Source organism: Lucilia sericata, unplaced genomic scaffold, assembly GCF_015586225.1.
Source record: "Lucilia sericata isolate MDLA Ls3-8-SP2 unplaced genomic scaffold, ASM1558622v1 Contig000558F_arrow, whole genome shotgun sequence".
NCBI classification, from domain to species: Eukaryota; Metazoa; Arthropoda; class Insecta; order Diptera; family Calliphoridae; genus Lucilia; species Lucilia sericata.
This window is the reverse complement of record NW_023994568.1, coordinates 179308-251396: the sequence shown is the minus strand read 5'-3', so window position 1 is coordinate 251396 and position 72089 is coordinate 179308. Positions and strand designations below refer to the sequence as shown.

General features: G+C 31.7%; 3 protein-coding genes across 3 annotated transcripts; 2 read left to right on the top strand and 1 right to left on the bottom strand.

Annotated features, from left to right (window-relative positions):
* Positions 1–26605: 26605 nt before the first annotated feature.
* LOC119606191 (U3 small nucleolar ribonucleoprotein protein MPP10) lies at positions 26606–29079 on the bottom strand. Its single transcript, XM_037959608.1, has 3 exons — positions 28859–29079; positions 27012–28761; positions 26606–26882 (listed from the first exon to the last, which is right to left on the bottom strand). Exons 1-3 carry the CDS (start codon positions 28981–28983, stop codon positions 26739–26741), a joined length of 2019 nt encoding a protein of 672 aa, XP_037815536.1. The 5' UTR covers positions 28984–29079; the 3' UTR covers positions 26606–26738.
* A 474-nt stretch (positions 29080–29553) lies between these two features.
* Positions 29554–31356, top strand: LOC119606196 (phosphatidylinositol glycan anchor biosynthesis class U protein). The gene is made up of 5 exons (XM_037959615.1): positions 29554–29779; positions 29846–30479; positions 30539–30810; positions 30872–31014; positions 31070–31356. The coding sequence occupies exons 1-5, from the start codon at positions 29650–29652 to the stop codon at positions 31178–31180; spliced, it is 1290 nt and encodes a 429-aa protein (XP_037815543.1). The 5' UTR covers positions 29554–29649; the 3' UTR covers positions 31181–31356.
* Positions 31357–49278: 17922 nt separating this feature from the next.
* Positions 49279–50657, top strand: LOC119606189 (dynein regulatory complex subunit 6-like). The gene is made up of 3 exons (XM_037959604.1): positions 49279–49716; positions 49775–50484; positions 50556–50657. Exons 1-3 carry the CDS (start codon positions 49302–49304, stop codon positions 50655–50657), a joined length of 1227 nt encoding a protein of 408 aa, XP_037815532.1. The 5' UTR covers positions 49279–49301.
* The last annotated feature ends 21432 nt before the right edge of the window (positions 50658–72089 follow it).

The window sequence follows — 72089 nt, the reverse complement described above, 5'->3', positions numbered from 1 at the left end:
GTTTGACTCACTGAGTTAGGCTGAAAACGAATCGTGCCTCATCTCACTTACATGACATTACATGTTCATGTGTAATATGGAATCGAACGATATCGAGGAACGATATCATTCACTCTACGACAACACCTGCTAAACGGCCTCTTTCGCGGTTATACTTTTCAAATTTAAATGATTCGCCAATATCTAAAGAGAACTCTCTCCTATACAAGAGACTCAGATAGAAGGAGGGAAGAATGAACGATCAAAATATGACTATCAACAACTTGCTTTCGACCATGTCAGGCAAATAATCAGGTTTGACTATCTGGTCTATGACGATCTGTAAAGTTCCCGCTGTATTAGAGATTTGCAGCATGAGATAGGAACAGCAACAGAACAGTAGATCGTAGGTACCTAGATTAGTTCTAGAGATGCCCGACTTTCACAAAACAATCTGAATGTCTTATAAATATCCGATAGATCACTATCTGCAGGTTTTATAGCAGGTTTAAGTACTGTCAGTATAAATTGGGATATGTATGTAGTAAGTACATCCCATAAACTTAATCTACTTTTTACACCCTTTTTATAATAGAAAATCTAAACCTATAAGATGCTACAATGATCGTGTAGCCTGAATATTATATAAGGAAATTAAAACTCTAAATTGGGAACAATCTCATCTTAAGCATAATTTCTATGAAAATTTATAAAAATAATTTCTACTTTGATCAATATAATGACACTCAGTAGGGTGTCTTAAATACATTATTTTCTGATTCACGGAAAATACTTTCATTGATTTCTTTAATTCCTCATACATTTTCTCAATACATTTGAGTATTCACTATAAATAACAGGTTATTTATAAGCAATATATTTCTTATATTTAATACAAAATGTTTTGTACTGTTATTGTATTTATAAAACTTTCTTCTATTGATATTTAAAACTTGGTACAGTTTAACAAATCAAATAAGTCAAAAATTTATCCTCTTGTCTTAGACCAAATATACTTTGTTGTCCCGTAACAAACTTAATTTTTAAATATCCTTTTGATGCCAATAAATATTTACTTTATACTTTTTTAAATAACTACATATTTTCCCAAACTAATTTATAAATTGCTCTCAACAATTCCCGTTTAACTTTAAATCATTATAAAACATGAGACATGACAGACTCTTTGGTAATTCTCGTTCCCCCTCCAATAATAATTTCTCGCACTGGTGTTAATTGTATTTTAATCAATTAACTTGCTTCGTATTAAAATTTAAGAGTTAATTAAATTTTTTTATTTATGTCAACAATTATAAACTACAGCAAATAAAAATACAGCAACAACTTAAAACATTTTTGTTGACAACATCAGAAAACAAACCGACAACAGACAACAAAGATTGATGGTGAATTATGAAACCAGTCAGTAAGTTGCAATGAGGAAAAAAGCGAAAGGATAAAATACGTAAAAAGTAAAATTATAATTAAAATAAATTTTCTTTTTATAGAAAATTTTAAATAAATTTTGTTTTTCTATTAATTGAAAATTTTTGTTAGATTTTCTTTTTATAGAATAATTTTCATAAATTTTATTTTTATAGATAATTTTGCAAAAATTTTCTTTTTATAAAAAAAATTTACAAAAATTTTCTTTTTAAAGGAAATTTTCCATGAATTTTCTTTTTGTAGAAAATTTTCCAAGAAATATGTTTTTTTTTAGAAAATTTTACAAAAATTTTATTTTTATAGAAAATTTTCCAAGAATTTTCTTTTGTATAGAAAATTTTCCAAGAATTTTCTTTTTATAGAAAATTTTCCAGACATTTTCTTTTGTATAGAAAATTATCCAAGAATTTTCTTTTTATAGAAAATTTTCCAAGAATTTTCTTTTGTATAAAAAAGTTTCCAAGAATTTTCTTTTTAAAGAAAATTTTCCAAGTATTTTCTTTTTAAAGAAAATTTTCTAAGAATTTTCTTTTTATAGAAAATTTTTCAAAAATTTTCTTTTTATAGAAAATTTTCCAAGAATTTTCTTTTTATAGAAAATTTTCCAAGAATTTTCTTTTTATAGAAAATTTTCCAAGAATTTTCTTTTTATAGAAAATTTTCCAAGAATTTTCTTTTTATAGAAAATTTTCCAAGAATTTTTTTTATAGAAAATTTTCCAAGAATTTTTTTTATAGAAAATTTTCCAAGAAATTTTTTTTTATAGAAAATTTTCCAAGAATTTTCTTTCAAAAAAATTTTTTCCATAAATTTTATATAAAAAAATTACAATAAATTTTCTTTTTTTAGAAAATTTTCTAAAAATTTTCTTTTTATAGAAATCTTCCAAGAATTTTCTTTTTGTAGAAATCTTCCAAGAATTTTCTTTTTGTAGAAAATTTTCCAAGAATTTCCTTTTTATAGAAAGTTTTCCATAAATTTTCGCTGAATTTTCTTTTTAAAGGAAATTTTCCATGAATTTCATTTTTAAAGGAAATTTTCCATGAATTTTCTTTTTTAAATTGTCTTTATAGAAAATTGTCCAGGAATTTTCTTTAGAGTAAATTTTCCAAGAATTTTCTTTATAGATAATTTTCCAAAAATTTTCTTTATAAAAAATTTTCCAAGAATTTTCTTAACAGAACAATTTCCTAAGATTATCGTTTTATGCAAATCACACAAGCCCAACTTTTCTCTCGTATATACCGTTCGAGAGAAGGAAGTATAAATATTTTGAATCCTTATGGATTGCGGATGCTATGCCCGTTTGTTTGAATGTTTGTTGAGGTAAGCTTTCAAAAGACCCCAGACGTCTGCGGGATCAAAATATGCAATAAATCTATTAGCCATGCTTTCGAGAAGATTTTTATTTAAAATTAGCAAAATCGGTCCATATTACGTTTTTTCTCATTCTCATTAGTTCTTCATTCAGGGATTAACACGGTTCAAAATTTTTAGAATCGGTTCAAAATATCATATAGATCCCATACAAATTTGATTTACTGTCAGTAACTTCCTCTGGAATATCGGTATTACCCAAAAAACTTTACTCATATAAATCTAACATCTATGAAAATCATATAAAATATGGTATATATGGACCCTGTATGGTCCAATATTGAGCATATAAGGTCCAATTCAAAAAATTTATTAAACGAATATGTTTTAAATTTCTTGCGGATCGGCCCATAATTGGCAATATTTCTCATAAGAAACACACTTCCGAAAATCATTTTATTGTAAATAACTCATGAACTAATAACGAAATCCGGATAAAATTCGGATATAAATGATTTTGACAATTTTTTCCGGATCGGACCTTAATTGACCACAGCTCCCATGTAAGGACCATCTTCGAAAACTAGTTAAACGCACATATCGTTGTAAAATTCAACTGGAATGGGTTTACATATCTGGTCATAACTCCCACACAAGGGCCACTTCCGAAATTAACAGTTTCAAAACAAAACTCGCAAAAAAAGAAAGAATTCTAAAATGGTTGTATATGTTTTTGAAGCTCTAGAACTAGTTGAGAGGGTGACAATTCGATTCGAACAAAAATTATTGCTTTAAGAACTGATTTCTGAAGCGATCCATAGAACTAATGTCAATTTCACAAAACTTCTCTTAAATAAAAATCTTTGGTGTCAATTTAAACACAGAACTGGTTGTGGAACTAATACAGTTTTTTCCAGGATAATTATCCTTTTCAATTTATTTTATAATAAAATATTATCGCAACTTTAATTTATTATAAATATTGGACTCACCTTTTTAACAAAAAGTTTTCACTTTAACACAAACTATTTTAAAAATTTAAAAAAAGAATTCTTTAAATAATTAATTTAAAATATATTTTTGTTAAAATTTATTTTCAAAATCTCACTTTAAAATTTTCAACAGTTTTTAAAGTTTGTTGCAAATCTTTTTTTTTTTTCACGCCTTAATTAATAATTTTATTAAATATTTTTTTCCTTTTTAATTAAATTATTAAAAATTATTATTTTTTAACTGAATTCTTACAGCACAGTGTACCACGTTCTTAGATAGAGTTGAACTAGTTGAGCTAGTCGAACTGCAGTGCTTTAAATCTGAAGCAACAGTGAAACCATACAGCCACAAGATGACGGATTTATATGCCACAACTTGAGGAGTGATGCGTTGTTATTGTTGTTGTGTGTTTTCTTTTAGTTTTTATTCTGAGTGTGTGTGAGTGAGGGATTTTCATTATATTCAGCCAACCACATGTTGTTTGTTAAACACAACAATAACAACAAACAGCCACACGCACATGAAGATTATAAAAATTGAGGTGAATTTTTCCTATCAACGTCACCTCTCATATAGTCACATACAATCATACACACTAAAACATTCACGAAGAAAAAACCGTTACAAATTCAAAATTTCAACACTTCGTAAAACGGAAGTATAGACTGTTGTTATTGTTGATAAACAACAAAAACCGATTTGCTAAGCAAGAAACGAAGCAACATGTTGTCGGCAACGAGGTTAAACGAATGTTTAATAACACAATCGCATTTACTATTTTACGACTATGCGCAGTTTATTTGTGTTTATTGGTGTTTAAGGTGGCGTATGATAAACATTTCTTGTATCGAATATTTAACATACGACATGTGTGTCATCATGAATAGCGAAATATTTTGTAATTGTTGAAATATTTATTAATAATTTTTGGTTGGTTTTCTTGTTATCAATTAATCATTAATGTATTAATTATTATTTGTAAATCCTCTATTTCCTCTAATTTTATTAGATAGACAAATATGTTTGTTTTTTTAAAGAAATAACAATTTATAAAGCAAAATAGAAATATTACTGCTTTTAAATTATACAAATTAAATTGTTTTAAATTGTATTTATATGGGAGGTGCAACGCCCATTAGTTCAACTATTTTTCCATATTACCATATGGGAATTCTATCTGCAATACTTTCCTGAAGGTAATAGATAGATAGATAGATAGATAGATAGATAGATAGATAGATAGATAGATAGATAGATAGATAGATTAGATAGATAGATAGATAGATAGATAGATAGATAGATAGATAGATAGATAGATAGATAGATAGATAGATAGATAGATAGATAGATAGATAGATAGTAGATAGATAGATAGATAGATAGATAGATAGATAGATAGATAGATAGATAGATAGATAGATAGATAGATAGATAGATAGATAGATAGATAGATAGATAGATAGATAGATAGATCGATAGATAGATAGATAGATAGATAGATAGATAGATAGATAGATAGATAGATAGATAGATAGATAGATAGATAGATAGATAGATAGATAGATAGATAGATAGATAGATAGATAGATAGATAGATAGATAGATAGATGATAGATAGATAGATAGATAGATAGATAGATAGATAGATAGATAGATAGATAGATAGATAGATAGATAGATAGATAGATAGATAGATAGATAGATAGATAGATAGATAGATAGATAGATAGATAGATAGATAGATAGATAGATAGATAGATATAGATAGATAGATAGATAGATAGATAGATAGATAGATAGATAGATAGATAGATAGATAGATAGATAGATAGATAGATAGATAGATAGATAGATAGATAGATAGATAGATAGATAGATAGATAGATAGATAGATAGATAGATAGATAGATAGATAGATAGATAGATAGATAGATAGATAGATAGATAGATAGATAGATAGATAGATAGATAGATAGATAGATAGATAGATAGATAGATAGATAGATAGATAGATAGATAGATAGATAGATAGATAGATAGATAGATAGATAGATAGATAGATAGATAGATAGATAGATAGATAGATAGATAGATAGATAGATAGATAGATAGATAGATAGATAGATAGATAGATAGATAGATAGATAGATAGATAGATAGATAGATAGATAGATAGATAGATAGATAGATAGATAGATAGATAGATAGATAGATAGATAGATAGATAGATAGATAGATAGATAGATAGATAGATAGATAGATAGATAGATAGATAGATAGATAGATAGATAGATAGATAGATAGATAGATAGATAGATAGATAGATAGATAGATAGATAGATAGATAGATAGATAGATAGATAGATAGATAGATAGATAGATAGATAGATAGATAGATAGATAGATAGATAGATAGATAGATAGATAGATAGATAGATAGATAGATAGATAGATAGATAGATAGATAGATAGATAGATAGATAGATAGATAGATAGATAGATAGATAGATAGATAGATAGATAGATAGATAGATAGATAGATAGATAGATAGATAGATAGATAGATAGATAGATAGATAGATAGATAGATAGATAGATAGATAGATAGATAGATAGATAGATAGATAGATAGATAGATAGATAGATAGATAGATAGATAGATAGATAGATAGATAGATAGATAGATAGATAGATAGATAGATAGATAGATAGATAGATAGATAGATAGATAGATAGATAGATAGATAGATAGATAGATAGATAGATAGATAGATAGATAGATAGATAGATAGATAGATAGATAGATAGATAGATAGATAGATAGATAGATAGATAGATAGATAGATAGATAGATAGATAGATAGATAGATAGATAGATAGATAGATAGATAGATAGATAGATAGATAGATAGATAGATAGATAGATAGATAGATAGATAGATAGATAGATAGATAGATAGATAGATAGATAGATAGATAGATAGATAGATAGATAGATAGATAGATAGATAGATAGATAGATAGATAGATAGATAGATAGATAGATAGATAGATAGATAGATAGATAGATAGATAGATAGATAGATAGATAGATAGATAGATAGATAGATAGATAGATAGATAGATAGATAGATAGATAGATAGATAGATAGATAGATAGATAGATAGATAGATAGATAGATAGATAGATAGATAGATAGATAGATAGATAGATAGATAGATAGATAGATAGATAGATAGATAGATAGATAGATAGATAGATAGATAGATAGATAGATAGATAGATAGATAGTGAAATCGATTCAGTTATGTTTCTCTGTCTGTTTGTTGAAATTAATTTTCAGAAAACCTCAGATATCCATGAGATCCAAACCTTTAATAATTCTATTAGAAATGATTTTGAGAAGACAGCTATTAAAAATTCGGTCTATAAGTAAAGGAAGGAGACATGAGTAAAAATTTGAGGCAACCTCTGCAAAATTTCATAAAAAATTTGTAATGTGCATGCTTTGAAAAAACAACAACACACTGCTTCATATGGAACAGTATGTTGCTGTACTTAGTTTGCTTGTTTACAAGAACCAAACTGAACAAGAACAACTCATATAAAGCTGTGTGTTGCAATTGTTTTGTTATTGTCTAAATCAAAGGTAAAAAGTTGTGTGTGGAAAATTAAGCAGGAATGGAAAAAAATACAACAAAAAAATAACATTGAAATTCTAAACATTAACCCCCATTATTTCAAAGCCTACAGATTAAGCGGTAAACGGAGGTCAAGCCTAAACCGGCCTAAATATGCTAATGGAGTGTTATTTGTTCTGGTACCAAGGACTATTTTTTAGTACTTTTTCATTTTTTACCGGTACTTTTTGAGTTTTTTTAATATTGAAACTATAAGAGGCGACTTTTTGGTACTTTTTCATTCTTCAAAAGGTAGTTTTTGAATCTTCTATAGTATTGAACCTTGAAGAATAATTTAGCGTATAGATCCCGAAGTAAATGAGAATTTATAAAAGGGACTTTTTGCTACTTTTTCGTGCAATAACTAATAATTTTTTAATTTTTTATAATATTGAACCGGGCAATATTTATTTAAGCACGCAGAGCCTGGAATAAATGTGAACCTAAGGGGACTTTTTGGCACTTTTTCATTCTTCAAAAGGTATTTTTGAATCTTCTATAAAAGCAACATAAAATTAATAAATCTGTAAATCAGATTAATAAATCTGTTTTATTGGTACTTTTCGTTTTTTATGTAATATTGAATCTTGAACCTTCCTTATGGAATGAAAATATATAAGAGTGAATTTTTTTGGTACTTTGATTCATTCAGGTTTATAAAAGTTAAGCAAATCAATCAAAGTAAGCTACCTTCACAAAAATCTTATTGTATTCTACTTCGGCTTAATACACTTAATTGATTTAAAAGGCACATAATAATTTTATCATTAGATTACATTACGGAAGGTCGAAATTTAACCATACAATTTGCTTCCATAAGATAACCCAAAAAATAAGCACAAAATTCTACACATATTTTCACCATAAATAGAAATTGTATAAAACTACTGATATACACAGAAAAAAGTTTCAGCATAAATATTATGAACTGCTTTCATTGACTAAAGTTAAAAATATTTAAGAATAAGTTCCTAAATAGTATGAATTTGTTCATTTTTATATTTTTAAACATAATCTTCTTTATATTTTTCTGTTTGTTAAAAAATGTTTGAAATTTTCTTTAGAAAATTTTTTATTTCTTTATGATTTTTAGATTGAAAACAATGAAATATGCGCGTAACATGCAGCATTTTCTGAAGAATGGATGTTTAGCTATATGCTGGTTTTTTTTTTATTTCATATTTTGTTTTCCAGCATTTTTATTTATTTATCATAAAAATACGCTAATATGTGATTATTTTCTAAAAAATGGAAGATATTAATAGGTAACGGTTATTTATTTATTGCATTTTTGATGAAAATCGAAGAAAATGAACAAAAAAACAAAAAAATCTTTCATGTACAAATTCATACATTTTATGAACTTTTAATATTCTGAATGAAAATGGTTTGGGAAAAAAAGTCATGTTCGATTCATTCAATTTATTTCAAAATTCATTCCAAATATGAATTATTTTTTTCTGTGTAGATGATTTTATTAAAAAGCTAAAATTAATATTGAAATTGAACTATTTTTCATACGTAAATATTTAGTAATCTTATCAGTAAAACTGGCATTATTTTAACGGTGACAAACAATTAATGAGAATTTAATAAACTCACAGTAAAAATATGTGAGAGAAGATTAAACTGACAAACCCACAACTTTTTATGGGTGTTAGGGAACCAGATAATTTTAACACTCGTATATTAGGTTTATTATGTTTTATCTAAAGGGAAGTTAAATGAAAAACATTTAGTTTATGATCAAAGGTAAATACTTAATTGAATTATGAAAATGTCCACGCATAATTGAAATTAATAACACAGTATAAATATATTAAAGTACTTTCCTTTATAATTGAAACCATATATGTAATAGAGATAAAAAATCCAAAACTATTTGCTACCTTTGGGGGCGAAAATTTATTAACTTTTCCCAAATTAGTAAGTGAATCAGAGAGTTAAAGTTAAAAAGATCCCTTGACACTCTTTATACTGAAATTTCTTACATTTTGAATACTTTTTGTGATTTAAAATAATTTTACGTTTACACCACCAATTGCAATTACTCCTACATATAATTTTTCTTTAACCAAAATTCTACAACTTAAATTAAACACAAATATTTGTGCCAGTTTATGTTTTCTTATATTTATATACTAAAGAATCAAAATATACTTTTATTCATTATTTCCGAGACATGTTAATACATATTTATATTACATTTATTAACAATTTAATATATTATACTTTATGCACATAAAACTGTGGGATTCAGACATTTTCTTTCTTCAAAATGCACATATTAATTCACCCTATACCCGCATTCGTTTTGTAAGTCAGTCACTCACATAGTTGGTTGGCATTTTTCACTTAGTTTATCTTAAGAAGAAAGTACTTGTATCAACTAATAAAAATCATAAACATACTTTATGTAATTCATTATATTTATCCCACATTTTTATTAAATTTGTTTTTGTTAGTGATGTTGTTAAAAGTTGATTATTAAGTAACCGTTTGTTTACAAATATTTGCTAAGAAATAAATAATCTGAAAGAGGAGTCTTTGAACTAAAAAAGTGAAGATAGTTACCGAAATCTCCATCTATCATGGCCAAATTGTATGATAACTAGACAAGTACTATTGTACTTTTTAACAAAAGAAAATACTAAAATGACATATTAAGTACTTTGGCTAAGCTGCCCATAGACCAGACCACAGAGCAGGCAAAGACGAACGAACGAACGAACGAAACGAACGAAACGAACGAAACGAACGAACGAACGAACGAACGAAACGAACGAACGAACGAACGAACGAACGAACGAACGAACGAACGAACGAACGAACGAACGAAAGAACGAACGAACAAAGAACGAACGAACGAAAAAGAACGAACGAACGAAACGAACGAAAGAACGAAAGAACGAACGAACGAACGAACGAACGAAACGAAAGAACGAACGAACGAACGAACGAACGAAAACGAAGAACGAACGAACGAACGAACGAACGAACGAACGAACGAACGAAAGAACGAAACGAACGAACGAACGAACGAACGAACGAACGAACGAACGAACGAAACGAACGAACGAACAACGAAAAAAACGAACGAACGAACGAACGAACGAACGAACGAACGAACGAAAACGAACGAACGAACAACGAACGAAACGAACGAACGAACGAACGCGAACGAACGAACGAACGAACGAACGAACGAACGAACGAACGAACGAACGAACGAACGAACGAACGAAACGAAAGAACGACCGAACGAACGAAAAGAAACGAAACGAACGAACGAACGAACAACGAACGAACGAACGAACGAAGAAACGAACTAACGACGAACGAACTAACAACGAACGAACTAACGAACGACGAACTAACGAACGAAACAACGAAACGAACGAACAACGAAAACGAACGAACGAAACTAACCGAAAACGAACGAACGAAGAACGAACGAACGAAACGAACGAACGAACTGAACGAAGCGAACGAAACGAAACCGAACGAACCGAACGAAACGAACTAAGAACGAACTAACGAAACGAACGAACGAACTAACGAACGTAACGAACGAACGAACGAAGAAACGAACGACGAACGAACGAACTAAACGAAGAACAAACTAAGACGAAACGAACGAACGAACGAAACGAACGAAACTGAAACTAACTAAACTACTCTAACTAACTAAAGAACGAAGAACTAACGAACTAACGAACAACGAACTAACTAACGAAACGAACCGAACTAACTAAACTAACTAACTAACTAACTACTAACTAACTAACTAACTAACTAACTAACTAACTAAGTAACTAACTAACTACAGACTAGCCCATTAAATAGTCTTATACATACACTAATACAGATATTATTCCATGAGCTAGTCCATAACCTTGTCAAAAGTCTAATGCAAAGACTAGACAATAGACTTGCAAATAGACTATTCTATAGCATAGTCAACAGATCAGTCCAGAGACCAATACATATACTAGACAATAGACTAGTCTCTAGAGTCTAGACTGTTACATAGGCTAATTCATATTATAATCAATAGTATATTTAATAGGTTACATAGCAGACTATCCGTGCATAGACTAGTTCATAGAATAGTCAATTGATTAACCCACAGACTAGTCAATAGAATAGTTAATAGACTAATTCATAGACCAGTTCAAATACTAGTTTATAGACTAGTCCATAGTCTAGTTCATATACTAGTCGATAGATTGGGCTATAAACTAGTCAATATACTACTTAGTTCATAGAATAGTCAACAAGCTAGTTTATAGGCTACTATATATACTAGTCAATAATGCATAATATGCATATTATAATAATGTATATTATACTTTATTGGCTAGTCAATAAACTAGTTCATTTGTTAGTCACTAGCTAGATCATACCTTAAGCCAGATAATAGTCAATCGATTAGTTCATTAGTCAATAAATAGTCAACAGGCTAATCCATAGACTAACACATATGTATACTAGTCTATAGACTAGTTCATATAGTAGTCAATAGTAAAATCCGTAGGCAATAGACTCGCCAATAGACTAGTCCATAGATTGCTCAACATATACATATACTATGTAGTCAATAGAATGATTCATACGCTAGTCCATGAACTAGTTCATTGACTTATCAATAGACTAGTCTGATTCATGGACTGATTCATATGCTAGTCAATAGACTAATTAATAGGCTTGTTAATAGTATAGCCCACATACTTAATAGTAAATAGACTAGTTCTTAGACTAGTCCATATGCTACTGAACTAACTAATCGGAGGACAAACCCATTGATATTGTCAATAGACAATTCAATAAACTGCTCTGTAGACTAGTTCATAGAATAAGTTAGGTTGATAGAAGGATGTATGATACATCAAATACACTTAGGCCAAAATCGAACCAGTTGTAAGCTTCTTTTCATGAAAATGGTTGTTGATGAAAAAATCTTATATAGTATTCACTAGTTCGCTCGTTATGTCGAATGGTTTTGCGTTCGTCAGATTAACTACTTTGAGTTCCCTTCCTTTTAAAACTTATATATTCGCTATTTCGTTGCTGACCTTGTCATCTTTATTCTAATCCATTTCACACCCTGCCTTATTGCTCGTACTTCTGCCGGGAAGCTAGTGTTGTGATTAGGTAAATGGTAGTATAATTCTGTTTCTGGGTCTTTAATATAGAACTCCAGGCCCTCTTTGTCCCCCAATTTAGAGCCATTCGTATAGCAATTGATTCCTACGGGTTTATGTTCTAATATTCCTCTTGACCATGATATTCTATCTGAGATTTGTGTTTCAAAGTTCCCGACTCGTATCCGATCGGGCACATCCGATGATTGTGTATAGCATTCCAATGTTTCAAGTACACATTGATGATGAGTCCTAATTGTATTTATAGACTTATTGACGATAATATAGTCTTCCGGGATGAGATCCAATCGGTTTTAAAAGCCAGGAAATTTATATATGTTTTTAGAAGCTGGATATAATATCCAGCTTCTAATACAAACATTAATTACCAAGTAAGGGATTAAAACAATAAAGTGATGAAATCGCAGGCAAGTAAGTACTTAACACAATCGCATACAAGTAATTTGAAAAATTAGTCAATGTATATCTTATGAAAACATATACAACGGCGAAGATGACCAATGAATTAGAAACTAATTATATTAATAAGACATTATTAGACTCACTGTTGCCAATTTAGCTATTTTCTCGTCAAATCTAGCGATTTTTAATCCCATTTTGCGGGGAAAAATATGATTTAGCTATTAGCGGGAAATCTAGCGATTTTTCATTAGATTTTAAGGAGTTTTTATTCATTTATATATTGATAATATCGCTTAAAAGTTGCTACGAATGACGATATTTACATACATATATGTATGTATGTATGTATGTATGTATGTATGTATGTATGTATGTATGTATGTATGTATGTATGTATGTATGTATGTATGTATGTATGTATGTATGTATGTATGTATGTATGTATGTATGTATGTATGTATGTATGTATGTATGTATGTATGTATGTATGTATGTATGTATGTATGTATGTATGTATGTATGTATATAAAAATATACATTCAATGTAAATTATTTGAGTTTTAGCTGTGTGTATTATACTTATTTTGAATGCTCTGAAGAACATAATTAGGAGCAAATATTTGTGCGTACAGGTAAAGTTATACGAAAAACTTTAAAAGGGGTATATTTTGTTGTACTCAATTAAAAAACGAATATTTAATTATTCTAGTCTTTTAGTAAATGAGTGATATGATAATAAAATTTACCATAATTCTAAAAATTAGCGAACATTGGAAAAAAGTGACGAAAGGATCGATCCATAAAGTCCTAAAAATTTACAACATTTCTAAGGCGTATAGGGCCGCATATCGATATTGCAGATAAACTTCCCACAAAAGGAGTGTATAATAATAATCTTGGGTGCCCCGGTAGGCTAGTTGGTAGTGTGCTAGCCTGTCAGTCTGGGGGTTGTGGGCACAAAGTATACAGAGGTGTCACTTTTGACGTTTAAAAAAGTCTAAAATCAGCTTTTGTTTGATTTTGAAATTGTTTGGTGAGAAGAGGTATATAAAATACAGCTAAAAAAAATTATTGAATTCGTTTTGTGCGAAAGAGAGGGAAATAGTTTTTTGCTCGTGACGCCTCTGTATACCCTGTGTTGTGGGTTCGATTCCCAGCAGAGATCCTGGTCTGCTACACTACAACGGTCGTATGGTTATCGTCACCCTGCTCGGTAAATTAGGTTAGAATATAATTTGTAATTGTATTGTAATGGAAAAATAAAAATTACTCTTATGCCGAAAATAAAGGATCGATCCATAAAGGCCAGCATTTCGAAATTCAATTTATCTTTACAACATTTCTAAAGCAATCTGTATAGGGTCGCATATCGAAATTAACCTCAACTTGACATTTTTCCTAACCCAAAGTGAAAATATTTAACATAAAAAAAGATTCTCTTATGTGTTTGTTATAAGATGTGTTTGTATCACTATCCCATTCCTACGTATGTATATAGATTTTAGCGATAAATCGCTGACTTTTTAGAATAATATAAAAAATCTGAAAAATTTAGCTAGTTTTTTTTAGCTATTTCTTTTCAGAATCATATAATAAATATTATTTTGACGATTTATCGCTAAATTTTTCAAAATGTCTTGAATTTAGCTATTTTCTAGCTATTTTTCAGTCGACTTAAGCGATATTTTTGGGAAAAAAGTTGGCAACAGTGATTAGACTAGTTCTATGTAATCGAAACGATATGTAGTAATCATTAAAAAGTATGTTAATTGGTAAGAAGTCATTACCAAGTTTTAGCTGGGATTTTGATGCAACATATCTAAGCATATTATTTAATTCTGAATCGAATAATTTAAAACTTTATCTTTATCCAAATATATTTCCTCTTTCTCTACTAGTCTATCTGATGGAGTTTCATTAACAAACAATTTAAATTATGTTGTCTTACAAGCATTTTCTTCCCTAGTAAAAAAAGAAGGTATAAACTACCCCACAGTTTTGGGATGTCTATGTATATCTTTTATACAGTGTTTCCAACTACTCCATTGAACCTAAATTACATGTTTGGACAGTTTGACGAACATTTGTCTCTTTACAATTAAATTTGGAATAAATTTTCTAAATTTTCACCCACAACTGCTGGGCAACATTATGATAATTTCATTATTTGGTTGGTTTCATGAACTTGACAAGTAGCAACAGTTGTTAATTTTTTTTGTTTACCATTGTTTTTTATGGTCCTTAATGTTGATGATGGTTTCCTTTAAATATAGTACCGGTACAAATGGTTGTTTTTTTTCTACCGTGTTAATTTAAAATAAACAGTTTTTTTTTTTGTGTCAAAACACGGTTGACAAAAGATCGCAGTACTTGCGTATCTATTATAAATATTTCTTGAGTTTTTACATGAATATTTATTAAATTCAAGTTATTTTTAACTTAATTATGGAATATAATTTTTAATAATATTCATGAAAGTTATAGTATATAAATTAGCTATAATATACTAAGTAATAACGGTATTATATTAAAAGAAAATTTAAGCAATGAATTACTCCATATTAATATTCAATTTGGTTTAATTATTGTGAAAACTAGCAAAATATTTCAAATCTTCAAACTGTCAAAAAGTTTAGAATGAAATGTCAAAATAACAGTCTTTAGAAAAGTTGTTCAAATTATAACACATATATTACACATTGGTTAGAATTGCCAAAGAAACCACACACAATATGTATAAATGCCTTTATAGATCGTGAGAAATAATTTGTCTAAATATAATCTAGATTTATGTCGTTTTCTATATAAAGTCTAGGGGTGTTAAACACCTAAAGCCATGTAGATTTTGTTTAAACCGCAACTGATGTTATCCGTTCTGGTAAAGGGTTAATTAAGGGTTGCAGAATTGAGTAACTCTTATTTTCCACTGCATATTCTTCTATATTTCTGCTCTAGGTTTCCTCTAAGAACGACATTAATGCTGTAAACTGAAACCACGGTATTGGTGGCGTCTCTATGAATGTCGTTCAAAGCTGCTGCATACGAACTATGATCGAAAGGATCCTGCACATTTCTTCATATGCTCTCCTCCTTTACACGAAGGTTCTTCCTGACATGCCTCGGGGGAGCAGCCAACAATGTGATGTTAATGTTGAAATGACTCCTTCGGTGAAATTCCAAGAGGAATTCTTTACTAGATGACTCTACCCTTTTTCCAGGCATTGGGTATTATCAGGCTGCTTAATCGCCAAGTAATTGATGGGCTGCTCGCCAAGATATTTCATGGAAATGTCGTCTCAGCCAATCGCATTAAATGGTTTGGCAGCGTGCGTTCAGTAGGGGTTTAGGGTTGTAAAATGTCTGAGACTTGAAGGTTCTGAAGTTTGCGAACAAAACTTCGTTTCGACTTATCTCTCTCTGGGTGTTCAATAAAAACCGGCAAAATGCACGCAAGCACCGTTCAGGGTCGGAAATAGTGATGTTTGAAAACTTAATCGCGACTCTGTCATTCTACTTTGTCGGATTGGGGAGAGACATGATGATCGATCTCTTAGCTTAGCTTAGCTTAGCTCAAGTTACAGTTCTTCAGAAGATCTAACCATTTAATCCGCTTATCCTCATTTACCAAGCAGCTTATGTCATGATTCAGCTGAACAAAATTTAGGTCGTCGGAGTTGGTACTTCAGATATCATCGCGCTCGTCTTCTAGTCTCGTTTCATCTGCTGGGAAGTGTGGCCGCTCTGAGGATTGTCGAACAGCAAGAGCTCAAGTTACAGATGGTCTAAGCATTTATTATGCTATTCCTCATTTGCCAACCAGGTGATGTTATGATTCAGCAAGGCAATACGCGGATCGACGAGGTTGGTAGTTCGGATGTCATCGTGCTCCTCTTTAGTCTCGCTGCTTCTGCTGGAAAGTTTTAAGGAATTCGTTTTCTACTTGGTATACGTTAGTAGGAGCTGGGAGATCATTGAAGATGCTATCAGTGAATTCTCTGAAGCCGATGTTGCCGTTCAGAGACGATAAAGTCGTTGGTTCGATCCAAACATGCGATTATGGGTAAGTGGTCTGAAGCAAGATAAACTACTGCTCTCGAAGTTGCGTAGTTGATCACACCAGGACTCACTATTGTTATGTCTGGAGATCTGACGCAGTTACCCATAATCCGTGTGGACGCTTATGCATTGAGTGTGCAGAAGGTGGATTCATTGATTTGTTGCGCCAGTTACGCGCCCCTCTGGTCTTCCCCTAGGTTAAAGTGCCAGAGCTGATGTTGCGCGTTGAAGTCCCCAAGGAAAAGACGCATATCGCTGTCTAGTAGGGTCCAAATGTCGGGACGGTAGCCTGTTGGACAACTGGCGGAATATAGACATTATAGAGCTCTAGATGGGTTTCCACCGTTCTGACTGCAATGCCTTAAACCTCAAGATGTTGGTCTCTAGCTTTGAGATCGAGGGAATGAGCTCCATATTGCACTATGTATGTATGATGAATGCAGTGGGGGCAAACCGTTGACTCTGGTGCGGTCTTTCCGGAGAACTTTGTATTCTTTACAACTCTACAAACTCGAATTACTCGTCAGTCTTGTTTCCTGGACTGCAGCCATAATCTGGTTATCTAGGGTAATTTACTTTGGAGGCCATTGTAGTTAAACTGCCATGTGTATATCAGCCCAGGTCTCTGGTTGTTGTTGCTGCTTAGATGTTGTGTTTTCTACTGTGGCGTCTGCATGGGGCGACAAAAGACTCCAACCACTACCCATCATGGTTTAGTCAGCTTCACTCTTTATTTAGATTACTATCTCCATCGATAAGTCTTTTGTGTACAAACTTTGAAAAGGATTTCCAACCTTAAAAGTAAATAGATAACATTCCTCTATACAACTATATACACTAAAGTATTTGCCTAACATAAATGCTCAGTACAAATTTCGTATATTATTTGAACTAAGTACACCTAATGCCGCCAATTCAAAAGAAATTAGCCAGAGGACAAATTATTCTATGTATGACGTTTATTTGAGTTAGTTTTTGGCCAACTCACATGAGATATTTGCAGAAGAAACAAAAATGTCCGCAGCAAAGTATGTCAGCAATGCTTTTTGTCTGAAAATACACACAGAAAACGATTAAATTTAAGGAATTTTAAGTTTTTAACACAGTTTTGTATGATTGTACGTACATTCAAACAAATATTCACATATTGCCTTTGTACAACATACTTGCAACAATTTGGGGCAAGTACATAAAAGTTATATACATACATTCAACCAAAAATCTTGCCACTGGTAGTTAGTGTACCTAATAAAATCTAAAGAGTATATAAACATTACTTTAATTGAAGTTTGCATTTCTTACGAGAAAACGTTGCACGAGGCCATTTTGATATGTTTGATGATTTTCAAAACGAACTCCTCGATGTCGATAAGCTTGCATTTCAATTAGAAATTTTTAATCTACAACCAACAGAAAGAATCCACCAACACAAAAACAAACTACAAAATTTCCATACATGAATAAACATGAGTGGGAGTTAGTGGACTCTCTGTAAGTTTTAAGAAAATATGAAAATTAGTTCAATGTCTGCCAAATAACAGACTTTACCAGTTTTATCATTATTATGATGCCATTGATATGTACAAATGTTGTACCAAATTACTGGCAACATTTTCTAAACAATATCCCAACATATTCAAACAAACTCACGTACGTACATTCATACAAGTTCGGGAGTGTGTAGAGTAAACAGCATCATCAACTCCCAGGGGAATACATAGAAAAACACTTTACACTTTCGTCTAAATGTTCTTATACTACATACAATTGGAGTCTCTCGTCTCAATTTAGTTGACCAAAGCTAATCTTCTATATATATAAAAGAGTAACGTTACTGACTGACTGATTCATCATCGCACAGCCCAAACGGCTAAACCTAGAATCATGAAATTTTGATAGTAGATGTGTTTTTGGTTATGTAGATCCACTAAGGAGGGATTTTTGGAAATTTGTACATTTAGGGGTAAAAAGGGGAAAAACGGGTAAAACAGGTTTTCTTAATTAACTTACACAATATTAGTGATACAAGAAACATTCTAAATACACCTGTATCTACTCTTAAAATGAGCAGATGGGTGTCTGGTACTTTTTTGAAATTCGTACTTTTAAGGGGTAAAAATGTGTAACAAAGGTGATTTTGGTATGTTTTTTGGTCCTTTATAACTTTTGAACTAATTAACATAATAAAATTTTTATAAATATTTTGGATACATTTCCCAAAATTATGAGACACCTGTTTCGTACTTTTTTAAAACTCAGTCCTTTTTGGGTGTAAAAGGGAGAAAACTGTATTTATGGTACTTTTTTAGCACATTAAGAAAACTTTTTCGGTTTATTGAATTATTCCTATTAAATTACGGACTAACTCGGTAATATTCATTGTGAAAAAAGTACCAAAAAGGGAAAAAACGGGAAATTTAATTTTATTCAAACTCATTGAGCCAATTTTTATAAAATTAAAAAAAAGTAGTTTATTTACTCACACAAAATAAGCTGTTGGTATATTATTTCGGAATTCGAGTACTAAGGCCTATATAGGAGCAAATTCGAGTAAATTGTTAGGTACTTTTTGAAAGCACTATTTTTGTGGAACAAATAAATGAAGATTTGAATCGTTTGTGTTTTATCTGTGATATATAGATTTAAATACAGAACGTTTTGTAAACTTAATTCTCGAAAAAATATATTTCTAAACGAAAAGGGGAAAAATTGTACTCTTTCTATTAGTACTTTCCCCTTAGGTAAAATTTATTCCACTTTTGGTACTTTTACTTTCTTCAAATGATACTCTTTGTATGTTCTTTAATATGAATTCAAAACACATGATTATTAAACACACACGGTCCTCATTGAATAAGATTCTTTAAGAGAGAACTTTTTAGTACTTTTTATCTCATAAATAGTACTTTATTAATTTTCTAAAATATTCAACCTAGGAACATTAATTTTAACATACATGGTCTTGACTGAATAATATTCTGTAAGTGGGAACTGTTTGGTACTTTTCTATTCTTCAAATGGTACCTTTTAGATTCTTTATAATGGTTAACACAAACACACGATCCTTATTAAATAAGAATTTAGTGAGAGATATTTTTGTACTTTTTCGTTTTTCCGATGGTACTTTTTGATATTTTTACGATATTGAACATAGATATTGAAAATAAAATTATAAATGTAGGGACCTTAGTGAATGAGCATCTACTGAAAGAGACTTTTTCATTCATCAAATTATATTTTTTTAATTTGAAATTTTTGATTAAATGATAATCTATTAGAGGTATTTTATAGTACTTTTTTTCAAATAGTACTTTCGAAATTTTCTATAATGTGGAAGCTAAATGAATGGAACTAAAAATACAAGCTTCTTACTGAATGCAAATTTAATCACGTAATAAATGTTTTATAAATTTTTATTTTCTATAAAAGTAGACAAAATTTTGTATTTAATTTAAGTTAGGGTAGCGAAGCACACAGGGTATGCTAGTATATGTATATTTCAATTTATTTCTTTTTTAGAGAAATTTATTTTAGATTTTTTTAAGAAAATAAATTATATAGAATTTGTTCGATTTGTATGTTGAGGACACATATGTATGTATATATCAAAATACCCTATAACCAATTGAACTTAAATGTAACGCACTTAGATTTGATAGTTTAGAATATCGGAGTTATTAGAAAATCAAAAGTCTATAAGTCATTATAAATCGACAATAGCGCCAAATACATATGTGTGTATGTGTGTATCTTCAATAAACCTACATACATATCTATTCCCCAAAAACAAATTGATGGATTAGTTAGTTACAAACTATATGACCTTAAAACTTTGTAAACAAAAATTTTATTTCCAAAGGTCAGTTATTGTCTTAATACCAAATGAAAATTGTCTAAATATTAGTTTAAATATTTAGAAAAATTAAATCCTTATAAAATTTAACATATTTACATATTTTATAGAAGTAATAGCAGATCATGCAAAGTGTGACAAACATTCCGTTGAATCAGGTTTTGACTATAAGGTCTTCTTCAGAAAATAACTTTAACGCGAATTAAGGGCTTAAAAATTAACAGTAAAACCGCGAAATTCAACATTTTATTCAAACTGAAAACTCTCTGTCAATTTAAATCAGTCCATAATAGATCCTACCTCCACATATAAGGTCCCCCTCATAAAATGACTTTAACACACATAATATGCTTCATAATTTCAGTATACCAAACGAAATTCGGCATAAAGTAGTTTTAAGTTAACTTTATTCTATTTATAACATTTTATTTATGATCCTACCCTCGACCCTATTAGGTATCCCTGAGAAAATCCCTATAACACCCATAAATTGCTTAAAACTACCAGTTTTAATAACGAAATTCGACACAGACAAGTTTTATACGAACCGAAATCTCTCTGTCAAATTATATGAGGGCCCTATATTTGGCTTATGCAATTCGAAATGAACCAGTTTTATAGGAACTAAAATTACTCTACCAAATTTTATGAGTATCGGTACTTATTGGAACCAAGCCTCTATATAAAGACCTCTTCAGAAAATAGATTTAACGCTGGTTAAAAAGCATGGATAGCAATGAAATTCGACATAACAATTTTTATTGAAATAAAAGTCTTTGTAATATTGTATAAGGAACCTACAGGGTCCTTTCCTCCTATACAAGTTCCCCTTAGAAAGTGATTTATGATCATAACTGGCTTACAAATGCCTTTCTTTCTAACACTAGCGAGTGGGCAATCCTACCTCCTAACCACCAAACCGAATGTACTTAATTCATTTTGGACAATGTTAACTCTGTTTAGATGTTAATTGGAACACCTTAAACTCCTAGGTGTTATCGCAGAATCACCTACAATTCTGTACCGATAGTGTTTGTTTCTACTGGATGCAATCCTATAGATCCTTGCGGCTTACTTCCTATGTTATATTATATGTTATATTCGACGCTGTCAAATTCTACGCATAAAAAATAAACAAATTTCCCCAGTTCATCTAGACTGCAATCGTTCCAAACAAGGCGGAACGATTATAAGATGAAATCATTTCAACTGCTGATTGTGTTTTCCATGAAATCTGTCTCCGAACCGATGTTGTAAAACTCCATAATTTAAACATATTTTAAACTCAATGTGGATCTAAATTGAAAATTACTTACTCTATATTTTCTGATTTCAACAACCAGCACTGTACCAAGACCTCTTTTCAATTTCGCATTTTGTGCGTGATTTCAGTAGCATTAGGAATTAAATAGGGCATTTGCTAAAAATATTGTTTAGCACTTCGCTGGTGATAAGAGGTATAGGAAGTTTAAAGAAATGAGCAGATAGAACTCCGCTCTGGGATGTAATCCTTCTTGTTTGACTCTTCGAAATTTTAAGAGCTCGTCTTTAAATTCTCGTTTTATTAAACATTGTGAAATGCAGGATACGTTCGAATAATGAAATGACATTTCTGACTGCTTTCTGCAGGTCGAGATCCACTTGAGCCGGTCTTTTATAAGATATCTGCTGGTTTAAGTCCAGTAAGATGTAATTAGCAATTACAGATGTCAAACCGGATGGTGGAATAGAAGAATCTCGAGAGTCTTCGCAACAGCTGACAGTAGGAATTTTGGCATTAAGATTTATCTTTCAATCGTGTCCTTTCCTAGTTTAAGAATCTATGATTACCTTTTTTTGAAGCATCTAGTATTGCGATTCTCCTCACGGAAATGTTAAATACCATTGTCAGGTAGTAGACATAATGATCGTCAAAGTTTATAAATATGAGCAGTTCTGGTGACCTATACTTTGGTAAAAAAGATCAAGTTTGAAGATATTGAATTTTTTGAATGGACTTATATCATTATCTATGATGCAAATATAAAGTACACTTGTTGAACCAACTGTAATAATCCCTGATACTTATAGGCTTTGATAGTGATAGCAGTGACGAAGAGAATGATACATTGATTCTTCTTCCTCTTCTTCTAGGCAGCTCTACAGAAGTAATTATAGGCAAATACCTCCTGCGTGGAAACCAAATTTACAGTGACCTGTAATGATAGCAATATTTTGGGAGTTGGGGCAACTTTATCAAGTAATCAGCTGTGCGATCTTTATTGGTCTGTATTCATTCCGGAATGTAAAATGTCCATAATCACTCTTCCCTTAGAGAAATGTCTGTATACACGGAATAATCTTGAAATCTTTATAGATTATAAAATTAGTATGTATTTGGTAATATAGTTAACAATATGAATAGAAAGAGTTAATATATGGGCATTTCCACCGAAAAGTCTACTTTTGTCATATCACGTCACGCACTAATAACTGCCTATATCTAGGGAAAATATTTATATATATTTAAATTGTTTATATTTTTATGTAGAGCTCTAATAGCTTTATATATAGGATAAAGTAAGGGCCAATCAAATGGAATGGTCTTAAGATATTGTCAATTAATGTGCGTGACGTGATGTGACAAAAAATATACTTTTCGGTGGAAATGCCCATATGCTAAGAAAGTGCTAATTATCTGACCATTAGATCTACCATAACGTAGGGGTTATTCCGAAATTTCTGGAAGAAAATAGTGAAATGTATTCAAAATACAAATTTAAACACTAGTTTTCACAATCGAGTTACAGTTTAGCATCAAGAACACTAAATGCTTGAAGTTGTCAAAAGTAGAGCCAAAGGGACCTTTTGCTTTTTATCAGAATATGAGCTTCAAACTATTCTTTGAAATCAACCAATCTGTTGTCATGTGTAAAAAACGCATTTACATGCAGTTCACAAACATTTAATTAAATCCAATTGTTGAAAATAATCGTTAGAAAAATATGTATCAATTGAGGCGTAAAACAAAACAAACAACAACTCTACGATAAAAACATATTGACAAAATGTAACAAAAGGATTTGTATCCACTGACAACAAGTGGCCAATATGACAAGTGATAACTATTCAATTGGAAGCTATTTATTGTTATTTAATCTTTCGTATAAAAATATGATGATGGCGATGATTACTTAAAGAGGAAATAATAAATGCAATTTTATGCAAACTATTGAAACAAATGAATTGAAATCAAGTGATTGAATCTTATTGGAACAAGGATTTCTGGCAGCATATGAGTCTGACTAAGAAATTACACATAAAGTATTTTTAAAAATATAACACGCGCGTGTCAGTAATTTTCTAAACAAATTATCACAGTTTAAATTGTGTAGGTTACTTATATGTTAAATTTTTGCGTAGAAAATAAAATTTATTATTGGCTGCAAAAGAAAGTTACGAAAAAAATCCAAAAATTTTCTTACAAATTTCACAGTAGGTTACCAGCAGTCTTTTCTTATAATAAAAACTAGTAATGACTATGATGACCTACACGCTTAAAAACGAAACGAAAATAAAAACGGATACAAAAATATAGTAAACACATGCGAAACGAGTGTCTCCAACTTGCAATGGAGGTAATTGCTATTGGCACGTGACTGTGTAGGGTGCCTGTTTGTTTTTTTTTTATTATTTCACTTTTCATTGTGTACAATTTTGAATTTGTAATAATACACTGTTGCCGAAGGTTTTCAACAAAAACTGATCTTTTAAACAGGCCCAATATGTGAGAGGAATTCTACAGAAGCTTTAAATTCTCATAAGATTCAACTGGTGCAAGAAACGAGGACGTCTGAGTTGAGCGATTTTAAAGTTCCACCAATAGGTTGGTTTTCTCTAATCTAATTGCGTTCTTCTTGGTATTGAGACATCATATGATTCCTTAAGATAGTCCATAAAGTTTTCTTCACCAATGTGAGTTCCCTCAGACATTGAATTCTACATGGAATATTTCAGGTTCAAGCTTACATATGTTTTGACCATTCCGTAGAATATGATGCTAAGACCAGCTTGCTGATTTCTCTGCCTTGTTCTTCTTCCATTCGAAGCTGTTCGCATACTATCGCTATGACCAGGTTCATCGCTACAGTAGTTTGGCTTAAAAGACCTTGGGCCACTGCATAATCGTTCAGAGTTAACTGTATAATTTTTATGTTATAAATTAGTTGTTGTCCAAATTCCAGACACCTAAAGCAACGTACCATGTATTCTCATTTTTGGGCAAGGACATCAGTAGGGACTTTTTAGTACCACCATACACTTTCAGTACAAAGCCGCAGGTCATGTTAGTCCTTCAGTTTCGCTATCTATCTATCTATCTATCTATCTATCTATCTATCTATCTATCTATCTATCTATCTATCTATCTATCTATCTATCTATCTATCTATCTATCTATCTATCTATCTATCTATCTATCTATCTATCTATCTATCTATCTATCTATCTATCTATCTATCTATCTATCTATCTATCTATCTATCTATCTATCTATCTATCTATCTATCTATCTATCTATCTATCTATCTATATATCTATCTATCTATCTATCTATCTATCTATCTATCTATCTATCTATCTATCTATCTATCTATCTATCTATATATCTATCTATCTATCTATCTATCTATCTATCTATCTATCTATCTATCTATCTATCTATCTATCTATCTATCTATCTATCTATCTATCTATCTATCTATCTATATATTTATATATATATATCTATCTATCTATCTATCTATCTATCTATCTATCTATCTATCTATCTATCTATCTATCTATCTATCTATCTATCTATCTATCTATCTATCTATCTATCTATCTATCTCTCTATCTATCTATCTATCTATCTATCTATCTATCTATCTATCTATCTATCTATCTATCTATCTATCTATCTATCTATCTATCTATCTATCTATCTATCTATCTATCTATCTATCTATCTATCTATCTATCTATCTATCTATCTATCTATCTATCTATCTATCTATCTATCTATCTATCTATCTATCTATCTATCTATCTATCTATCTATCTATCTATCTATCTATCTATCTATCTATCTATCTATCTGTCTATCTATCTATCTATCTATCTATCTATCTATCTATCTATCTATCTATCTATCTATCTATCTATCTATCTATCTATCTATCTATCTATCTATCTATCTATCTATCTATCTATCTATCTATCTATCTATCTATCTATCTATCTATCTTAATGAAATACTGATATTACAATTTTTATTTCATTACCTCTAGAAATGGTGTAAGAAATATATTAAGAAAATAACTCATGTATCTTTAAAGGAATGACAAAAAAACAGACAAACAAACAACATCATAAAAGTAAAGAAAAACACAAACTATTTGTAGTACGAGTAGCATTAACATTTGACGTCATTACGCGACTGAAAATTAGTTCTTAAACTCTATTCATTCTTTTATGGCATAAATGAATGAATGAACATTCGTTAGCTTGTACTTTTCTGATCCACATCGACAACTATGCATTCATTCAGGATAACACAACAACTTCAGGCATAGAGAGAATGGCTCTCTCATACCCTCCCTCCCTTACACATATCAACTGGCACGTAATAATCATAATGTCCTTAATCATTTATGCGTTTTTGTAGTCTTGAGATAAATTTGTAATGTTTAACGTTGGTTTTTTATTATTGTTGCTGTTTTTTATATACTTATATAAAAAATGTATATATGTATGTATAAATTTTACTTGACTTTGCTAATTTAAAAAAGAAAAAATAACTGAAAACAATTATGTACTTAGTTTGACTATAATTTTAACTTTTTCGCTGATAAGGATTTGGCATCCTGTTTCTTTTTTGTTGGTTTTACGGTAGTTGTTGCTTGATCTTGTAATTTGGAGAAGAAGGCCTTGGATGATTTCAATGCACCTTGATCGTTGCTGGATGTAATCTGAAAAGGGAATGATAAAATTATGTTTTAGAAAAATTACAGTATTTAATTTGTTAATGTAATAAAACAAAATTTAAATCTAAAGATAAAATTGTACAAATTACATACATATACAAAAACATTTCTTACTTTTTCGACATTTCTCTGTTTTGTTAATTTCTTCATGAGCTTGGCACTTTCTTCCTTCTTCGTCAGTGGTATACCCTTCTTCTGGCGTTCCAAATCCTTGGCCTCCAAGGCATTGTGTATGGCCCTTTGTTTTGATTTCTTTTTGCGTAAAGCACGATTCTTATCGGTCTTAGTACGTTCTGATTTGCCAACCAATTCATATTTCGGACCACGGAATACTTCTTCGGGTGCCAATAGTTTAGCATCACTAACGGCAACGGGAGCCACTTCTTCCATAGCCACAGCTGGTGTATTTGTAATAATTTTAGGTTCTGGTGCCACAGGTTTAGGTGTAAAGTGGAAGTTGGATAATGCATCAAGTTTAACAAATAATTCACGCATCATTTTGCGTATTTCCTGATGTTCTTTAGGTTCTTCGGGTTCATTTGGATCACGGTTGGGATTGAGTTTTTCCATTTCCATTTGATATTCCTTTTCATAGATGTGGGCTAAAGATTCTTTGGATTTTTCCTGATCCAATACTAATTTTTTGCGATAATCTTGTGGCGTGTTAACAGGTTTTACGATACGCACTACATCATCCCAGGCTTTGTCTTTAATACGTTGTTTAATAATGTCTTCCAGACAGCGGGTAGTTTCTTCGGTTATAATGGGTGCAGGACGTACGGTTGATTCAAATTCTAATACTTCTTCAAGTAAAGAATTCTGAGGACGTGAGGTGGCCTGTATTTCACCCTTAAGTTGCCAAGGTTTTTCTCCCAGAACCTCTGATTCATAATCACGTATGCGTTGTTCCAATCTAGCTTGTCTTTGCTCAAAAGAGGATTTAGGTTCATCGGCTTTTTCGCTGTCTTCTGAATCATCTGAATCTTCCCCAGAAGCTAAAGGCTGTTTTTCCTCATTCACTTGCTCTTGTTCTTCCTCATCATCTTCATCGTGCATATTTTCACCATCATTTTCCATATTTTCATCATGTTCTTCATCTTCTTCTTCATCATCTTCGTCCTCTTCTTGCGCGTTATCATCAAAATGATCTTTCTGTTTCTTTTTATCTTTACGTTTTGTTTTATCCTCATCCTCTTCTAAATCTTCATCCACATCAAAGAAATCTTTATATGCAGGATTTGAATCCTCATCCTCGGAATCCTCTTCACCTTCATCTCTAAAATCTTCAGCAAAGTAATTGATGCCATCATCATCTTTGGCCAATAATTTGCCTTTATGTTTTCTCTCTTCTTTTGCTTCCTCGGCTTCTAAGAATGCTTCCATTTCGTCCAATTTAAAGAATTTGTCATCCACTACAGATTTACGTTTAGATTTTTGTTTAGGTTTAGATTTTTCTCTAAATAAGTCCTCTTCCTCCTCTTCTTCGCCTTCATCTTCGTCTTCTTCATTGTCCATTTCATTTTCTTCCTCCTCTTCCTCTAAATCTTGCAATTCATGGTCATCATCGTCTTCCTCTTCTTCGCCTAATTGCATTTCATTGGCCTCATCTTCATCTTCTTTCAAGTGAACTTCCAATTTTTCCTCCCTCAAAGCCAATAATTTGGCTGTTTGTTTGATCAGGCCGTTCATGGCCAAATTATTACGCAATTCCAACTGTTGCCATATCTGTTCCACATCCATGTCTTCCACCACCAGTTCAGGCAAAATTTCTGGATTACCTTGGTTGGCTCTATCACTTTCTATGGTGACACCATACATCTGCTGCAACATTTCCTCGATATCTTTACATTTTTCCGGTTGAGCTCTGGAATATTGAAAAGAAGTTTTTATTTGACAAATCCTTTTAAATGATGACACATGTGCCTGCCTAGAGCAACAGAATTTTGATGCTTAAAACTCACATGAGAAACTTGTCCGGTTCAGCAGTTAATTTTAATAGATTTTGATTTATTTGTAATAATTTATCTTCTATTTTAGGTTCTGCTTTTACGGCGGGCATTTTGTTATTATTTTTCTTTGTTTTCATTAAATAATTTCAATAAGTTTATTATATTTTCGTTTTAAATAATAAATAAAATACAACACGCGTGAACACTTTTTCCAATTTGTAAACAAATACAAAGTTGACAGCTCAACACATGCATGTTGTAAAAACAGTGCTTCTCAAACTTAGACAGGGTGTTTCTGAGAAAATTTTTAGTGCTTTGTCAGATGAATGTATTTTTAATGGGTTTTTGATTTAAACATTTATAAATAGTAATAACGCAGGCCAATTGGAGATCATTAAAGAATTTGTATAGTGCTAATATTTTTTTAATTATTTCACGTTTAAACAAAACAATTTTAAATTGTGTGTGTTACACTTGTGAAAAATATTATAGAAATCTCGACCGTTTAGACTCTAAACTTTAGAGTCGCTCATTTTATTTTTGTCCAATACATGATAAAATTACTTTATGAATATTTTTTTCTGAAATTTTTTCTTTCAGCGTACCCATTAATTGTATAAATTTTTTAACAGTTTGAGATGCATTGCCTCCTGTTATCGATAACATAACAGCTGTTGCAAAATAATTGACATTTGACAATTGCAATTTTATTCTTTTTGTTTATCTCTTCCCGGCTGCATTAATTCATAAATGATTTAATAAGAAAAATTTTAAGAAAAAATCCAAAAAATAATTTAGAAAAAATGGATAAAACACCTATAAAATGGTTAATATTAGGTGGAGCCTTACGTTACTATTTGGCCAACAGTGAATGGGGCAATATATTGGCGAATCGTATAGAAATAGCAACACCCTTGAATTCCTTTAAAAGAGGTGAGTGACAAAATTGTAATGAATTAAAAAGCAAATGTTGAAAATGAATTTCGTTTTATTTTGTAGTACAAGAAGGCATTTATTTACTTAAGCAAGGTACAAACCCCTATGAAGGCGATATGGTGCATGAGATACCCATTATGTTGTGGTTTCTACTCTATGCCTCTGAATTTTTGCAGGGTTTATTGCCCCTGTTGTACGTAGTGGTGGATATAAGCACAGCTTGGATATTATACAAAACGAGTAAAATATTTGTACGCAAAAAATTGCAACAACAATGTAGAGAATTGAAATTATATGCCAAAGACACGGAAGAGTTACAATATCAACCTATCGATGAGAGTAATATTCCTTTCTTAGTGCTCATGGCTTATTTGTTTAATCCTTTGGCCATTTTCAACTGTGCCGGTTTAACCTCTACCGTATTTAGTAATTTATTTCTATCTTTGGCTTTATATGGTTTGGTGGATTTCCGGGTGTTGATTTTTTTTATTTGTGTGGCTTTGGAGTTTCAACGTAATTTGTATCCCATAGTTTTACTGGCTCCAGTGGTGTTGATTTCCAAACAGGATAAAAAATTAAAAGGCATATTCCATACCCTGGCCTTTTTTAGTTTGCTGACAACATCTTTGTTTTTGTTAAACTACAAAATAATGGGAAAGGATAATTGGAATTTTATAGATGGCACTTTGGGTTTTATGTAAGTTAATGGTTTTACAGAAAATAATTTTTGTTTTAAATTTTGTGTTTTATTTTCAGCTTTTTCTATCGTGATTTGCAGCCGAATATTGGTTTATTTTGGTATTTCTTTACCGAAATGTTTGATCATTTTCGCACCATGTTCCTGGTAACATTTCAAATGAATGCCACCGTTTTGTATTTGGTGCCCTTGTCTCTTAAGTTGCGCAAGGAGCCTATTTTACTGGCCACTATTCTAATAGGTTTAATGTCCATTTTTAGGGCCTATCCCTGTATAGGGGATGTGGCCTTTTATTTAGCTCTCTTGCCTCTATGGAAAAGATCTTGGAAGTGTAAGCATTTTAATCTTATATGTTGATAAATTGTTAAATTTTTTTAATTTTTCTTTTCTAGTCATGGCTCACAACTTTATTGTGTTTTGTTTCTTTGTGGTTTCCTTATGCATGCTGCCCGCTTTATGGCATTTATGGATTTATTCTGGTTCAGCTAATGCAAATTTTTATTTTGGTGCCACTTTGGCTTTTTCCACCGGACAGGTATTTGTTTTTTTATATTATTTATTCATGGTAAATCAATTCTCTTTTCTTTCAGATATTCCTAGTCACTGATTTATTGTTTGCCTATGTTAAGCGTGAATTTTGTTTATTTAATGGCCAGAAAATCATTGTGGATGGCAAAGAGGCCAAAATCGTTTTGGGTTAATATAGCTGCGATACATTCTATATACTACTACTTTAGACTTTGTACAACATTTTCCAACAGCCACTTATTTAAGGTTTACTTTTTTGTAATTATTTTTTAACAAGTATTTTTTTCTATTGTAGTTTTAATTGATTATATTATATTAAATACAAATATGCCATGAAATTAATATGGAATTTACTTGGAACTTTTTTTTAGAATGTGTTGTTTTCTAATTAGCCACATTGAAGTAATAGAATTATTACTTTAGAACCTGGGATCGCATGATCATGTTTTTCGTATTGAAATTAAACTAACATGTAATAATAGATTGCTTGGCAAAACGATTGATTATATTCATCCATTTATAAAGTCTCATAACATGAAACAGTTTAGTGTTGAGAATGCTTCCTTATAACGCACTTGCTCAGATATGAAGTGATAAGTATTAAATTAAGAATTCTGTATGTTTTCCTTCTACATATAAAGATTCTTCCTGTCCCTTGACTGAAAGAATCTTCGTTTTCTAGTGTAGGTCATAGGTTAGCAGGTCGTCCTCGCGATGTCTTCACTGGGGATGCTTGGGTCTAGTAAATTGATCCTTTTGTAATACCTGAAACGAGCGAAAACTGTCAGCGTATTAGTACACTTAGACCTAAGTACTCTGGTTTTCTAAACCAAAACAGCTGGTCGCACGAATATAGGAGTCTATCTTTCGGATGTCTACCTCCGATAGATCCTTTAAGTCATCCATGAAGTAGCTGCCTGCAGACTCATTCTATGATACGCTAGGGCGGGATAATAACAAAGGAAGTCATTCTGGCAGCTCCGCAGAAGCCAGTACTGGGTAAGTTTCGTCTTCTTGCATGGAGCACAAAGAGCCATTGGCCAGTTACCACCGCCGTTAAGTTCCGTAACTTTCGGAATATAAAGGGTCTGTGTGCTCTCTTGCAAGTGAGGAACCCAACTTCGCAAGAGAGTCTGCGATAGTATTACCACGAATTTGTTGATGACCTTGAATCCAGTACAGTCCGACATTCTAGGACTAAGTTTGATGTTGTGTAGATACCACTTAGAATCCTAAGGGCTGCCTGGCTATCGGTACATATTAGAATATTAACATCGTATATTCGGTAAAACCTGAGCCAGTTTGCACGTGTAGGTCACGCACCGATATAATTCGCAAGTATCGCGTACTGACAAGCAGACCGTTACAGTCCTTAGGACAATATTTTGGGAGCTTTGAAACTAGGGAACCTCAGGGTATGCGACAAATTGAAAACTATACCAAATTTTTATTTCCGATCCAATTTGTAAAGTATTTTATTTAAAATCTGCAAGTCAATTACTTTAGCTCAGGTTTAAGGTGGACCACTTGGCCAAGCCAAGCACATGTCCAAATCTGCTTTGACTCTTGATAGTTCATCCGCAATTTCGTTTTCTAGCATATTACGCAGCACAGATTGTATGCGCGTTGTGAGATGGAAACCTCTCTACAGAGGGGCTAACTATGTTTCGATTAAGAAGGGTTATGCACCATGAAAAAGTGCAACTCTACTCGGATACCATAAGGTCCTTTGTGATTTCCTTCATAGAAAGCGATGATCGAAAGATAGAGAATCAAAACACTAGAAAAACTAGAAGGAACATAAATTTGAGATGAAGGAGAGGAGAGATGAATGGAAACAGGTTTCAACCCAGAAGATTTACAGAGTCGATTCCGCAAAGAAAGAAAAGTGAGAGATTCTGTAAAGATTTACAGAGTCGATTTCCCGAAGAAAGAAAAATAAGAGAATCTGAGATTGCCTATAAAACCCAGTCAAAGAAATGACTAATTCTAATAAAACCTAGTAGACTGCCACAGTTAAGTCCTGCAATTTCCCCCTAGTTCGTCGTCGAACCTATTACCCTGCCATTTCAAACTAAGATTCTACTTTCTAGTTCATCTGCATCTTCGCATAACCTGGAATAGACCTATAATTACAGTCTTACTGTCAAAAACTGCGTCTCTCTAATCCTATAAGTTTCTTTGTAGACTTTACATCAAGTTTTGGCCTTAATGCCTTTGATATTTTGCAATCCATTCTTCTATTTCAGACTGGTTGATGATGTCACGGATGCTCTCGAATATCAACCTACAATTGTGACAGAAAGTTCAAACCTAATCTGGAATAGACCTATAATTACAGTCTTACTGTCAAAAACTGCGTCTCTCTAATCCTATAAGTTTCTTTGTAGACTTTACATCAAGTTTTGGCCTTAATGCCTTTGATATTTTGCAATCCATTCTTCTATTTCAGACTGGTTGATGATGTCACGGATGCTCTCGAATATCAACCTACAATTGTGACAGAAAGTTCAAACCTAATCTAGCTAATTCGTCTGCAACCTCATTCCATGCACATTGGAGTGCCCCGGTACCCAATGATAAACAATCCCATAATGTCTCTATGTCATGCCAATGGTCTAAGAGCAGCTCACTATTTAAATCAAATATTTCTGTTGGATACATACAACTTAAGTGCTATAAAGAACCTATAAGAGACATTCGATCACTCGATTGTCGTAACTCGGCTTCAGATTATAACAATTCTTAATAATATGACGATACCTTCAAATTCAAAACTTTTTTCCGCAAAAAGTAAAAAAACACTTTAAATTTGATTTTATTTTTTTTTTAAATATAATTTTCTTTTTATTTAAACATGTTTTCTTTTTTTTCTTTTCATTTTGTTTTATTTTTATGGTTGGTTGTGTGTTTTGTTTTTAAATATTGATACGCATCAAGAATTATAAAAATATAGATTACGCATTGCGCAGGTTTTTTTGGTTTAAATCAACAGGTGTTCGATGTGCTACGTCACATCAGCAAATAAAGTGATTGACGTTTAAAAAAAAATTTAAAAAATTTTAAAAACGTTACAAAATTTTGTAAAAATTTAAAAAAATAAAATACTTTAAATATGAAATGCGCTGTGAAAAATTGCAAAAGCACCAACAACTCCAAGGCGTGCGAAATTAGTTTTTTTTTATTTCCGACGGACGCTTCCATTCAGAAGCAATGGGTAAGTTTTTGTGACCGTGAGAAACAAATAAATCCCAAAACATCATATGTATGCATGCTACATTTTAAAGATGAAGATGTGGAAAATAGGTTGCAGTACGAAATGGGTGGGATATATAACATTGATTAAAAAAAATATTTATAAAAATATGCATTAACCCAAGGGTTCGCCAAAAGGAGACTTTTAAAACCCGGTACTGTTCCATCCATAAAACATGACCCATTTGAAAATAAAGAACTAGGCGAAGAACAATTATCAATAATTGAACAACAAGAAAACAAAAAGATGGTAGCTTTAATTCTCCAAGAATATAATTGCATTAAAAATATAGAACAAAAAGAAAATATCACCGATGACGTCCAAAATCTCGGGAATTTTAAAACAATTATTGAAGACATTGGTTCCGAAAATATTCAACCATATTTATGTATGGAAGAACTTAAACATTTAAGGACCGAGGTGTAAGTAGCGTTGGTATTCATTCAAAATTTATAGACAATGACTTTTTAATTTAAAGACAAAATCTTCGGAATGAAAACAAACTTTTAAAAAGCGATAATAACACACAAATAAGCAGTCATCACCAGGAAATTTTAGTACTAAAACAATTACACCAAAAGGACGTTGAAGAGTTGAAAACTCAGATAAAAAAAACAAATTACGAGCTTGAAAATATAGAGCAAAAACTTTCAGTAATATTCACTCGCGGACAAATAGCAAAACTAAAGAATGGCATGAAAAGACAATTATGGACTGAAGAAGATATAACGCAGTCAATAACGTTGTACGCCGCAAGTGCAAAGCTATACAAACTTTTATACCGCAAACATTTTCCTCTTCCGTCAGTTCGTACTTTACAAAGCTGGGCGCAGAAAGTAGATTTAAATAAAGGATTGCTAAAACCAGTTTTTAAAGTTTTATCAAAGTCAAATCATATGTCTGACATTCAAAAACTTTGCGTGTTAAGTTTTGATGAGATGAAAATTAAAAAGTCATACTGTTATAACAAATCAACAGATACTACATTGGGTCCAGTTAGCTATGCTCAAGTAGCTATGGTCAGAGGTAAATTAAAATTACAAAATTTTTAAATTAATGTTTTCATTGCCTTTTTTAATTTTCAGGACTCATTTCCAAATGGAAACAGCCGATTTTTTATAATTTTGACTGTCAAATGACTAAAACTATTTTGTTTGAAATTCTAGAGGAGCTAAAATCATGTGGGTACACAGTTGTTGCAATGGTTTCTGATCTGGGTGGTGGAAACAGAGCGCTACTAAATGAACTTGGAGTAACTGAAGAGGCCCCATGGTAAAACAAAACACTCTTAATTAACAATTTAAATCACCATTTGTATTTATGTTCAGGTTTTTGTTTGAAAATGAACAAGTTTTTTCATTTGCGGATGTTCCGCATATGATAAAACTATTGCGCAACCACTTTATTGACAGTGGCTTTATTGTCGATCAGAAAATTGTTCAAAAGGATATAATTACAAAGCTTTTGGAGGTGTCATCAGGAGATGTAAATATAACGCACAAAATATCCGTAGCAAATTTAAATGTAACAGGAGCCCAGCGACAGAAAGTTAAATTGGCAACAAAATTATTTTCACATACAGTTGCTCAATCTATAACACGGGCTGCTAGTCATGGATTTTTAGATGGGCTTAATTGGAGTGAATGCCATCAGCTTTTTAAAGTGGTAAAAGTCCTAAATAATTAGATAATAGTTTGAAATTGTGAATTATATTTACTTAGACTAACGATTGGTTTGACATTATGAACGTAAGAGTACCGAGAGCGGATGCTAGAACCCGTTGTCATGCATATGGTTTAGCAATTGAAGAACAAAACCGAATTCTTGATGAAATGACAAACTTGATGAAGAACATGCGAGCTGTGGGTAGAAAGTCATTACTTCCTTTTCAAAAGGGTAAAACGTCATCTTACATTGTACCACTTAATCTTTTAAGTTTGTTTTTTAAATTATAGGTATTATACAGTCAAATAATGCCTTAAAGGGTCTCTATACGAGTTTAAAAACAAAGCATAATTGTGAATATGTTTTGACCTATCGCCTTAATCAAGACGTACTCGAAAACTTTTTTGGTATAATTCGATCTAAAGGTGGTTTGCATGATCACCCCGACCAAGAAGAGTTCAGATACCGTTTAAGGTCATACGTACTTGGTCGCAACGATGGTGTAATGTCCAATGCAGCAAACGTTGAGGTCGACGACACACCCGATTTGGAAAGAACGCAAAAGTCGCTTACTGGTAAATATATTTTATATTTTAAATAATTAGGAAACTGCAATGGGCTTCATTAATGTACATATATTATAGGAGTTATATTTAGCCAAATAAATCCCCCACATAATGACAAAGAAAACGTTGAGGCGGAAGAATTAGATGATTTGGCGTATGATGGCTTAGAAAACCTTGCTGGTTACATATGCCATAGGTTGAAAGATCAAGAACCAAATATTTCTGTGCCAAGAAATGAATTGCAAGTTCAACCTTATACATGGATCGATCACCTCAGTGAAGGGGGCTTATCAAAACCAACTGAAGAAATGATGTGTAAGATACAAGCACTTCACACTATTTTTCAATCAACAAACAACGAGGGCTTGCTTATCACTGAAGGCTTTTTAAAAAAACACATGGAGTTGGCTCAAAATATAGATTGTAGCGAAAAAATTAAAAAACTTTTCTTTCGTGCTCGTATGTATTTTAAAATTAGAACCCTAAACCACGAAATTTCTGAATTTTCCAAACAAAGAAAACGCAAGATCAATAAAACATTAAACTAAAACATTGATGTACATTAATTGTTAAATAAATATTTTTAAAATTTAAAAATATGTATTTTATTTGTATCGAAATATTTTTTATTTTCCAAAAATGTCACTTTGTTTATGTTTTGCTTTTATTTTTTCTCAAGTTCCAGGCTGATATGACGTACATGCGCAGAACGAACATTTTTTTACATACTGAATGCGCAATCTATGTTTCTATAATTCTTGGATACGCATGGTTTAATGTAATACAATTTTAATTGTTTTTTTTATTTTTATTGTTTATTGTTTTATGTTTTTGTTTTATTTCATATTTTAATAAACACTTTAATAAAGTGTATAATAATTAACTTGTTTTTCGTTACTTTTGTTTTGTTTATAAATATGTTTTAATTGTATGTATAATGTATATTTATGAGTATATTATAATGCATATTATTTTATTATTGCAAAAAATGTTGTTATTTTTATTGTATGTTTTCAAAATTTTATATTTAAATTAAAAAATATTTAAATAAATTTACAATTTGAAAAGATTATTAAAAAAACTTAAAGGACAAAGTTGTGTCAAATATGTTAGATATTAGGCTTTAACTGCAAGTTATTGTTAAATTGTAACAGTTTAATGTTTATAGAAATGCTTATTAAAGAATTTATTGTTTTGTTATTAAACTTAAAAGAAATTTTGATAGTCCAATTAGTAGACAAATTGGAAACTAAAATAGGGTCTAAACAATCGAAAACCTTAATGAATACAATCAGAATTTCCATTGGAAATCTTACAATATTTTCAGCATCTTTTTTGCGATGCCAGAGCTTACTATACATTTATCGTTATTATGGCTTCCTGAGCTTAAGTGTCGTTTTAAACATTGTCCAGGAATAGGCGTGGCTGTATATTATACAACTAGGGTTTACTTATCCTGTCAAATTAGTGACAACATTAGTAAAACCGGTGCCACTCAGACGTTGGCTCTGTTCACTAACGTTAAGCATGATACTACAGATATCAAACCTCAGAGTCCTTTTCTACCGATGAGGCCTGGGGAAATCATGGACGACACTCGAGGGAAAACTGTTTGCAAATCGTTCGGGGTTTAGTCATGTAGGATTTGCCAAAGGTTACTCCACTTGATACTAATAATAGCCAAATGAAGAAGAAAAGTGCGAGGAAAGAGACGTTCGAAGTCTCTTGTCTTTCTGACAAAGAGCGATTCATCAACGTTCTCTTTAAGGGATAGATACCTTCTCAAGACAAAGCGCAGCAGAATTTCGTTCGGTTTCTGGGATAATTCTCCCACTGAAAAGAGTAAGGATCGGCGACAACATCAACCTGTAGTTAGCTGTAAAGTGGTAATTTCTTCGGAACCAGCTGCAGAGGTCAAAAGCTTGCAAAGAAGAAGTCTAGTGGTTCTAAGTTAATTCTCTCCCTGCAGACAACACTGAAAAGAGTAAGGATCGGCGACAACATCAACCTGTAGTTAGCTGTAAAGTGGTCATGTCTTTGGAACCAGCTGCAGAGGTCAAAAGCTTGCAAAGAAGAAGTCTAGTGCATTTGGTTTTCATAACGAGATTAGTAAGGGAAAAGGCTCCGATATTAAACTACTATTCGTTTTAGAAATAGTATCTAGATCGGTGAAAAGGCCTGGTGCAGATTTTCAGCAAGTGCTTCTAAAAGTCTCCTTAAGGTAACCATTATGAGAGCAAGAGCTAGAGATGATTGTTAATCATTGACAGAAATAATACAATAGTGTTTCTTTAATTAATATCACAAAAAAACAATACGTTTTACCAACCCTAGAGGAAACAAATTATATACTCCCACTTTCATCAATTCAGGCCCACAGCCCATAACGTTAGAGCGTTATATGAAAAGGGAGAATTAGGCGAAGGCGTCTGGCTTAAATTAACAGATTAACTACAAACTTTAGAAAGTCATAGATTATTTCTTATTTATACCTACTGCCGTACATATGCAGATCATGTAGAACACAGGGAACAGGAAGTAATAAAATAAACTCAATTCGTATACAGGAATATTTAGTGATTCATTAAACTAATATACTTATATATAGTTGCTAACAAATCGAGCTTCCTAGCAATAAAAAGGACTTGTTGGTATTAATAGAAAAGGATTGGACAAGTTATTAATAGATGTTCCTTCACGAACTCGAAGACTAAAGTAGATATGTAATATACACTAAAGAAGGGAAATGGCAAAAAAACGAAGATTCCAAGTACTTCATTGTACTAAAGTGCAACCTTAGCTATACAAAGTGTTCAATAATAGAAGCTGAAATAAGAGTGCACATAAGCGAAACTAAGATAGAAATGATATAGAAAAAATCAAAAAAGAAAAGAAGCTTGAAAAATCCGCCAACGGAGTAAAGTGGTAATCCATGAAAATATAATAAACAATGGCAAAGAGAAATGTATAGCAGATATTTTGCTGAGGAGTGTCAAAAGACGAAGCGACAAATGGAAGGAAAATGAGGATTCGGATAAAAAACTTATAAGGCCGAGTAAATCGGATAATGCTTTGACAATCGTTTTATTAAGAAAGAAGACGTGGAATATGAGTGTGCGAGGACTTTGGATAAGATAAATTAAAGGACTTTGAATAAGATGTCGTAAATTCTTTACAGAGTTGGATTTGAAGAATGGAATCTTTTATGTTTTGTTCATCCCGATTCTGTAAAGTGTACCGGTTTTTTGGCAATCTCCATGTATTCTATTTTTCAAAGAGAACTACGGACACTGTTTACAGTTTCGAAGTGTAAACATTTGATTTGATGGAAAGAACATTTAAAGTTGTTACGTTCAGTAAATCCAAGAATTGCGTGATGTGCCTTAGAACTTAAATATGAAGTTGAAAATGGACGGTCTGAGTAGATGCACTTATTTACTGGTATTAGAGTCTAATAATAGATTAGAAAATCGGATATTGTGGGAATTGTGAATAAGCTGATAAAAAGACTGAACATAGTTTGTATGAATTGAATCGGAAAATATTTCACCAAACATCTTATTGCGAAAGAAGGCGTGGGACTAGAGGATGCGCGAGTTACATATAACCAAATATATGGACTATCTGATTGTATTTATACAACCATACACTTTGTTATTTGTTTGTATGTCAGAGCAACCTGATAGTTTTGTTATTGTGGATAGTCGCAATATCAGTGCTGTGGGAATGCTCCACATAAACATTCATATACATATAATAATGTAGACATAAGTTTATGCTGAATTGCAGATTTAAAAATAAAGTTAGTTTTTAAACAACCAGAAACAACTGAAGTTGTTTTATTCCGTAATTAGCGCAGTCGTGGTGACTTTATCTAAAGATGAAATGAAATCGAACCGTAAATACAAAAAGTGTTCCAAAGAACATAAAAACTTATAAGCCAAACTGAAAAAAAGAAACAAATTATAATTAAGTTAAAATATATTTCTCAATTGACGCCCAAGCTATTTTACAACAGCATCAACAACAATATCAGTCACAGACACAGCCACAACACAACATTTGGCTTGGATACCAATCAAATCAATTTAACCAAATAAAACCATTTGGTCCAAAAAACAACCTATCATCTTTTATAAAAACCGTCGAAAAGGGAAGATGTGCTTTACGCGAAGACCTGCTTTCACGGACTTATTTCACGATGGTCTTTTCACAGACCAATTCACAGGGTGTACTTCTTTGACGACTCACCATCGCTGCTTGGGGTTTCTTACACGCAGGTGGAAATTTTTGTACATAGTTTTTCTGCCGGTTCATATACATGCAAGCACTTTGCTCAAGTACTTGAGCTATGTAATATCTTGCCAAAGTAGCCCCTTTGCGAAATGACAGGTGTCATGAGACAAGCTCAATACATCAATCTTTTAACCAAGTGTACCTAATACGCGAAATTGGTTTTAAGCCTCAGTCACTACGTGAATCCCGAAGGAACCTCAACCAACTGACCAGCCAGGGCAAAGAACTGCGGTTAACTTGTCACCCGTGGTACCAGATTATGTGGTCCTCTGGCCGAGGATACATTTGATCATCACTAATTTATAGTCTCGGCAGACTAGCGATACTGGTAGTACCTTTTTTCCCCCGGGATTGCAATAACACCAAGATGGGGGACTTTCATCAAGGTAACATGACCCCGGGGGAGGGTAAAGTGGGAAAGTAGTTGATTTATTGGACTAATTTTTGGCTCAGATTAGTAAGAGTAGAAAATAGAAGGATTTCAATGCGATCAGAGTAAGAGCGGCCGGAAAAAATCTCCAACATTGAACTTCGATTCAATGGCAGTTGTAACGCTTCCAGTGATTCCAATAAAAGTCCACACAATATCAAAAGGTCTTGAGGAATGGTTGCTATATACTGAAGAAAACAATTAAGATCCATTTTTTTATTTAGCTATCCTTTGCAGTTTAAAGCGTAACGCTGTGTATGTGACACAACATTTTGCGTTAAAATAAACCGAGTTGTATTTTTTAAGGATTTAAAAATTTTAATTTTTTTTCAAAATGTCGCCGTTAAGTTGTATGTTATATATAATTTTGAAGAATTACACATTGTTTAAAACAATTTACTATTTAATTTGTTATTAATAAATATTTTAGCATTTTTTTGAAAAACACTACTAACAATTATTATTAGTTTTAATTTTTTTTTTGTAATTAGATTGATTATAATATAATAGAAATGTCTAGAGTTTAATAGGATTGTTTTTAATTTTTGGTTTAGTTTTTTTTCATTTAGTTTTTGTTTTTTTAATAATAATTGCCAATTATTCGTTGAACATTTTTTTAATGTATTTTTTTTTTTTTTAATTTAAAGTTAGGAGATAGATAAAAATTATTTATGTATAGTTTAGGTTAAATTATTTTTTTGTTTTATGTTATTTTTTTTTAGTTAAACATGTTTAACACTTAATATTATATGGAATAATTTATTTTAATATTTAATAATAATATAACTATAGTTTTAGGTTTTATATTTTTAATTAATTGATTGAACTACTTAATAAAGTTGAGGAGTGTGGTGGGGGGGAAAAAATAAAACAATAAATAAATAACATGTTTGTTGAAGTTTTATTTATATGTACTAAGGAATTTCTATGATTTTTTTTATTTAAGCAGTTTTATTAATAATTTATATATTTTATTTAAGTTTTTAGTTTTTTAATTTGTTATTAAATATAAAAATTAAGTAATAAAACAAACCAAGAGTTTAGTGTGTTATTTTTTTTATATAAAATTATTTTGGTTTTGTAAAAAAAATTATGTATAAATAAAATAGGAAACAAATTTTGTAAAGATTTTTTTCGTAAATAAAATAAAAACAATTAATGTTGAGTTAAAAAACATGACAGTATTGTAAGGTAAATTGCTTAGGTGTCTTAGCAATGTTGCCATACTTTTAATACGCTTTTAGGTTATCAGATTTAACATTAATTGTATTTTGAAAACGTGACAGCATTGTATACAAAAATAGCTTAAGTGTCTCTAGAGCTTTTGCTGTAAGCAAGGTTGCCATACTTTTTATTCGCTTTAGGCTATTTTTTAATCTAATTTGTTTATAAAACTCCACATTAATTGTTTTTCTTTATTTTTTAATATAATTTTAATAATATTTTTTTTATATTTTTAAATTTCAAATATATTTTATATAATTTTTTTTATAATTTCAACAAATTATTTAGTTTATTATTAAATTTAAACTTACAAATTAATAAAGTTTGAATATTTTTATTATTTTTTTTTATTAAATTTATTATTTATGTTAATACAAATTTAAAATTTCTGTTTTATTATTATTTACTATAAAATTTAAATGTTTTTCTTTTATAATTAACATATTTTTAAAAATTATTTTTTCAATTAATTATTACTTTAATACAAAATTTACATAAACTTAGTTTATTTTTTTTTCAAAAAAAGCCATTATGTGTAAGTGAGATTTTTAACAATTATGTTTTTATTTTTATTTTTATATGTTAAATATTTATTTATTTGATTTAATTAAATATTTTATTTTACAAATAAAATGGCAAGTTTCGCTTTATTTTGTCTTTGTTTGTATATCATAAATATTTTAATATTTTATTAAATATTTTCTTTTGTTTTGTTTATTGTTACTGGTCGTTAATTTTATTTTATTTCATAAATTTCTTTCATGAAACTCTTTGTTTTATTATAAATCTTTTTAAAAGTTCATTTATGTTTTTTGGCTGCCCATTTAATATATAATTGACCCGAAAATGACCTTAATTATGCCAACCTTATAGATAAGGAGTTTTTTTATTCGTTAATATAATAAATTAAACAAAATTGGTTTTTCTTTTGTTTAATATTTGAAAGAATTTAAAGCAAAAAAAAATATTTCTTTAATTATATTATTTTTTAAATATTGATATTTTGTTTAATAAAAAATTATTATTAAATATATATTTTTTTTAATTTTTAGTTATTTTTTTTTAATTTTCAATTATTTTTTAAACATTAAATACTTATGGCAGCTGCCACACCCACTACCGCTAGTCCATCCATTAATATTTATATTGATAGCAAGAATAATCGTAAAAATTTTGAGGTTTCTAGCAGAGATACAAGCCGAAACGGCTCAAATCGGCGGCGGCTGGCCGCCGGTAATATTTTGCGAGCCGCGCTGCCGCCGACTTTTTTCGCCTAAAAGCTAAGCCGGCTATTACAGTTTCCCAGATATAGGAAATTTTTTACTTAATGGACAGTGTCCTGCCCACAATTGCTGTTCTACTTTTGTTCTTAATATTTTAAATGAAAACGTTCTTACTCTTGAAATGTAGCTGTTATAGTTTTCCCGATATACTAATGGTAATATTTACTTCATAGAGAAGGAGCCTCGCCCACTATTTGCTAGTCCGTCAATATTTTTCCTAAATGGCCTCTAGTTGTTATAGTCTTTAAATTTTAGTATTTAATTCGTATGGGAGGTTCCATGCCTCCTTCTGCTTCTATTTCCATTTTTCTCCTAAATATTTATATTGTAATTAAAGTTACTCTTATAAAATTTAGTGACTCTAGCTTTTATAGTTTCCCAGATATACGTATATAATTACTTAGTTCATATGGGAGGTGCGACGCCCTCTATTATTGATTCACAATATTTAGTCCAAAATAAATATAGTTTGGACTATAGACTAAACTATAGACTGGGCTATAGACTAAACTATGGAGTCTAGAATATAGACTAAACTATAGTCTGGACTGTAGACAAAACAATGGTGTAAACTATAGACAAAATTGTATAGGTATAGACTGTTTGATATGAATTTTAAAAGTTAAAGTGGCAACACTTTTTTGATATCTTCAGTAGCATAATTGGCTACAGTTTACTGATTGACAGATCATCTTTCACAATTTTAAATGGAAAATATATTTCGAGTGTTTTTATACAAAAATTCTATTTGAAAATCTAACAACAAAGCATAATTGTAAAATTAAAAGTTAACGAAAGTTATCTAATAAGAAGAAGTACAAAATAATTAAAAAATAGAACAAGAGAATGACAAAAAACAAGAAGAAGAACAAAATAATGTCAATTTAAACAAATGAAAACTGACTCAAGCAACAACATGTTTAATACCGAAATTGTAGCGGGCATGTCCGAAAACCTAAAAATGTGGCACTATCTGTATAGATCCAAAAGAGACGCGATCAACATTAAAAATTAAATTAAAAATATGGATGCCAGGAAATATATTCAATTAGGCCTAATAAGTTATTTGAAAAACTTCGGTGATGTTGTTAATAATGAAAATGTGGTATTGTTATCGATGGTCTGGCACTTTTTAAATAACTGGAGCAGTAAGAAGAAATTTATTCAAAATACAATCGGCATTCTCCTTATTGATAAATGATATTCTTAAAGAATCTCAGAGTATAAACACATTTGGAGGTGATGGAATATTTGCTCTTACTTCTTTCTAAAGAGAAGTTGATACTTTTTTGTGCCAGTAGAGCATTTTCTTGAAGCTAAGGCTAATATTTAGCAACGTATAATATTAACCCATACGTCTGCATTCTTTTCAATAATTCATTTTCTATTGGAAACATTTTATTAAAAAACTTCTGAATAATGAATCAAAACGCGCTCTTACAAAATATGAGCTGGAGGCAATAATTGATAGCTGGAGTGATGAGGAAGGAGGCAGAGCTAGACAAATGAAAATACAGACGAAGAAGATTTTGATGATGACTCGATTCCGCATGGTGATGTAAGTATCATATAACGCAAATTATATTATGTACATACTGCAACAGTTTCGTTAATAGTCAGATGTGTATTGGAATGCGCTAGAAAGATTCAGGTGAACTTTATGAGTTCAATGACTTTAGTAAGAACGATGATATTAACATTCGCCCAGTGGCTCCCTCATCATCGTCTATTGTTACTCAACCGTCAAAAAGAAGACGAATTGAAACTCAGCCACAGGAAAATAAAAAGTATAAATAGTTATCAGATTTTGATAAGCCGAAGTGGACACAAAGGAAAAATGGTGAAGGCAAGTTTAAATATGATATTACCCCAATAAATGAACCACTTGATGAAGCGGAAAAACGCCGAAAGTTTTATTTAGTCTATTTTTTGATGATGAGGTTCTATATACTATGATAATCGAGGAAACAAAACGCTACGCTCAGCAGCAGAATTCTAATTTTGTATTAGACAATATTATGTTACAACGATTCGTAGGTATTTTGGTATTGTCTGTATATCACACTGTGCCTGCAGCTCGCGATCATTGGTTAAATCACCCTACATTAGGCGTTCCTGCTGTGAAGTTATGTAGCCAAGAAATAAGGTCTTGGCTACATAACTATTGGTCTGCTCGGCCAATGGATATCTTTATAACTGCATACCCTATGCTGGATCGGCAGACAACTACAACAAAGAATTTGGCTTAGGAGCCGATGTGGTTCTTTGCTTGTTAGATAATATAGAATTTGCAGATACACGGTGTATTTTGACAACTTTTTACTTCGTACTACCTCATGTGCCTACTGACTGAAAGAAGATTGTGTGCAACAGGTACTGTGCGGGCAAATAGAATCGGAAAAGGTTTGGAAAGAGGCGATCATGATTTCCAGTTTGTCAGCAACAATAAAATTTTAATTTTCCGCTGGCAGGACAATAAAGAAGTTACAGTGGCCACCTATTTTGATCAGCTATATCCCACTGTGCTAATAAAAAGATGCAAAAAGCAAAAACAATAGTGATGGCAGAATAATAGAACACGGTCGCTTTGTAAATTATAACCAACTCCTACTATTGAAAAACTACCACAAAGGAAATGGGAGGAGTGGATTTACATGACAATGATGTACAAAATTATAGTGTTTCAATTCGAGCAAAGAAGTGGTATTGGCCTTTATGGATCTCTACTCTAAATTCTTCGTTGGTAAATCCTTGGAAACTGGACTGTTTCCGTCGTCGTTACCAACCAAGCCCTTTTTGGGGCCGCATCCAACTTGATCAACTTTACCAAGATTCAAACTAATGAGGATATGGAAATGCAGGTGGATTATATTCAGGAAAATGAAGTAGAACAGATAAATTTTCACACAACGGCCTTTGTAAGGCACTTCCATTGGTTAGACTTTCTAATGGTAATGATACGGATTCCTTGACAAGTTAAATAAGTTACTAGGATATAAAAGAACTTTTTCTTCCTTAAATTGAAAAACTGATATAAAATTTGAAATAATAACGAAAATATCTAAAGAATTTGGTAAAGATGCCACAGTGTCGTGGAATTTAAAGAAAAACAATTTGATGCGATTTTGGAACAGAATGTGCCCCTCAATGTAACAAAGTGTAGTCGACGAAGTTCGTCAAGAGTCACGGATGTAACTCTCTTTACCACTTCTCTCCATGTCAGAGAAAACCTATACGAATATGGCGATTAATAGAAGAGCTGATTGGAGATGCCATAGATGTAACAACAGCAACAATGCTTATCTTACAATAGCCGATAATAGCAGCCAATCAGCAACTGAGAGATGATGATGAAGTGTAAAATAATGATGATACAAAGTGTTTTAAAGAATCCCTCTCTCTTTAAGAGATGTAAACAAAAGTGTTTCACTCGCAAAACATGATGTTTCAGCTCTTAAAGTTGACGTTTTTAACCATGAAAACTAACACAATTGATATAAAAACAATTATGGAACAGCTAGCTGCATCGGAAAATCAAAACAACGAAATATAAACGCAAATTATTAAAAGGACTCAGTTTGGCCCGGTCTTAAATTTAAATCAAAATATATGGGAGCATTTGCAGTTACGAGCGTGAAACCCAATGACATATACAACGTAGATCGAATTTAGAAGTGAAGGAAAAGGAGAAAACAAGAATAAGAAGAGGAACATGAAACAATTATTAGAGGAAATTCATAAGAAAGTGAAACTGGATGAGGATCAGGAAATGAAGAAGGAAAGGAAAGGAGAAATGACATATTTCTCTGTGTTTTCTCTAATATTATTGATTTGGATGAAGGATTTTCTCCTACATATCATGATGATTAACCGAAAACGGAATAGTGGATGGAAACGAATTATCGTTCAACCTTTATAACCCAATCACCTTTGGATTTCAATCAACATTTGGTAATAAAGTTGATTGTAGCAACGAATCAGATCCAAAAAAAAAAACTATTGTATAGCCATAGGAAAGAAAGCTATGGACACACTAATTCTGACGTACAGAAATAAGGCTTCATATACATTTTTAAAAGGACTAAAAGGAGAAATACCAAATGAAATAAATGGAAAATTCCTCAACCGGAGTATTTATAAAGAATTCTTTAAAATATCACTTTCAGAACTTATGATAGACATTAATGTTCCCAAAAATCTTAAAACTTCATCATGTATCTAAATTATTCCAAGATTTCCATTAGCAAACAGGCAAAATTTGAATTCAATTTAGAAAAATGTTGAGTAATTATAGATCCAAAGGAAAGCCAACGTTCGAGTTGTCTTCGAAAAAAAACTTGATCAAGACCGAACGGAAAATATTATACCACTATGTTGGACGTAGCCAGATCTTTACGGTGCAAAATTGAGAGAGAACTCTTAAACTCAGTTTCGACTCATTGTCATCAAGATTGGTCAAGATTATTTCACTTTGTTGTGAATGGTCGAGGATTGGTATTGGGTGAAAAAGAAGACTATGGATCTAAATGACTACTCTCGTCCAAATTGAATTCGAATCATACAAACATGAACAGTGCACATGAGTATTAAATAGATCAAATACCTTACTATCATGTTGGATGAAGCCTGACTTCTACGGTGCAAAGGAGTATGATATGGTGTTGATGGAAATGTCTATGGTTAAAGTTCTCTGGCCCTTACTATACAACCATTATAGCATCTTTAACTGATTATATGGATCTAGGAGGGAATCTCGTTAGACTCATATTCTTGTTAATCCACCTAAATGTCAACCTCGTCAAATTCTATATCAAGAAACAGTTAGTGATCTGTCAAAGGAGATTTCGAAGCCACATTAGTTCAATAGTTATCTTCGAATGATACAACCATAAACAAAAGACTCGAGCTTATTGATCCAAACAATCAGTACTACTCCTATCATATTGGTGCAAAATCGGCAGACAAGGCGCTAAGCCTTACCGGAGGTTTGATGTGAAATTTAAGAGAAAGTCTAACATCTTGTAACCATAGATTTTAAATGTACATAAGATCATATTAATAATGAAGTTGATGTCGCTGATAGATTATGGACAGAAAGTTTAGGTATTATATTAATCTCGGAAAGGATGTCGGTAGGGTTTTATTAAGACCTCTGAATCTGAATGTTTAATATTATATTTTAACATCTTTTTTGTCATCTTGTTAACAAATTTGATTGTAACAACTAACATAGTTGTTTTATAATGTCAATACTAATCAAACCCACCCTCCTAAACATTTGGACAAAAAGGAAGTAAAAAACCACCCCACATGCTAGAGGTAAATGTTTCTAACAAAGAAAAACATCTGAATGCTAGCCAGCCGCCCCAAATTTGGGAAAAAACCGAGTTAGGGGTGGAAAACTGGAAAACAAAATGTAAACACCAAAATTTGAGTTTACAGGTTAGTTTTGAAATTGACGTCCTTTGAACTGGTAGTAAACGGAAAAAGAAATAATGGGTATGTTTAGATTAGAGAAAATTTTAAAGCAAAAAAGTTAATATATATTTTCTTCCAGTCCAACAAAACAATTCGATGGTAGCACTAAATGATGACTGTCTGGAGCACATTTTTAAAATGTTACCCATAGGCGATCGTATTAATATGCTGCTATCGTATCAACCTTTTAGTGATATATTGGCCAAACGTTTAAAAATTGATTATAAATCAAATTTAAATACTAGATTTTTTAATACTTTACAAACCTTTCAACTGCAAGTACTACTATCGATTATAGGAGCCTATGTGAAAAACCTAAAAGTGGAACTACCTTTCGAAGAAGAAAGCTATTTAATGGAGTTTATTTACTTTAAGCTTTTATTAACCTATTGCAGTAATGTGGAATCGCTGAAATATTATGGTTGGAGTGTCAATGATGAAACCATTAAATCGTTAAGTTCTTTAAAACGTTTAAAATCTTTGGCCTTAATAAATAATCCCGAGATAACGGGTGAGTAAACATAGTAAAGTGTTAAAGTTTTCTTAAATTTATAGATATTTCTTCTTAGGCAATTACCTCTGTGAACTTAAAGGTCTGCAAGAATTGTCACTTAACAATTGCACACGCATCAAGACTGAGTACTTTGAAAAAATATTTCAAAATCTTAAATATTTAAAAATTTTGGATATAAGAAATTGCAATAACTTATCTAGTCAAAATTATCAAACAATTTTAGAAAATCTTAAACAATTAGAAACACTTAAAATGTCTACAACCGAAGAGAATTACAATAGTCTAGCAAAATTACCTAATCTAAGAAACCTGGAAATAAGAAGAAATAATATAATTAGTCCATCTATATCCAAAGATTTTTTACATAATTTGGTAAAATTTCAAGCCGAACAATTACAAGAACTACAAGTGGTGGAGTGGGCTGGATTTGATGCGGAAAAGGCTGCATTAATAGCAAAATTAAAAGGATTAAAAATTTTACATTGTAAATGTAATTCTATTGATGATGAAATTTTGGAAAAATTTTCACAATTAAACGAATTAGAAGAATTGAATATAAATAATTGTTATTTTATCTCAAATCGTGCGGTTTTAGAAGTATTAAGAAAATGTCTTAAAATAAAACGGTTACATTTGAGTTCTTGTGGCGTATTAACCACAGATGTTGTACCCGGTATTCTTCACTTGTTAAAACATCAACATCAAATTCCTACAGATCGCTTGCAAATGGTTCCTGAGAGTTATAAATATTCACGAAAAATATCGGTAAGTAGAAAGGAATAGGGTTTTTTTATTAATTTGCCTTAAACATTTTTATAAATTTTCTTCTTTTTTAGGATATTGCTATAGAAGATTCTTCAGATGTTCTTAAACTTTCTTATAAATATATAACTTCAGATTATGAAGGCCTAACACAAGTTATCGAAATACTAAAATAAATTGAAGCAGACAATTGAACTATTTTTGAGAATTGTAACTTAATGGTAATATTGTTGTCAACAAATAAAATTTTTGGTATTCCGAAATAGAATAATTAACTAAAAATTATTGACAACTTATCAAGAAACTTGTAAGACCCTTTTTGAATTTAAATATATGGAGCAAAGTCTGGCGGATTAGAACAATTTTAAATATCAAAAATTAAATGTTCAAATTAGCTTAATTTAGTTTTAAGAATTTTTTTAAATAAAAGATTTTTATGTGATAATCAAATTACAAAAAAAAAACATTTCTTTAAGTATGGAACTTAAAAAGAAGTAGTGAAGAAGTTAATTGAAGTTAAATCGAAATGATTTTGTAAAAGGAAATATGTTAATCTGGAAGTTTTCAAACATTCATCTGAAGAAGTGTAAAAAACTATATGAAAACCGTTATATGTCGGTAGATAACCCACTAATTTGCAAGATAAGACAAAAAATAATGAAATTCCATTCCCTCTAGAACTATAAAGGACTGTCAATACGTTGGGCAGCAGCTTTTAGAAGACGATACATAGTGGAAGGAGAACCATAATATATTAGAATAGGAGATTAAGGAAACATAGGGGAAGGAGAACCATAATATATTAGAATAGGAGATTAAGGAAACTATAAGGGATAATATCAGCAAACCATTTGAGGTTGAAGAATTTGAACAGAAAGAAAATCGTGGTGAATGATCCAAATGGAAATAAAGGTTATGGAAAGGCCTAAGAGAAACTTAGGTAGTGGAACGCTAATGGTTTCAGTAGCTTTTAGAAATAGCGATGACAGTCGATACGTAGTGAAAGGGAAACCGTATTTGAGGGTCACAAAGAAGAGAAACTCAAGTAGTATATCGCTGCTGGTTTCAGAAACTTTTAGAACTATGGATAACTCGTGACCTACGGCAAGATAATGAAATCCTAAAACCACAAATATTGTATTAGACAGAGAGAGAAAACTAGAATGGATGATATCAGCAACCCATTAGAGGTTGGAGAATTGGTCTAGAAGGAAGATATAATAGTCAATGATCCAAACGGTTATAAAGGCTAATGGAAAGTCATGATAACTCATGGTCCAGAAGGAAGTTATAATAGTCAAAGATCCAAACGGTAAATAAAGGCTAATGGAAAGTCATGAGATGAGAAACTCATGGTTTCGATGGATGGCTAATGGTTTCGGAAGCTTTTAGGAGACGATACATAGGGAAAGGAGAACCATAATATATTAGAAAAAGAGAACAACATATTGAAAATTATGGATACATCCAACAACACTAAAATTGGATTGTATAAAGGTAAAGATCTTGTTAATTGTGAATTTAAGAACTATTTTTAGACAAAAATTGGCTATATATTAAGAAGAACATATTCAGAATTATGGATACATCCAACAGCTTTTTGCTTTTAGCATCCATCGAATGCTATTACTGGAGAGATAAATCTTTTTCAAGTTTATTTAATTCTTCAAATGATGTCCCATCACAGGACAGACCAGATAAGGCGACTTTAATTCCGAAATTCGTGGAATTAGCTAAAATTGTATGTGAGTGAATGTGCAATAACAATAACAACAAGAAAATTTTGTCAGTCGCAAGAAGATTGCGAAAGCCACTAGCCTGCAAGTCACCCCAGCTCCAACCACTTCATCCCATGGAAATAATAAGGATCAAGGATATTAGATGTTTTCATAAGGGGATTAGTGCGGATTTGTCTCGAATGATTATTGTGCAAAAACCTCAGATCTAACTTGTAGCGTTATTGCGTGTCACGGTATACAAAATTTCAATGATAGAAACCATACTATTTATCATTCAAACCGAAGAAAGTATATAACTGTACCCACAAACATGATGAGCAGAAAAGATCTTCCACCAATGAGATCTAACACCAGATAACGATGAAACGCGCGAGTTCTCTCAAATAATAGCAAATGGTTTCATTCGTGTTATGTTTTCGTTGGATGCGGAAGCACTTAAAGCTGATTTATTAGCATTTCCAGATTTCGACAAACCTTTTAATCTAACAATAGATGCTTCTGATTATGTAATAGGTGCTGTATTATCGCAGCATGAAAATGGAAATTATAAGCCCATCTCATACATATCTCGATCACTAAGCAAAACTGAAGAAGATTATGCTGCAAGTGAGAACGAAATGTTGACGATCGTTTGGGCCCTCGGATCAGGTTGATGACGTATGCTTTAGGCAATAGATATCATAACGCTAAATTAAAACGATGGAAGTCATGAATTGAGGAATACAACCATGAATTGATTCAGAAACCTGGTAAATCAAATGTTGTGGCTTTCCAAGTTACGAACTGAAGTAAATATGCTGAATTTCTCTGATACCGATACTGCATCAAAACGCCGAACATGATGATACGGATTTGATATCTCATATGGAAGCTCCACTAAATGTATTCAAAAATCAACTTGTCATAAAAGAAGGTAGAGAACTTTATTGCCACGAAAATCCTCAAACGTCACTACATTACGATGAAAAGAATAGATGAAAAAACGCGCTTAAATCGTATGATGATAAATGGAATAAAGATACCCGAAACCCCAATCCAGCTTTTACAAGATGCCTTCTGTATGTTTATAAGATCAGAATTACACACACTTCTAGAAGATGTAGCGAACGAGGAAAGGGTATGTAGCATTATTGAAAACATTCACAAAAGAGCCCACCGAAATCCAAACAGGGAGATATTTTGAGATGCTTGCAGAAGAAGTTAAAGAAAGTAAACACTAAAGAAATAGTACACAACGCTGTAGATCGCTACATCAACACAATCCAATCCGGTAAAGCCGAGAGATATATTCTTTAATAGAAGTCAGAGAATAAATTATCAGAACAATGAGAAGTGGCATGGAACCAAGTCCTCTGAAGACCATTATTGAATTCCAACTAAACATTACGAAATTAATGTTAAGTGAAATACAGATGAATCGAGAAAGGAGGCATCGATCCATAAATTGGATTGAATCCGCCTGGAAATGGATTGCTGGTTCACCAGATGCAATTGATTGGGACAATATTCTTCAAAGACAAAGGAAAATAGTAATAAATAACAAACAATCAGTATGTTATAAATCTTTAATATAAAGCAAGCAAAGTCAATTGGAAAAATTAATGAAATAACTCTATTAGAAAAAGCATGGATTCAGAAAAAATGGAAATACTTGTCTCAAATAAAATCCTTGTACTAAAAGAACACATTTCTGAAATTGTGAGAGCATCCCAGATGGAAAAAAACTGGCATCGTTAACATGAATGTACTTGACCAACATGAAATAGAAAAAATAATTTCGGAAGAAGAATCGTTACCATACCACAAAGTAATCGAAGCAGCAGAATACGCCAAAACATTAATGTATACCAACGAAACACTTCTGCTCCATGTGATATCAGTACCGAAAGTAACACCACTCAAGTATGGAGTGATTCTAGCAAGAGCTAGTTAAACAGATTGATCTTAAGTACCAGAACTTAATGATAAATGAAGATCAAACGTATGAAATAATTGGGGATTGTTTCCATGTAAGCAATACTCAAAAGCTCTAAAAGTTACCAGAAGATGGATGTAATACAAGACTGCTCAAGGGTGGTAATGCCGATTGTCACTTCACGACAGGCATGAAAGAAACAGTCGAAAACAGTAATGCAGTGTCACAAATATTAATCGGATTTGGATTTAGAAGTTTCAAGCAAGATTCTTGAAGAGTTTCTACAAATTGAGAATTTTTGCATTTTAACGACAAAAGCAAAATACCTGATCGAAATTACTCCAATCGCAATAGGTTTTACCTAATTCGATCAATTATCGATAACCTAAATAGAACTTTTTCTACCATAACGAAACTAAATAGATTGAGTGATGCGATTAGCAAATATGCTCCACAAAAATCGGAAGTTATATGAAACAATATTTACCAAGCAAATTAAAAAAGTGGGACTTGAATTTAAAAGAGCCATTCCTGAAGGTAACATTAAAACCTTCCACTCCCCATACGAGATAACAGCAGCAGAGAGATTGGATGGTCAACTAAGTCTGCTAGGGGAAAGACCAATTTATGGGAACTTTCGATATCCCTAAATCGATTCCGATGTACTATTTGGTTGTACTATGTGATACAGATCTACAATCCGCAATAATTACTGTCGTAAAACTTTTCCACAAAAATCGGAAGTTATATGAAACAATATTTACCAAGCAAATTAAAAAAGTGGGACTTGAATTTAAAAGAGCCATTCCTGAAGGTAACATTAAAACCTTCCACTTCCCATACGAGATAACAGCAGCAGAGAGATTGGATGGTCAACTAAGTCTGCTTGGGGAAAGACCAATTTATGGGAACTTTCGATATCCCTTTATCGATTCCGATGTACTATTTGGTTGTACTATGTGATACAGATATACAATCCGCAATAATCACTGTCGTAAAACTTATTCGGGTAGTGTAGCGTTGAAAAAGCATTTCTTACAAACCCTTCTATAGATCCTTCGGCAAATCTTTCAAATATGTATATAGTTCACAAGATAAAATGAAGTAAAACTCAAAAACTGAAAGGTGCCACTAGAAATTTAATTTCTCGACAACTATGCAACAACATAACAAAGTTAGTCCAAAAAGTCCAAGAAATACCAATTGAGCTCAAAGTTACAAAAGATAGAAGACGAAGATCAATTGACTGGATAGGTTCAGCTTAGAAATGGGTCGCGGCAAATCCAGATGCCACAAATTAGAACAACCCCTTAAAAACCCAGAACACACTAATCAGCAATAATAAGGAGCAATACAAAATTAATACCCAACTGATGTACGCGACAAATGAGATTGTCCAGAAGACTAACGAACTCGTTTCGAAAATTAATGAAATAAGTAATGGAAAAGAGACCGAGCGAATCGGACAAGGAACAATAAATCAAGTGCTTGTCCTAAAGGACGCAATAGATGAATTTGTAAGAGCGTGTCAAATGGCTTAAGGTGGAATTGTAAATACAAACTTACTAGATCGAGATGAAGTAGAGAAGATTATTTCAGAAATGTAGACCTTAACCTATTCTAATGCCGTAGAAGCCCAACAATCAGGTCGGGCCAACAAATTGAACTTCCATTTAAGGAAATTACTATTAGTCAAATAAGACTTTCCAAAAACTGCTCCAAAATAGTATTTAAAATGATAATTTTTGTATTAAATAAAACTAAAAGGATAATCTACCTATAATTGAAAGGAGATCTACCTACACTTTTGGCCATGAAGGAACCAACAGATCTACCTAAAGCTTTACACTTATGTCTAAAACTGGAATATCAAAACTTTAGAACTAATTAATCTCATAATAAGCAATCTATGTCTAATCCTAAACGGAACCAATCTAAAGCAATTAACTAGGCAATTCCGAAGAATGCATTTGCAATACGAATACCTGCTAAATAGAGTCAAATAACATGAGAACGAATTTATGCGTCAGACGCGTAAATACTCATTGTATTTACAGATTTCCAGAATATAGAAATAAAAAACAAGTGCTGAAGGTAACTACATGACTTCAGACACATAAGGATGATTTTAACACAAATAATATAGAGCCGAAAATTCAGAATTCGATTATTTTAAGAGTACATAGGACAATTAATGCCCCAGAGCACCGTACAATCTGCCTGACAGGATTGTAGACAGAATTTATTAACTTTAATATTTGACATTTCAATCATGTTCGTGCAAGAGCTTAAGATTGAAATAAAGTCAACGTTCGAATTAAAAAGAACTAAGTAAAAGTTTATTATGAATCCATAGTTCTATATTCTATATTCAGTTTATTGTCAAAAAAAAAAAAAAAAAAAAAAAACAAATGTGAAACTGTATGCTCCCAAAGGAATTAAAATAATTTCAATTCAACTCTTAAAAAGTGTCTCTAACTCGAAAAATATTTAACAGATTCTAATCAATATATCATACATTAATTATATAATATTAGATATAAACAATTAAAAATATAAACAAAATAATTAAAAAAAAGAGTTTTTATTAAAAACAGACCAAATAATGTCTGTAAAATAGAAACACAAACACGTACAGTTGTTATAGCATACGATCAGATTGAGATTTAAGAGCTGCAAAACATAGATTTTGGTGAGTTTACCATTTGAATAACTGGCGCCCAAACTGTTAATACAATATTGGATATAAATACAGTTCAAAGTGAAAGTATCAAAACAACTTAATGGCATTAAACTCATGCTGCATGAAGGGAAAGATATCGAAAATTTAATTAATGGAAATGCGAACCTATATGGACCAGTAACTGATTCTCGAACTATTGAAACAAATGTCAGTGCAGAAATGAGAACAACAACTCGGAAAAAAGAATTTCCGAAAAAGCCAAGATCGTTGGAAGATTACATTGGAAAGCGACTGAGTTCCACCAGTTCTTAGCTTATTCAGACATAGTTGTACTCAATAGTTATGTGCACGAACATATTTTTTATGAATTTTTGCGGTTGCTGCCAAGAGGTCTCAAAACGGCTTGATACGTTATACGAAATAATATCACAAGGAAGAAGTATGATGTCCTAGAATCTTACAATACTCCATTAAATTGGAAGGTAATAGAGACCCAATTTCAAGGCCTCTTGCAGGCGAATTCCCAATTAAAATCGACTGCAAATTACACCGAGCAAACAATTGATCCCCATTGGCAATGTTTCGGATTTAGAATTTTCTGGGAATCCGGGAGAATTTAGCACTTGGAAAAAGATTGTGGATAGAATTTTACAGATCTACTAACCTCTAAGAGGCACTCCAAAATACTATGATATCTTAAGCGTTATACGAAATAAGATCACAGGGAACGCGGATTTTGATGATAATCATCTTAAACGACCACGCACAGAAAGTGATTTGAAAGACATTAATCGCCTTCCCGACAGCGTAAAAGAATTGAGGTTCTTTGAGATAGTTAAAGAAAAATCTATTTACCGTGCTGCTATCTTACAAAGCTTTCGCTATTTGATAATTATTGGACGGTAATAAAAAGAATTTTGTCACTTCATTATGCTGATAAGCGGGATGTTCAAACCTTGGAACACCAGCTTAATCAGCTGTCACTGGGGTCTTCAACAGTTGACGATGAGTTTTACTCTACGGTAAACCGTTAAACAGTTGACAGTAGTATATTTATGAGGCTTCTGGCATATGGGATTATTTTTTGAGAGGAATTTTTTGGGAGGAATTTTTTGGAAGGAATTTTTTGAAAGGAATTTTTTCTAAAATTTGTGTGAGAAGATTTAATTTTGAGTTTTATATTTTTATGTAAATTGTGTGGTTTGTTTTGTTTCCTCTCTTTGAGTGTAAGTTGTTTGTATTAGTGTTAATAGAGAAACAGTTTTCTTCCCTCAACTGATATAAAAAAGTCATTCTTGATAATTCTATAGAGAATACTTAATATCATCGTAAGTAGTTATAGGTTTATAAATTAATATTATAAAATAATTAATAAACAATTTTCAGATGTTTGAACAAATTATTAATATCGCATTAGTTATTAAGCCAGAGTATACAAGAGTGGATGACATTCCGATAGAACAACCTCCTTAAAATCTTAAGTTTTGAATAGAAGGAAACTAAATATGGATCAAAAGTAATGGCATACTTAGAAAATAATAAATTGTTTTATCTTCCAAGAAGAATTAACAAATTTTTAAATAAAGAAGATCCATATTTATCCAAGTTCTTATCTTATCAACCCCCCCCCCCCCCCATCGACCTTCCTGTCGCTCTATGATGGCAGCGACAATATACTTTTGGAAGCATTATTAGATATTGAAAGGAAAATTGAAGTAAAAACTACATAATACATATATTTATTCATTGTTATACCTAAACTATAACATTAAAAAGTTTAAAATACAATATTGTTTAAAATGACAGCTACCTTCAAGTGTCCCAAATGTCTGAAATCGTACTCCAGCATGGAATTTCTCCGAATGCATGAAATGACACATGTATCATCTTCCAGAAGTAATGTTGTAAAGCCATTACCAGTGGAGAAGATTATGAAGAGAACATATAGCGCTTTTAAATTGAGAGTTATAACTCTCTCATATAAATGTGCTAATGAGGAATGTCTAATACCTGAGGTATTTTTAAAAGAATCGTATGAACCATTTATGAGTGAAGTTAGATACTTTCTTAAAATGTACGATGCCTTAAAGTTCAATATAGAGCTTAATGGACTGTATTCCAAACAAAAATGGTTCAAATATATGAAATTGGGGACTTTGAAAAAATCTTTTCAAATAAGGTGGAGAGTATAATTAAAAAAAAAAACAGAAGAGTTCCAGGCAAAGGATAGTGGTTGGATTCTAGTTCAATTGATAAAAATTGAATTAAATTTAAATAAATATGCACCACTGAAAGGATCAAGCTTTATAACTCTTCCCACAAAATTGCATTTAGAAAAAGCTTGTATAAATATTAAAAAGTAAGGATGAATTTTGTTTTAAATGGGCCATAATTGCAGCAATTGGTGAATGCACCTTTCCTTTATATATAAAGTAGATATTAAAGCAAACATTATAAATCTTAATGGACAACACAAAATAAATTTCAATGGGTTATGCTTCCCATTAAAAATTAAAGATATATCTGTCTTTGAAAAAAATAATGCAACATTTAGCATTAATGTTTTTGGATATGATTCCGAAAAGAATTTAGTGATTGGACCATACTATAAAACACATCAAACTAAATCAAACCACATTAATTTGATGTTCCTACAATCAATAAAAGATATATCTAGGTAAGTTAATTAATATAGCTAAATATACATTATGATTTTTAAAACAATTATATAATATTATTGTTTAGATTAATCAGAACTCAAACAACGAAACATAAAGGAAGCATTCATTGTCACATGTAATGATTGTTTGCAACATTTTCATCAAAGAAGAAAAAGTTGGAAGAACACAAGAAAAATTGCTCGAAATATTTTGAGGTGTAATTATAAATATTATTCAAATTAATTTTTAATATTAACATGGAGTCAACAAAACTGTGGGATGAGTTCATGCAACCAACCCGAAAAGAGCAATCAGTCAGTCTGTGTTCGATCGTTGCATAATGAAGACGTGTGTGACGCGTAACTTTTTATATTAAACGTTTTTTTACTTATTTTTTTAAACTTTTATCTACTTTTTATATTACCAATATTAGCATTTCAAACAAAGCTAATAAAAAAAATGTATAATTTTGCCTTTAAAAAGGCTAAAACGTATATAAAAGCCAGTCTGAAAGAAATGACACATACATCTGCAGCAACAATAATGCAAACTAAAAAGGATACTGATACTGAAATAGCAAGTACATCTCCAGCAACAACAATGCTAACTCAAAATTAAATCTTCTCACACAAATTCTAAAAACAATTCCTCCCAAGGCTATTGGAAGGGAATAATCGATAATTGTGATTCTCTAGAAAATGGACGCTTAGAATCACAAATATATTAGAAAGAAATTGAAGGGATGAGGTTGGAGGATTGGACCAGAAATAATGGACATTGGATGGCCACAAAAAGACACGCGGATGGTGTCGGTAGTTTCGAGAACTAGAGATACTTCATAAGAAAACTATTGCCGAATTACTGCCGCTAGAATCACAATGTTGCAGGGGCCAACGATGTGGCTATTATATTCTAAATTGTAGTCGTTCATTATCTTGTATGAAGTGTAATGATAAGCATGATAAGCGGTGAATGCACATTCAACTCTAGAGGGTGTTAACTGAGGACGTCCAGGATAGATGTCGCTTTGAGAAAGTAGTCAAATCAGGAAGCCAACGATAGCAAACGGTTAGCAACTGAAAATGTTGTAAGGGCATTACATCCATCAAATGCTATTACTGGAGATAAATCTTTTTCAATCCATAATTTTTTGAGAAACTATAAATCAATGTCCAGAGATCAAACCAGTAAGGCTTGAGTATAATTAAATATATTAAAAATGTCTATGGTTCGAATTTCTCTAAATTTGGTAAAATTCAATGTTGGTTCTCTTCTACATATAGGAAGAAGAATGGAGAGAACTGAATACAATAGTAGTAAATCATTCACGTCGCATACATTCGCTGCCAAAATACGGTCAGGGATACAAAACCAGAGACTGCAGAAAAACATATTGTCAACCTGCATAACCCGCTGGGACTCTGACGTGGTAGTCTAGCAGACACCAAAAGCACGTGAGCATCAAATACTGCAGTGGTTGGAGGAAGAAAGCGACCCTGAGTTCAACCAATGGCAAAGAAATTCACCCGAATTTTGAAGTTCAAGAACTATATGACTTTTCTACCACTGAAGAACTGCATGAGGAGTAAAAATGAACGTTCAAGAACTTACTTACTTGATTGAAACTCTCAACTTGTGATCTTTTATCTACTCTCGCAACTCATCCACTATATGGCGATCGTGACATAAAAACAAAAGTGCAGTTAATAAAAATAAAAACTAAAATTTTTAAAATGAAAAATATAGATCAGTCTGCTTACTTAATTAAAACTATCAACATGTGATCTTATTTATTTACTCTAGCAACTTATATACTATATTAGTAGTATGGAAATGAGAAGGCAGAAGAAAATCTGATAAATATTAGAACAGTATTTGGCACTTATTAATAAAAATTGGGAATTATAATGAAGAACCTATATACCATCAAAATATGGACTACACTTCAAAAATTTTTCATGGTCGAATGATAACACAAACGTTGGTCCTGACACTAGCAGTTGTAGAAAACATAAACTACTTTATGCAATGTTCCCATGAAATATGGAACCTCTTTTTCCGTTAATATTGTTAAAAGAGTATAAAAAGAGTAGATTTTTATTAATATTTTATTAGTGAATAAAAAAATTTAAAATTTAAATTTAAAAAATGTTCTTAATTTTTTCAAAAAGCTAAAGATAGGAAACATTTCCGACCTATTTCTGAAGAGATGGTGATCAAGCAAATTTCATTAAAAAAATTCAGCGAGTTAGAAGTCGCTAAAGAAGACATCAGCTTCATTTGGATAGTGAATTTGATACTAATTCAAATAAATGTGGACGAAGAGGAGATAAGCTGGGGTAGCTTCACAATAGAAAAGGATGGGATAACATTAAAGACCAAAAATAAATATTATATATTATTAAAAAATCATTTTGAATCTAATTTATAATACTCATTGTATTTACAGATTTTCAGAATATAGAAATAAAAAAACAAGTGCTGAAGGTAACTACAAGACTTCAAACACATAAGGATGATTTTAACACAAATAATATAGAACCGAAAATTCAGAAATCGGTTATTTTAAGAGTACATGGGACAATTAATACCCTAGAGCACCGTACAATCTGCCTGACAGGATTGTAGACAGAATTTATTAACTTTAATATTTGACATTTCAATCATGTTCGTGCAAGAGCTTAAGATTGAAATAAAGTCAATTCGAATTAAAAAGAACTAAGTATAAGTTTATTATGAATCCATAGTTATATAAGTTAACACATTGTCCGTTACACTACTTATAATAAGTTTACCATAAAGCAGACACAATAACAACAACTAACTTAAGTTAGTAATAGAAAAAATATTTTTAAAAAAAAATAAACCTTTAAAATATTAATTGGCGCCCGAGCACGGACCCATGGAAATAAAGGGTCCTTTGTCGTAATAAGTGTTATAAATCGTGGAAATGAAGCACCTTAGTAGTCTTTCTTAAGAGACGCAAAAAATTTGGAGAAACATCTTACTGTAAAACTACTCCGAGGGCAGCTACCAGAACAACATTCAACAAAAAGCAGCATGTTCCCGACATCAATTCTTATGTAAGATTATTTTTATTTCTATCTAGAATTATTACACTTATTATTAGTAAAATTAATTACCCACAAAAAAAAAAGAGAAAAGAAAAAAATATTCCTTACAAAATTTTTTTTATAAAAGTTATTATTACATAAATTAAAGAATACTACGTCCTTGAAATTAAAATTGGTATAGAATCAAGTGATTTTCTGAATTTGATCGCGACCATTTCCAATGCCTGACGAGACTATTGACCAACTGACTTACAGACTTAATAGAACACTCACAATGGCAACACCGGGTACGGGCACGACACGGACTGTAGGACTTACTGAATCACAGAAACAGGAAATAAGGGACATCATTAGGGAAACTTTGCGAGCACCACAGTGTGGTAATCTGGACGAGGACATGGACCAGCCAATAGGACAATTGACACCAAAATTAGAGGAATTGGATAGGGTACCCGATATTGTAAAATCTTTAAGGGAATATTCAGGTACCATAGTGGAATTCAATTCTTGGAGGAAATCGGTGGACAGGGTGTTGGAATTATACGAATCACAAAAGGGAACAGGGCGATACTATGCCATTCTTCATACCATACGCACGAAAATTACAGGAGAAGCAGACACGGCACTTGAGTCTTACAGGTCACCGCTGGATTGGCCGAAAATAAAAAAATGTCTTATTGATGCATTATTCGGACAAGAGAGATATTGGTACGTTGGAATACCAAATGACTGCCCTCTGCCAGGGCAATAGGTCGATAACGGAGTTTTACCAAGTAGTTTACCAACATCTCTCCCTGATATTGGATAAAGTAGCCTGTCTGGATATTGACGAAGGAAGCTTGAGAGTTATGACCAATACCTATAGGGACAAGGCACTTGATACCTTTATAAGGAGATTAAACGGAGACTTACAGAGACTCCTGAGTGTTCGGGAACCATCGTCACTTCCCCAGGCCCTACACATTTGTCTAAAACTGGATAATATGACATTCCGGCGGAATTACGCCCACGGTCAGTTAGCTAGGAATAACGTACCAAAGGATCGTATTAGTACAAACACATACCAGGGAAACAAACCTAGATTTATCCGGAATTGGCCCATATTGGCGGTAGAATTCTTCCTAAACCACCATTACCACCTCGGAATACGACAACACCAAACTTTAATCCGAATACTAACTGGCAGCCCGCGAATAACCGAAATTGGACACCAAGACCCCAGTATAACCAAGGGAACCCACAAAAATTCCCAAATCAATATCCTCAAGCACAATATTCAAGCATTGCATGTTCGGAATAAACGATATTCCAATTAAATATTACCTTCTACCAGGACTTAAAACTTTTGATGCAATTTTGGGGCATGATTGCCTAAAGCAATTATCAGCAGTAATTTATACTTCCGAAAATTACATGACCGTGCAAGGTACCAGGAGAATTAAGCTTTTTCAACATATTGCACAGGACGTTAATAATATCGAGCTGAGGACTGATCATCTGTCCGAGTGTCAGAAAAACTCTCTGGAACGCGTAGTGGACCGCTATAGGAACTTATTCGCGGATCCAGACGAAAGTCTCACATACACAACTAGGGTCGTGGGCGAGATAAGGACCAAAACCAACACACCCACGTATTCAAAAAATTACCCCTACTCAATGGAAGAATAAATTACTAGACTACTGAATGACGGAATAATTCGACCATCACGTTCTCCATATAACTCACCAATTTGGGTAGTCCCAAAGAAACAGGATGCGTCCGGAAGAGAAAAATATAGAGTTGTAGTGGATTTCAGAAAACTTAATTCAGAGGACATAGAGAAAACGGCTTTTTCCATAAACAACGGAAAGTACGAATTCACGCGCTTACCTTTCGGATTAAGGAATGCAGCTAACATGAAGGTCCAGTTAGACAAATGTGAATTCTTCAAGGAAGAAGTCGAATTCCTTGGCTTCATTGTTTCCTGCAATGGAATAAAAGCTAATCCGAAAAAATTGGAAGCAATCGTGAACTTTCCCTATGCTGGTAATATTAAAGAGCTTCGATCATTTCTTGGCCTCTCCGGATATTATAGGAGATTAGGGGATACGCGGACATCGCTAAGCCACTAACAAAGCTCTTACGAGGAGACGGAGGAATGATTTCCAAATCAGAGTCAAGGAGGAGGGAAATAAATCTCGACAGTTCGGCAAGACTTGCTATTGACACACTAAAAAACGCCTTAGTATCCAAGGAGGTGATACTGTCATATCCAAACTTCGAAAATGTATTTCAGCTAACTACGGATGCATCTAATGTGGCGATAGGAACAGTACTAAGTCAAGACGACAGACCGATATCCTTCATTTCTAGGACGTTGACAGAAACCGAAGAGAATTACGCAGCTAACGAGAAGGAGATGTTAGCTATAATTTGGGCTTTGACAAATCTGAGAAATTACCTATACGGATCGGCAAAGGTCATTATTTATACCGACCACCAACCTCTAACATATGCTCTCAGCAATAAAAATAACAACTCCAAAATGAAAAGATGGAAAGCGATTTTGGAGGAATATAATTACGAGATTCAGTATAAACCAGGAAAAAGTAACGTGGTAGCCGATGCACTCTCAAGACCTCCTAAAACAAATATTAATTCTCTAACAGGAACTGTACACAGTGGCGATAGCTCACCGGAGGAACTAATGCCCAGTGTAGAAGTCCCAATTAACGCATTCAAAAAGCAAATTTTTCTTCAAATTAACGACACCCCAACATATGAATTTAAGATAATATTTCCCGGATATCACAGACACCTGATAAAAGAACAGGATTATGACACGGAAAAATTGATATCCATATTAAAGAAATACTTAAACCCGTCGGTGATAAATTGTATAAAAACCCCGGAATGCATTATGGGAAAAGTACAACTTCTTTACCCACATAATTTTGGAAATTTTAAGGTGCGATTTACACAAAATTTTGTGGATGATATTCTATCGGAATCGGATCAGGAAACCCTAATCATAGAAACCCATAATCGTGCACATAGAAATGCAGTAGAAAACAAAACCCAGATACTTGAGAAGGCTTATTTTCCCAGCATGTTTTCTAAAATTAAGAGGATACTAAAGCTATGCTCTATGTGCAAGAGGAATAAATACGAAAGACATCCCAACCAACCGAAAATAAATGAGACACCAATACCAACTTATCCCGGCCAAATCATTCACATCGATATTTTTTCTACTGATGGGAAAATAGTCCTAACAACACTTGACAAATTTTCCAAATACGCGCAGACGAAAATTTTGCAGGGAAAATCTATAGAAAATGTTAGGAGACCTTTAAGGGATATTCTTTTTTTCTATGGGGTCCCTAAAACAGTTGTTATGGACAATGAGAAGTCGTTGAATTCCGCCTCAATTCTCTTTATGATGAAAGATGAATTGGGAATAGAAGTCTTTACAACGCCACCCTATAGAAGCGAAGCAAATGGTCAAATCGAGAGATTCCATTCGACATTGGCCGAAATTTTGAGATGTCTTAAGGATGAGGGGGTTTGTAGGGATTTCGAAGAGTTATTGGAACGATCTGTTAACGAGTACAACCATTCCGTACATTCCTCAATAGGAAGAAAGCCGGTAGACTTGTTTTTCGGTAGGACCGTAGATTTTTCTCCAGGGAGCTACGAACGAACAAGACAGAATAACGTCGATAAACTGAAAAGGAAACAGGAAAAGGACTTAGACTATCACAATAGGAACAAGGCGGAAACTAAGCGATACATACTTAAGTTAATAATAGATAAAAATATTGGATGGCCACAAAAAGACACGCGGATGGTGTCGGTAGTTTCTAGAACTAGAGATACTTCATAAGAAAACTATTGCCGAACTACTGCCGCTAGAACCACAATGTTGCAGGGTCCAACGATGTGGCTATTATTTTCTAAATTGTAGTCGTTCATTATCTTGTATGAAGTGTAATGATAAGCATGATAAGCGGTGAATGCACATTTAACTCTAGAGGGTGTTAACTGAGGACGTCCAGGATATATGTCTCTTTGAGAAAGTAGTCAAATCAGGAAGCCAACGATAGAAAACGGTTAGCAAATGAAAATGTTGTAAGGGCATTATATTCATATTACTGGAGATAAATCTTTTTCAATCCATAATTTTTTGAGAAACTATAAATCAATGCCCAGAGATCGAACTAGTAAGGCTTGAGTATAATTAAATATATTAAAAATGTCTAAATTTGGTAAAATTCAATGTTGGCTCTCTTCTACATATAGGAAGGAGAATGGAGAGAACTGAATACAATAGTAGTAAATCATTCATGTCGCATAAATTCGCTGCCGAAATACGGTCAGGGATACAAAAACAGAGACTGTAGATAAGCATATTGTCAAGTGCAAGTGCAGTTAATAAAAATAAAAACTAAAATTTTTAAAATGAAAAATATATATCAGTCTGCTTACTTAATTAAAACTATCAACATGTGATCTTATTTATTTACTCTCGCAACTTATATACTATATGAGTAGTATAGAAATGGGAAGGCAGAAGAAAATCTGATTTAATTTTTATTGACCATCAACAAATATTGGAACAGTATTTGGCATTTATTAATAAATAATAATTCCCATTTATAATAAAGAACCTATATACCATCTAAATATGGATTACACTTCAAAAATTTTTCATGGTCGAATGATAACACAAACGTTGGTCCTGACACTAGCAGTTGTAGAAAACATATACTACTTTATGCAATGTTCCCATGAAAAATGGATCGTCTTTTTCCGTTAATATTGTAAATGAATATGCTCTAATAAAATGCAGTATAAAAAGAGTAGATTTTTATTAATAAAAAGAGTAGATTTTTATTAGTGAATAAAAACATTTAATAAAATGAAGTGTTCTATTAAGAATTGTGTATGTAACTTGTTGAGGTCAGAATCTGACTTCAATTTATGGATGGACGAGAAATTCTACGAAGAAAATAAAAAAATGTTCTTCATTTTTTCAAAAAGCTAAAGATGGGAAACATTTCCGACCTATTTCTGAAGAGATGGTGGTCAAGCAAGTTTTATTAAAAAAAATTCAGCGAGTTAAAAGTCGCTAAAGATGACATCAGCTTCATTTGGATAGTAAATTTGATACTAATTCAAATAAATGTGGACGAAGAGGAAATAAGCTGGGGTAGCTTCACAATAGAAAAGGATGGGATAACATTAAACAACAAATATAAATATTATATATTATTAAAAAATTATTTTGAATCTAATTTATAATGCTCATTGTATTTACAGATTTTCAGAATATAGAAATAAAAAAACAAGTGCTGAAGGTAACTACAAGACTTCAGACACATAAGGATGATTTTAACACAAATAATATAGAACCGAAAATTCAGAAATCGGTTATTTTAAGAGTACATGGGACAATTAATACCCTAGAGCACCGTACCATCTGCCTGACAGGATTGTAGACAGAATTTATTAACTTTAATATTTGACATTTCAATCATGTTCGTGCAAGAGCTTAAGATTGAAATAAAGTCAACGTTTAAGTGTGTTACGAAAGAAGTTATTCGAATTAAAAAGAACTAAGTGTAAGTTTATTATGAATCCATAGTTCTATATTCTATATTCAGTTTATTGTAAAAAAAAGCAAATGTGAAACTGTATATTTAACAGATTCTAATCAATATATCATACATCTATCTATTGTTCTAAACTAACTTCTACAATACAGTTAAAATTTAAACATTTACATTTTTGTAGGAATGTGAAAAAAGGTGTGCGCATGTGCATATTCAAGGAAGAGTCAGTCATCTTCAACCTCTCAACGAAGTCGGTCGCTTACGCAAGAACTTAAACTCTATATTTTTGAAACTCTCATTTTTTGTACTTTTATTATATTTTATTATTATTTGAATTTTACATCAAAATAAAACTTAAATCTTTGAATAAACTCTACATTTTGTTAATTATATGATATTTCAAATAAACAATTAAAAAGATAAACAAAATAATTAAAAAAAGGGTTTTTATTAAAAACAGACAAAATAATGTCTGTAAAGTTGTTATAGCATACGATCAGATTGAGATTCAAGAGCTGCAAAACATAGATTTTGGTGAGTTTATTATTTGAATAACTGGCGCCCAAACTGTTAATACAATATTGGATACAAATCCAGTTCAAAGTGAAAGTATCAAAACAACTTAATAGCATTAAACTCATGCTGCATGAAGGGAAAGTTATCGAAAATTTAATTAATGAAAATGCGAACCTATATGGACCAGTAACTGATTCGACTGAGTTCCACTAGTTCTTAGCTTATTCAGACATAGTTGTACTCAATAGTTATGTGCACGAACATATTTTTTTGAATTTTCGCGGTTGCTGCCAAGAGGTCTCAAAACTGCTTGATACGTTATACGAAATAAGATCACAGGGAACAAGTATGATGAACTAGAATCTTACAATACTCCATTAAATTGGAAGGTAATAGAGACCCAATTTCAATGCCTCTTGCAGGCGAATTCCCAATTAAACTCGACTGCAAATTACACCGAGCAAACAATTGACCCATTGCATATTGGCAACGTTTCGGATTTAGACAACATACCAGGAATTTAAAAGAATTTTCTGGGAATCCAGGAGAATTTAGCTCTTGGAAAAAGATTGTGGATAGAAATTTACAGATCTACTAACCTCTAAGAGGCACTCCAAAATACTATGATATCTTAAGCGTTATACGAAATAAGATCACAGAGAACGCGGATTTTGATGATAATCATCTTAAACGACCACGCACAGAAAGTGATTTGAAAGACATTAGTCGTCTTCCCGATAGCGTAAAAGAATTGAGGTCCTTTGAGATAGTTAAAGAAAAACCTATTTACCGTGCTATCTTACAAAGCTTTCGCCAGAAAATCATTGGCACTGCATATACTACATTGATTTCGTACAATGTATTTGATAAAGATTGGACGGAAATAAAAATAATTTTGTCACTTCATTATGCTGATAAGCGGGATGTTCGAACCTTGGAACACTAGCTTAATCAGCTGTCACTGGGGTCTTCAACAGTTGACGTTGAGTTTTACTCTACGGTAAACCGTTAAACAGTTGACGTTGAGAGTAGTATATTTATGGGGCTTCTGGCATATGGGATGAATTTTTGGGAGGAGTTTTTTGGGAGGAATTTTTTGGAAGGATTTTTTTCTAGAATTTGTGTGAGAAGATTAATTTTGAGTTTTATATTTTTTGTAAATTTTGTGGTTTGTGGCTTCTGGCATATGGGATGAATTTTTTGAGATGAATTTTTTGGGAGGATTTTCTTAGAATTTGTGTGAGAAGATTTAATTTTTTTTTGTAAGTTGTTACAATTTTTTTTGTTATAAAAAATAATTTTTTTATTTTGTTGAATTTAAGTATTTTTTTTTTTTTTGTAAAAGAAAAACAAATTCCATTAAGGGTTCATTCCCTCACTTCTTTTAAATGGACCAGTAAAACAAATTCCAATGTTTCACATATTTCTTTTATTTACACTCATATCTATGAGTATAATTAATAAAGTGAACGTTGAATAGACAACAATAAGTGCGGAAAAATAAGGCGACTGTAGTAAAATTAGAAAAAAAAAAAGAAAACCCAAGTAAGGAAAAGAAAAAGTTCAATGAACATAATTAAATTTATCGTGTCCTTGGAGCAGACAAATATTAACCATTATCCTTAAGGGAATTCAAAAAAATTCTGAGGTAAGGCATTCGTGCTTAGTTAACATGGAGTATTTTCTTCTCAATGTGGTATATTTCTTTTTCATAGGGAAGGAATTCACTACGTGTGATCCCTAGGTATTTTTTTAAAAAAGTTCCTAAGCAAACTATTTCATTGAAGGATTGTTGGGAGCGTCACCAGCTTCACGAAGTTTCGGTATCTTGGTTTTTTATAATAAATCCACGTTTCAAGGAGGATTTATCAAACCTCAGGGTTTTAGCCACGTGGACGACTTTTCGTCATACTAATCCCTGTTTCAAGGAGGATTTAGCAAACCTCAATGTTTTAGCCACGTGGACTTTTCGTCGCACTAATCTACGTTTCAAGGAGGATTTGTAAATCCTCAAGACTTTTAAGCCCATGTGGTTCACTAGTCACGTCATTCCACAAGAATCTTACATAACACCTGCCCGTGTGTCAAAGATGCTTTCTGAAACCTCATGTGTTTTAAGCACACGTGGTTTTATTTTACCACGTGCCAACGGAGCTTCGTGCAACCTCAGGTTCTAAACATATGTATCATCATAACCACGTGTCAACAGGTCATCTAGTCGCTAATTATATACTCCCCAAATCACCAATATTACCAGATAAGTAAAAGAAGAACTAAAATTGTTAAGTGTTCAAAAGGAAAAACCAATCAAGAATTAGAAGGTCTTAATTAATTCCTAATTACAATTGGTCATTTATTTAATAGTGTGGTCTCCATTTAGAGTACCTAAGTAAATTTTAAGTACTTCGAATAATCTTTCCGGAATAGCCAAATTCACAAAAATCCATAACTTGTTAAACTAAATTCATATAAAAATAAGAAAAATTAAATTTATGGAAAAACCCTATCAGTAGCTAATTTCCATAATAATTTAAGATAAAATTTCGACAAATTAATACTTTAAAATCCTCTTAAAACTTAATATGAAATTTTTTCTAAATTACAATTAAGTAATCTTAATTAATAAGTTTCTAAATTTTAATTAAAATTTAATATTACTTATATTAGATTTTAATTACACATAAAATTAAATATGATTTAATTTTAATTAAGATTAAACATAATTTAATTTTACTTCATAATTAATAAGTTATATATTTTGATAAGAGGAGAAGGGCAATGTCAGATGTTAAATTTTATTAATTATTCTAATTATAAAGTTATATTAATAAATTCATAAAGTTTATGATTTTGATTTTAAAATTTTTAATTGAAATGCTACAAATAAATATTGTTTCTTGAATTTATAGAAAACATAAAATCATGCAATTATAAATAATTTAAACGGGGAATGATAACTAAAACCAAATATGAAGTTCAGTAAGTAAAAAATCGTGTCTAAACCAGGGACAAGTTTATAATAAGGGTATTTTTCTTGTCACGGCGTCTGACTTACTGTCAGTGGGTGGGAATAAGTGTACCCTACTTGGCGTTACATCTTGCAATGGTTCGTTTTGTGAATTATAATTTGAAGTTTTGTTTTGGGAAGTCACCTAACATGCCTCTTAAGCAATATTTTATTTATGGTTTAGGAAAAATGAATTCTGAAAATCTCAAACAATTTTTATTATTCGTCTTGCAAAGTTGTATAATATTATAATATTATAAATTAATATTATAAAATAATTAATAAACAATTTTCAGATGTTTGAACAAATTATTAATATCGCATTAGTTATTAAGCCAGAGTATACAAGAGTGGATGACATTCCAATAGAACAGCCTTCTTAAAATCTGAAGTTTTGAATGGAATGAAACTAAATATGG

Excerpts from the sequence above, each read along its gene's own strand:
- LOC119606189 (XM_037959604.1), top strand. The coding sequence starts at position 49,302 with ATGGTAGCACTAAATGATGACTGTCTGGAGCACATTTTTAAAATGTTA. Across the intron at positions 49,717-49,774 it reads AAATAATCCCGAGATAACGG|GCAATTACCTCTGTGAACTT; the intron begins GTGAGTAAACAT and ends ATTTCTTCTTAG. Across the intron at positions 50,485-50,555 it reads AATATTCACGAAAAATATCG|GATATTGCTATAGAAGATTC; the intron begins GTAAGTAGAAAG and ends CTTCTTTTTTAG.
- LOC119606196 (XM_037959615.1), top strand. The coding sequence starts at position 29,650 with ATGGATAAAACACCTATAAAATGGTTAATATTAGGTGGAGCCTTACGT. Across the intron at positions 30,480-30,538 it reads GATGGCACTTTGGGTTTTAT|CTTTTTCTATCGTGATTTGC; the intron begins GTAAGTTAATGG and ends TTTTATTTTCAG. Across the intron at positions 30,811-30,871 it reads ATGGAAAAGATCTTGGAAGT|TCATGGCTCACAACTTTATT; the intron begins GTAAGCATTTTA and ends TTTCTTTTCTAG.
- LOC119606191 (XM_037959608.1), bottom strand. The coding sequence starts at position 28,983 with ATGAAAACAAAGAAAAATAATAACAAAATGCCCGCCGTAAAAGCAGAA. Across the intron at positions 28,762-28,858 it reads GAACCGGACAAGTTTCTCAT|AGCTCAACCGGAAAAATGTA; the intron begins GTGAGTTTTAAG and ends TCAATATTCCAG. Across the intron at positions 26,883-27,011 it reads AACAGAGAAATGTCGAAAAA|ATTACATCCAGCAACGATCA; the intron begins GTAAGAAATGTT and ends TTCCCTTTTCAG.